General features: G+C 37.9%; 2 protein-coding genes and 2 long non-coding RNA genes across 5 annotated transcripts; 1 reads left to right on the top strand and 3 right to left on the bottom strand.

Annotated features, from left to right (window-relative positions):
• Nucleotides 1–1,379: 1,379 nt before the first annotated feature.
• On the bottom strand, nucleotides 1,380–3,280 carry LOC123911123. 2 transcript variants are annotated; one of them, XR_006810372.1, is made up of 4 exons: nucleotides 3,079–3,276; nucleotides 2,589–2,794; nucleotides 2,303–2,481; nucleotides 1,380–1,776 (listed from the first exon to the last, which is right to left on the bottom strand). It is a non-coding gene; the product is annotated as an uncharacterized LOC123911123 (long non-coding RNA). The 2 variants fall into 2 exon arrangements; XR_006810373.1 differs by having other exon boundaries at nucleotides 2,589–3,280.
• Nucleotides 3,281–19,715: 16,435 nt separating this feature from the next.
• LOC123906408 lies at nucleotides 19,716–25,132 on the bottom strand. Its single transcript, XM_045956308.1, has one exon. It carries the CDS (start codon nucleotides 25,048–25,050, stop codon nucleotides 19,813–19,815), a length of 5,238 nt encoding a protein of 1,745 aa, XP_045812264.1. The 5' UTR covers nucleotides 25,051–25,132; the 3' UTR covers nucleotides 19,716–19,812.
• Nucleotides 25,133–56,054: 30,922 nt separating this feature from the next.
• LOC123906407 lies at nucleotides 56,055–59,502 on the top strand. The gene is made up of 5 exons (XR_006808889.1): nucleotides 56,055–56,420; nucleotides 57,021–57,083; nucleotides 57,246–57,322; nucleotides 58,010–58,091; nucleotides 58,804–59,502. It is a non-coding gene; the product is annotated as an uncharacterized LOC123906407 (long non-coding RNA).
• Nucleotides 59,503–61,782: 2,280 nt separating this feature from the next.
• LOC123905265 lies at nucleotides 61,783–64,204 on the bottom strand. The gene is made up of 3 exons (XM_045954880.1): nucleotides 63,814–64,204; nucleotides 61,907–63,696; nucleotides 61,783–61,836 (listed from the first exon to the last, which is right to left on the bottom strand). The coding sequence occupies exons 1-3, from the start codon at nucleotides 64,202–64,204 to the stop codon at nucleotides 61,783–61,785; spliced, it is 2,235 nt and encodes a 744-aa protein (XP_045810836.1).
• Nucleotides 64,205–72,089: the final 7,885 nt, after the last annotated feature.

Genomic DNA, 72,089 nt, shown 5'->3' with positions numbered 1-72,089 from the left:
TGAATCACTTAACTGTGCTACACCACTTATTCATATTCGAATCTTATTCCAACATATCACTCGATAGTTCAATTCCAACGATCACTTGATGACCCACATTCTCAAATCTTCCTCGACACATGCTAAAAACTACCGTCTCTAACCGTCAAATTCCTTTTCTCACATTGAGTCGAATCCAATACGACTATTCTGTTTCCAAGTAATCTCTCAACCGATAATTGCATTCCTTAACGCAAACAATTTCCAATACCACTTCTCCTTAATCCCTTAGCAATTCGCCACTTCAAAATTAGGCTACCGCCTAAAATTGGTTCTCCGAACAATCATAACCTCTATCTCGTTGATTCCAAACGACATCTTCAATTTGCCCATAATCCATCTATCGATGTTCCTCATCATCTTGCATTGCAATAAGCATAATCTTCTCCGTTTATTCACCCATCGGTTCCTTATTCGCCAAATCACTACCGTCCCATCATCCATGATGAAACAATTTAAAATCCTTTACTTCACTGTCACCGATTGTGACCATACCTCATCAACATCCACGATGCATCTAACAACACTAGTCTCCACCGACTCTTCCATTCCATGAATCCAAATTCCTTAGCAAATACTTACTCACTCTTATCTTTTGGGCACTACAAAATGCACTCCGACACTTACTTTAGGCATCGTCTTCAACTCCTCACTATATGTGATAAAACACAACATCTACTCACATGTGCGATAATCCTTTTCGCAAATTCTCACCTAACACAAGTCACTTCCAACATGACCTCATACTACTCATTCTCAACACGTTCTCCAACGGCTAACTTTCTTATTCTTCATCATTCAAAAATGATACCTCTCATTTAGCTTCATCTCCACTTCTAGGATCTCATTCAACTTCGACACAAATTGCCCTCACTACTAGAAAAAAATTGATCTGGGACGGAATTTTCCGTCGCACAACAGTTCAAATTTTCGTCCCAAATCATATTTGGGACGGAATCTGCGACAAATTTATTTCGTCGCAATTTCGCTGTCGCAATTTGTTTGGGACGGAAAATTAGATTCTGTCGCATTTTAGGGACGGAATCCGGGACAGAATTTAATTATTGTCTAAACACACTACATTTATTCCGTCCCAAATTGGCGACAGAATGATTAAATTCGGTCTCAATATTGTGACAGAATATTCAAATTCCGTCCCAAGATTTGTATTTTGTTTTTTCCAATATTGTTGGCAGGTATAAAATTTTTCTCAGATATTTTCACAAATACAATTTTTATATACACAATGCACATTAAATAGTGTTGCATCATCAATTTAAAGTATCATATCGAACTACAAATTCAATTTGTAATCATTAATTATCATAAACACAAGTATCTCCAAATATCAAACTTTTATCATTACATTCAAAAGGTTAAAGTTCAAATAACTTGAATGTGCCTACAAAATATCAAACTTTCAATAATTTTTAAGTTCTAATCCAAAGTCATCAATATTACTACTCATTAGCATTTGAACCATCAATGGCATTGCTTCCACGACTAACAATACCAACAGAAGGATCATCTTCATCCAAATCCATTAAATCCAAATATCAATTGTTGTCGTAGTCCCGCATCAACCTCTCCACTCATGCCATGAACAATATCAACATAATTTGAATATTTATTTGATTGAGATGTTGAGCCATGGGTGAGCATGCTTCCATCCATACCAATTGGCTTGGGTTGAGTGCCACTAGTCTCAACTTGTGAACATAGATTTACAATGTTATCCTAGGAAAAAATAAACATAAATATAACATGTAATGAAGTTAGATACACATAACAAACTCTACAAACAGAACAACTCCCACTAAAAATTCTTCCTACATACATACTAAAAAACCAACAAAACAACTCCACCATAAAGTAGCAGCCCTTGGATAAATGCTAATCCAGCAAAAACTTCGAAACAGAAACATGGGAACAAGTTTTATTCACAAATCGACACTCATGCAAGCCAACAGTTTTATTCACCAATCGGAGAACAAGTTTACTAAAACAACTGGACAACAAACTAAAAAAATAGCAAGAACAGAAACACATGACAAAAAGGACAAACTGTCAAAGCAAACTCTATACATACATGTGCAGGTCATAAATTACAGCTAATAAAAGGCCACAATCACAACAGTATATCAGATAACTTGATCTCTTATCATTAAGGACACAATCACCGCAAAATAAAAGGCCACAATCACAGCAACCAAAGTCAAGGCTTTTTTCTACAAGTTTAGGCTTTTTTGTAATAGATACTCACATATGCATCACTTGATCTCTTATCAACAAAGTTGTCTTCCCTTCCTAGTGTGACACTGAAGTTGTGTGCATAGCAGTGTTCCTTTGCTCCAAACTAGTAGAAATGGTTGGAACTTTCTTTCCATTCCCTTTATCCACAAATCGTTTATGCAGTCCTCTTGGTTTACCAATACCTGACATCTAAAGTAATGATAAAGACATAGAGATTAATCACATATGTTTAAATACAAAGAAGTAACAATGATATAACAGTGTGAATAATGACTTTCACAAAAAACAATAATCACCTTTTCAACCAAAAGAAAGAAGAAAAAAAAACAATAAACAAATTTAATCATAATCAGGTTCAATATGATCATTTGGAACATCTTCATTAGTTGAATCATTGTCATCAAAATCTTCTTCAAATTATATCAACAGCTGGTCATCTTCCAAATCTGTGTCATTGGTTTGGATACCATCTATTTCTTCAATCTTGATTCCACCATATTTCCTAGCAAGAAATTAAATCCAAACAGCAACATGACATATATAATCATCAGGGAAGTGTTAGCTACATAAGCATGTGAAGTGGGTAACAAACACTGAATAATAGAGTGAAAATAACAATGTGAAGTGTGAACTATTAAGATATATACACAGTCAAGAATAACGATGTGAAGTGTGAACTAACTAAAAATGCCAGATTCTCACGTGAACAGATAAAGGGGGCGAGAAATTGCATGAATCGGAGGAGACAAAGAAGTGTCAACGAAACGGGGGCGAGAAATTTCATACCGATAGAAACGAGGCGGTGGTGAATCGTGTTGAGATGAGACGCTGGCGACTGAGTTGAAGAGATACGGTGGTGACTGAGTGCGGTGGCGACTGAGTGCGGTGGCGACTGAGTTGAGACGAGAGAGAGACGGCGATTAGGGTTCTCTTTGGTTTGCGTTTTCTTTCTAATGAGTTAAATGGCTTGCCTTTACTTTCTCTGCCCTTTTACAGTTTTTTTTTGTTACCTAATAGGCTAATACCACAGTTCTTTTAAATTACTTAAAAGTAAATTAAACTTACTTGACCAAAAATATAAATATAAAAAAAAATTTGAAAAATAATAAAATTACCTAATATATTTTAGATTTTTTTTTAATAGAGGTTTTAGATTTCTTTTTGATATTATTAGAGTTAAATTTATTTTATAGCATTATAAAAAAAAATTATAGCATACCCAAAAATATTTATTTTATATATAAATATAATATATAATAACTATTTTTGTTTGACTGAACAAATGGCGCTAGTTTTCCCTCCTTATTTTCACTAAATTTTTAGAATAAGATGAGACGGAAATACAAACTCTGTCCCAAGTTTGTGACAGAAAAATCAATTCATCTCAATATTGAGACAGAATATTCATTCTGTCCCAAGCAAATAAATAATCATTTTAAAAAACAGTTGTGACAGAAATGTGTCGCAAATTCCGTCCCCATTTAATTATTTTGGGACAGATTTTAATTCCGTCACAAATTTCTGTCCCAGTTTCATTTTTTTCTAGTAGTGCCTGTCATTATCCAAATCCAATCACTCTTCGACAAGCCTCTCACAAAATCCTTTGAATCGTTATCCTACTTCCATCTTCGAATAAACTCGATTATTCATACAATCCTTCCTTCCAACGGTTCAACAAGCATACCAATCCTATTATGATATTTCTCAATTCCATTCTCATCTATTTTAAAACCTACTTCCTTTAATTTCCTCGATTAATTAACACCAACGATTCACTAATCTTCACATCTCTTATGAAAATTACTTCACACACTAGACTTAGAACTCCAAATTGTTCAACCAATTCAACCTACTACCATATGCACGACTCACGTAAAGCTTCTTACTCAAACATCTGCTACAACATCCTATCCACTTTGATGACAACTTACTTCAATATCATCACCTCTCAAGAATCATAATCACTCCCTCTTCCTCACATTCGACTCCTTTCGATCAAACAGGTACTTCAACTTTGGCCCACAAAACACGCCTCCATACATTTAGTGCAACACACGATCTCCAATCATTCCGAATACTCTTAATCTCACTTAACCAATCTCACTAACGCCTCACGGCGAAACACTTGGTCCGACAACTCCTCTTCTAATAGTTTCTCACAACTTGTTGTTCCCATCCATTCCACTTCGAACAACGTCACCACTTCCTGAATATTCCGCTTCAAGAGCATCTCTACTCATCTCATCTTCTCACGTTCGAAACATCTCGGAGGGATATAACCTTCTCCCCCACTTATCTCAAACCCACCTACACTCTTCCACTAGAACTTCTGGTGCTCACACCTAACGGTTCTATCGTCTCTAAACATATTCTTCCTAAGAAGAAACTAGTATCGACAGCGTTTATACGCATGTCGCATACAGGGGACAAAACTTAACCCACGATACCTAAACACTAACACAAATTCATGCAAGCATTCAAGTAACCTATACTTCCCTCACTTCTCAAAGTTAGGAAATCAAAACAACACAAGAAAAATGAACATTGCATAGCAATAATTCATACTCACATTCAATCAACTCAGAACAAGACGTCAACAAAATAAATTTCTTGTCTGGCTCCCTCGCTTAGCAAAAGCTAGCGAGCTCCCAGCGAGACAAGTCAAAAACATTCACAGGACTTAGCAAGACTTAGCGAGACTCAGCGAGGTTCATTCTTCGCCTAGCGAGCACATCCAAAAATCTGGGTGCTCTGCTACGGTTTTGAACTTACGCTCACTAAACTCTCGTTTTCTCGACTTACTAATCCACAAAATCCAAAACATCAAGCATATAACATCATTATAGACTTGAAAGCACAATTAGAATCATGCATCAACAATCACGACATAGAATTATGAGGTCTTCATGTTTGTACTCATAAAACGCATAGCAATTCAAGTTCCTAGTAATCATCTAGCACATGTTATAAACAAACATATAACAACACACACTAGGATTCACTAACATCCTACTCTTCTCACTATCTTGAAAATTTAATTTTCACTTATTCAAAAGAAAATAACTCTTTATTTTCACCAAAATCTTCATCATCAAGAAATAACATTAGTTTTTCTTTTAAAATTATTTCAAATCATTACCACATGCAGTTTTATATCATGCCGGATCGTCACATGCAGTTTTACATCATGCCGGATCATCAACAATTAGCAAATAAGCATCAATCAACCAAGTTTAAACTACACAAAGGTTAAACACTAAGCATATACAACTATTATAAACATAGAAGCATAGCACTCATACAATTACTCAACAAAAGAATGGATCATCTAATCCAATTCACATCACTCATAGTTCCTAAACGAACAACATAAGTGATTTCACAAAACAAACACAACAAAAATGTTAGACAAACGCGACTGACACACAATACTCACTTGGTCTGACTGCACAGACCAGCTCTGATCGACACATAACCCACACAGTCCGAAGACAACGCGGCTCTGATACCAATTGTAACACCCAAACCCATTATTTCTATTTTTCTACCTTTAGTAAAAATCTTTTTCAAAATACGCGGCGGAAACTCAAAGTTATTTATTATAAAAGTCATGGCTCGAGCATTACACTCTTCAATCAAAATAATACTAATGTAATTAATTAGTAAAAACAGTGTTTATACAAAATAATCATTTATCAAAATGTATAGTTTTACAAATAAATATCGAAAGTCATAAAGACCTTATAGTCTAAATACAACCCTTTCCCGTGTCACAATCAGAGCAGAGCTTCACCGACGACTCGACATCGAATACCACAAAAACCTGTCAATCTGGACCCCCAACGGTCCAGCACATAACACATAAAAGAGAGTTAGACAACATACTCAAAATATAAGTGTAAGTAAATGGTACTTAAACACTTCTTCATAAAAACATGCATAATCATACATTATACATATACATCACCATCATTCATGCATATTCATATATCATGCATATACTTCATTTATCACATAATCAATCATTCACAAAATACACCAAATCATATAGTTTCACGTCGTCTCGGACAATACCAAAACATTAACAAATACATTGTTCAGATTATGGTCATGACGGACCCTGCGTTGTTCATTTTATAGTCATGACGGACTCTGCGTTGTTCATTTTATAGTCATGACGGACTCTGCATTGTTCATTTTATAGTCATGACGGACTCTGCTCCTCACATACGGATTAACAATCAACATTCACCAAGTATGTGTCAAACATCATTTATCATAAAATGCACACAAAATCCCTAATGCAATCTAATGCTTCACATTCATGTTATGTCCTCTAGACACCTCTAATGCATGTGGTACCATCGTCTTTATCAGAGTATCTCACCTCCGATATCCTTCTTTATCAAACAAATATAGTTCGATATCCTTCTTTATTGGACAAGCCAATATCCCTAAATATTCATGATGCATGCACTCAAAACTCATGAATATATTCATCAACAATTATGGCATATTGCCCATCAACAATAACGTGGAACACTATCCAACGTTCGTCTTTATTAAGATAATCAATACCTTAATATCCGTCTTTATCGAATAACATAATTCGATATACTTCTTTATTAGAATAACATACTCTAATATCCTTCTTTATTAAGTTGATTAACACCTTAATATACTTCTTTGATATTTAAACACACATCATCAACAATCATCAACACATACAATGCATTTACTCACATTTTTAACACAATACTAATAATATAAGTAAAGTGTATTAAGCATGCATTTTATCATAAAACAAACTCCGGAATCGGAATCTACTCGAAAAACTGGGTAAAATACATAATATAACATGTTAGAACCCTCAAAGTCATTCAAATTCCAAAACAGCAAAGTGCTGTGCTGACACGGTGGCTAAGCGAGCCTTAGCGAGCTGTAGCGAGCAGTTCGCTAAGCGAAGGTCAGCGAGCTTCAGCGAACCACACCAGTGGCTCACCTGCTCGTAGCGAGCTGCAGCGAGCTGTAGCGAACAGCTCCTGCCAGAACTGCTCAAAACATGCGATTTCCACCCAAATTCACCCAAAAATCCCATTTTTCATGTTATAAACCCCAAATGAGTTTGTATTCAAGTGCAACAAACATATCTAAACACAAAAGGACGGTTCATTTCACCGATCTACCATTTTTACTACGAAAAAGTAGAGATTTAACACTTTTACTCAAAACTCTCAAGAACACAAAGTTCTTGAGTTTAATCCTTTATAAATCTCGTTTTTAACCATTAGATTCGTTCATACATCATGATAAGAGCATGTTAAACATGTTATGAACCTTAGAATCGATTTCCATTAAGAAAATCCATCCAAACTAAAACGAAAATGGGGTGGAGGAAGTTCGGGTGAGGAGAAATCGACATTCTCCCCTTCCTCGAGTCACCCACGAATATGAAATCTACTCTCTTACCTTGGATCGACGAAAGCTCCACGATTGCTCCTCGAATCCCTCCTCCAAGCTCTTGCCTTAGCTCTCCCTTCTCTCTTCTTTCACAAGAACAAGAAAAAATGAAATGTTTCCTCTCCTCCCCTTGACCATATGGCGCCTCTCACAAGTCCATAAGGCCCATTGGGCCTCAAGCCCAATTGGCTTGGCCCAACTCGCGTTAACTCTCACTAACTCGCGCGTTAACTAAAACTCTCGATAAATAACATAAAGTTACTATCTTACTTAAAAACCACATCACCAAATAATTAAACACTTAAATAGTGAATAATAAATTTGGGTCGTTACAACTCTCCCCTACTTAAAAAGATTTTCGCCCTCGAAAATTACGCGTGTAAACAACTCCGGATAACTCCTGTATCCGACCCTCCAACGAAACGCTCAAAACGCTACACATTACCAAGTATGACAAAATTAGTTTATCCCATCCAACACAATTTTTGTCCATTTATCAACAAGAGATCAAGGACGGCCAGTTCCTCAATTTGTCGATAGATAGTCAACAATCATGATATCGGCATAAACCATTCTTATCAAACCGCTAAAACGTCAACTTCGCACGAAACATCCACAGACTCACATTCTACGGTACTCACAACTCTACCCCAAAACATGTACAAACAATCGAACTCTCCGAAAGATACTTCCGTGGAATACTTCCACAACTCCATGATTCTCATAAATATTTGATTCCCTCATGAATCACTTAACTGTGCTACACCACTTATTCATATTCGAATCTTATTCCAACATATCACTCGATAGTTCAATTCCAACGATCACTTGATGACCCACATTCTCAAATCTTCCTCGACACATGCTAAAAACTACCGTCTCTAACCGTCAAATTCCTTTTCTCACATTGAGTCGAATCCAATACGACTATTCTGTTTCCAAGTAATCTCTCAACCGATAATTGCATTCCTTAACGCAAACAATTTCCAATACCACTTCTCCTTAATCCCTTAGCAATTCGCCACTTCAAAATTAGGCTACCGCCTAAAATTGGTTCTCCGAACAATCATAACCTCTATCTCGTTGATTCCAAACGACATCTTCAATTTGCCCATAATCCATCTATCGATGTTCCTCATCATCTTGCATTGCAATAAGCATAATCTTCTCCGTTTATTCACCCATCGGTTCCTTATTCGCCAAATCACTACCGTCCCATCATCCATGATGAAACAATTTAAAATCCTTTACTTCACTGTCACCGATTGTGACCATACCTCATCAACATCCACGATGCATCTAACAACACTAGTCTCCACCGACTCTTCCATTCCATGAATCCAAATTCCTTAGCAAATACTTACTCACTCTTATCTTTTGGGCACTACAAAATGCACTCCGACACTTACTTTAGGCATCGTCTTCAACTCCTCACTATATGTGATAAAACACAACATCTACTCACATGTGCGATAATCCTTTTCGCAAATTCTCACCTAACACAAGTCACTTCCAACATGACCTCATACTACTCATTCTCAACACGTTCTCCAACGGCTAACTTTCTTATTCTTCATCATTCAAAAATGATACCTCTCATTTAGCTTCATCTCCACTTCTAGGATCTCATTCAACTTCGACACAAATTGCCCTGTCATTATCCAAATCCAATCACTCTTCGACAAGCCTCTCACAAAATCCTTTGAATCGTTATCCTACTTCCATCTTCGAATAAACTCGATTATTCATACAATCCTTCCTTCCAACGATTCAACAAGCATACCAATCCTATTATGATATTTCTCAATTCCATTCTCATCTATTTTAAAACCTACTTCCTTTAATTTCCTCGATTAATTAACACCAACGATTCACTAATCTTCACATCTCTTATGAAAATTACTTCACACACTAGACTTAGAACTCCAAATTGTTCAACCAATTCAACCTACTACCATATGCACGACTCACGTAAAGCTTCTTACTCAAACATCTGCTACAACATCCTATCCACTTTGATGACAACTTACTTCAATATCATCACCTCTCAAGAATCATAATCACTCCCTCTTCCTCACATTCGACTCCTTTCGATCAAACAGGTACTTCAACTTTGGCCCACAAAACACGCCTCCATACATTTAGTGCAACACACGATCTCCAATCATTCCGAATACTCTTAATCTCACTTAACCAATCTCACTAACGCCTCACGGCGAAACACTTGGTCCGACAACTCCTCTTCTAATAGTTTCTCACAACTTGTTGTTCCCATCCATTCCACTTCGAACAACGTCACCACTTCCTGAATATTCCGCTTCAAGAGCATCTCTACTCATCTCATCTTCTCACGTTCGAAACATCTCGGAGGGATATAACCTTCTCCCCCACTTATCTCAAACCCACCTACACTCTTCCACTAGAACTTCTGGTGCTCACACCTAACGGTTCTATCGTCTCTAAACATATTCTTCCTAAGAAGAAACTAGTATCGACAGCGTTTATACGCATGTCGCATACAGGGGACAAAACTTAACCCACGATACCTAAACACTAACACAAATTCATGCAAGCATTCAAGTAACCTATACTTCCCTCACTTCTCAAAGTTAGGAAATCAAAACAACACAAGAAAAATGAACATTGCATAGCAATAATTCATACTCACATTCAATCAACTCAGAACAAGACGTCAACAAAATAAATTTCTTGTCTGGCTCCCTCGCTTAGCAAAAGCTAGCGAGCTCCCAGCGAGACAAGTCAAAAACATTCACAGGACTTAGCAAGACTTAGCGAGACTCAGCGAGGTTCATTCTTCGCCTAGCGAGCACATCCAAAAATCTGGGTGCTCTGCTACGGTTTTGAACTTACGCTCACTAAACTCTCGTTTTCTCGACTTACTAATCCACAAAATCCAAAACATCAAGCATATAACATCATTATAGACTTGAAAGCACAATTAGAATCATGCATCAACAATCACGACATAGAATTATGAGGTCTTCATGTTTGTACTCATAAAACGCATAGCAATTCAAGTTCCTAGTAATCATCTAGCACATGTTATAAACAAACATATAACAACACACACTAGGATTCACTAACATCCTACTCTTCTCACTATCTTGAAAATTTAATTTTCACTTATTCAAAAGAAAATAACTCTTTATTTTCACCAAAATCTTCATCATCAAGAAATAACATTAGTTTTTCTTTTAAAATTATTTCAAATCATTACCACATGCAGTTTTATATCATGCCGGATCGTCACATGCAGTTTTACATCATGCCGGATCATCAACAATTAGCAAATAAGCATCAATCAACCAAGTTTAAACTACACAAAGGTTAAACACTAAGCATATACAACTATTATAAACATAGAAGCATAGCACTCATACAATTACTCAACAAAAGAATGGATCATCTAATCCAATTCACATCACTCATAGTTCCTAAACGAACAACATAAGTGATTTCACAAAACAAACACAACAAAAATGTTAGACAAACGCGACTGACACACAATACTCACTTGGTCTGACTGCACAGACCAGCTCTGATCGACACATAACCCACACAGTCCGAAGACAACGCGGCTCTGATACCAATTGTAACACCCAAACCCATTATTTCTATTTTTCTACCTTTAGTAAAAATCTTTTTCAAAATACGCGGCGGAAACTCAAAGTTATTTATTATAAAAGTCATGGCTCGAGCATTACACTCTTCAATCAAAATAATACTAATGTAATTAATTAGTAAAAACAGTGTTTATACAAAATAATCATTTATCAAAATGTATAGTTTTACAAATAAATATCGAAAGTCATAAAGACCTTATAGTCTAAATACAACCCTTTCCCGTGTCACAATCAGAGCAGAGCTTCACCGACGACTCGACATCGAATACCACAAAAACCTGTCAATCTGGACCCCCAACGGTCCAGCACATAACACATAAAAGAGAGTTAGACAACATACTCAAAATATAAGTGTAAGTAAATGGTACTTAAACACTTCTTCATAAAAACATGCATAATCATACATTATACATATACATCACCATCATTCATGCATATTCATATATCATGCATATACTTCATTTATCACATAATCAATCATTCACAAAATACACCAAATCATATAGTTTCACGTCGTCTCGGACAATACCAAAACATTAACAAATACATTGTTCAGATTATGGTCATGACGGACCCTGCGTTGTTCATTTTATAGTCATGACGGACTCTGCGTTGTTCATTTTATAGTCATGACGGACTCTGCATTGTTCATTTTATAGTCATGACGGACTCTGCTCCTCACATACGGATTAACAATCAACATTCACCAAGTATGTGTCAAACATCATTTATCATAAAATGCACACAAAATCCCTAATGCAATCTAATGCTTCACATTCATGTTATGTCCTCTAGACACCTCTAATGCATGTGGTACCATCGTCTTTATCAGAGTATCTCACCTCCGATATCCTTCTTTATCAAACAAATATAGTTCGATATCCTTCTTTATTGGACAAGCCAATATCCCTAAATATTCATGATGCATGCACTCAAAACTCATGAATATATTCATCAACAATTATGGCATATTGCCCATCAACAATAACGTGGAACACTATCCAACGTTCGTCTTTATTAAGATAATCAATACCTTAATATCCGTCTTTATCGAATAACATAATTCGATATACTTCTTTATTAGAATAACATACTCTAATATCCTTCTTTATTAAGTTGATTAACACCTTAATATACTTCTTTGATATTTAAACACACATCATCAACAATCATCAACACATACAATGCATTTACTCACATTTTTAACACAATACTAATAATATAAGTAAAGTGTATTAAGCATGCATTTTATCATAAAACAAACTCCGGAATCGGAATCTACTCGAAAAACTGGGTAAAATACATAATATAACATGTTAGAACCCTCAAAGTCATTCAAATTCCAAAACAGCAAAGTGCTGTGCTGACACGGTGGCTAAGCGAGCCTTAGCGAGCTGTAGCGAGCAGTTCGCTAAGCGAAGGTCAGCGAGCTTCAGCGAACCACACCAGTGGCTCACCTGCTCGTAGCGAGCTGCAGCGAGCTGTAGCGAACAGCTCCTGCCAGAACTGCTCAAAACATGCGATTTCCACCCAAATTCACCCAAAAATCCCATTTTTCATGTTATAAACCCCAAATGAGTTTGTATTCAAGTGCAACAAACATATCTAAACACAAAAGGACGGTTCATTTCACCGATCTACCATTTTTACTACGAAAAAGTAGAGATTTAACACTTTTACTCAAAACTCTCAAGAACACAAAGTTCTTGAGTTTAATCCTTTATAAATCTCGTTTTTAACCATTAGATTCGTTCATACATCATGATAAGAGCATGTTAAACATGTTATGAACCTTAGAATCGATTTCCATTAAGAAAATCCATCCAAACTAAAACGAAAATGGGGTGGAGGAAGTTCGGGTGAGGAGAAATCGACATTCTCCCCTTCCTCGAGTCACCCACGAATATGAAATCTACTCTCTTACCTTGGATCGACGAAAGCTCCACGATTGCTCCTCGAATCCCTCCTCCAAGCTCTTGCCTTAGCTCTCCCTTCTCTCTTCTTTCACAAGAACAAGAAAAAATGAAATGTTTCCTCTCCTCCCCTTGACCATATGGCGCCTCTCACAAGTCCATAAGGCCCATTGGGCCTCAAGCCCAATTGGCTTGGCCCAACTCGCGTTAACTCTCACTAACTCGCGCGTTAACTAAAACTCTCGATAAATAACATAAAGTTACTATCTTACTTAAAAACCACATCACCAAATAATTAAACACTTAAATAGTGAATAATAAATTTGGGTCGTTACAAATACTAACAAATGTATCTATATATACTTACAAAAACTAGCACTTCTATGCGGCCATATATTAGCTTAAGCATTTTTAAACTTTTGCAAGCATTTAAACATTTAAAAGTTAAAACATAAAAATACAAAGCGGGCTAGGAAAGTCAGCTATGTATCAGAATTGAAAAATTAACCAAGCCAGGCATTTTAAGTTTAACAATCAGTATGAAAAATAAAAATCTTGCAAGGAATCATGTTATTGAACTGAAAACTCTTAATGAGGTTATGACTAAAATTATCATATGGAGATGAACTCAACAAATCAAATTTAATTAAAGGCAACTTCAAGTATATCACTAGTTAAAAAAGACAAGGGTTTACCTTTGGAACTCTCTGATTTCTTCTGGGACCTTTTCCTCATCAAGCAACAATTGTTGCATTTTAAGGATATTATCCAGACTACGTATTTGCAAGTGTACAAATATCGTCAATGTAATAAAAGAATATCGATCCACAGGGATTGCGCGATTATAACGAGGGGATTGTGTCTATGAACATAATTGAAATTAACAAACATGTTTGGGGGTTTAGTTGAGTAGTTTGAAGGTAAGAAAATGTGCTAGTTCAAATGGTAGAAAAGTGAGGTAGAATCATCTAGTCTATAGTTTATCACATGCAATCTAGCATATCATATGGAATCACTCAAGTATTCACAACTCGATCAACAATATGGCGAATCACAATCTCTTGTCAAAATTCACCCTATCCGTTGTCGATACTCCTCCGATCTCTCGGATGTAAGCTACCGACTACGAAGTATTTGAAAACGCGTTGATCGTTCGCTACACTCTATGTTTCAATCTCTCGACCGGAAACACTCAAGTGCTTAATGCAATCAGTTCAGAAATTAAATCAATATTCTCATACGTGATTCAAATCTAAGTTCATTATAAAGCTGATCAGGAATCATAAAGCATTAATCTCAGAATTGCATTAAATGAATACTATTACAAGAGTAATTCCACACGAATACATCAGATTACAAATAAGACTACATCCTAAGCTATCCTAGATCCTACCTCAATGAGGAATTTAGCTCCTCATCTTGCTCCGATCAGCTCCTATCTTCAACTTCATGGTTCTTGACTCCATTGTGTTGAAGATGTTGAAGCTATACCCTTTGTTCCAGGATCAGGCCTTCGTTCTTGCTCAAATTCTCAGAATATAAAGTAGTCTGCAGAACAATTCGAACCAGGTGCAGAAAAATCCAGTTTTCTTATATAGGAATTGCAACCACGCCGCGCGTCAGATCCATCACGCCGCGCATGGTTGCTTATCTTCATCCTACGCCGCGCGTGTAACTTCCCACGCCCCCGGCGTAGTTCAATCTTCATCCATCACGCCGCGCGTGAGCCTTCCCACGCCGCGCGTGGTCACTAGTCAGAGAATGATCACTGTCGTTTCGTGATCAAAATAAGTTTTAATTAAGAAAAATAGTAACAAGGTGGTTGACCTTGGTCGTCTCACAAGGACCTCTAATTTAATAATTAGTAAAAATAAGAACAATGTATAACACAATTAGAAGGGAGGTTTTGGGTTTGTTTAGATCGAAAGAGTATTAGAAATTCAATTGATAAAAAGACGATCAATCCATTGGTTTTAGGAAAACTTCGTTTATGATTCTATCCTCGGTTCACATAAAATATTGTTTATATATTCATGTCTTGGTTGGTTTATAAGACCGATTATACAAGCGATAAACAATTTTATATGAATTCATTCGATTAAGCAAAGTGAAATTCTGGTATAGCAGAACCAGATGTTGTATAGAAAGTCGAGACATCTGGTCTGACATGAATAACACGGCAAGGCATATAACATTAAAACGGATACTGAGAAATAATGTTTTATCAGATGTTCCAACATTCAATTTAAAGAGAATGTCATACTTAATGTTGGAACATCTTACGAAACATAATAAAATCAACAAGTAAATAAACTGCACAGGAAATTGTTAACCCAGTTCAGCCAACCTGCCTACTCTGGGGATACCAATCCAGGAAGGAAATCCACTAATAGATCTAGTCACTAAGACCTCCAGCAAACCCTTTGAATTTACGTCTTACACTAAGACCTCCAGCAAATCCTAGGTTTACGCCTTATGACCTCGACACTACTCATGCAACTTCTGCCTAGGAACTCCTAGACATGAGATCCCATCTCACTTCCACACAATCAACACAACCTGTGTTGTTCATATAATGTTGAATACAATGTGGTGACAATCACCGTGACATATTTTACTCCTGCTTAAAAGCTTCGAGTAAATCACACACAGTTAACTCCGTACTTCAAAGCTTAGGAGTAACCTTAAAACATTACAACTCAATAAAACATTGTCCTACTCAAGTATTAAACCAATACGTGAGAGGCTCACAAACACTATCTCTTTGCTTAAAAGCTTCAGAGATATTACAATACTCTACTCATTACCTAAAGGTTTCTGAGTGAGGAGATATTGACCATCTCACAACCCGAGTGGTTCACTTACACCAACTCTCCTAGAGAGTGGCTTAAAGACACGAAACCCTAAAGACTACATCTTTGATGAACAATGGTTTCGGTTGATAAAATCTTGGTCTTGAGTCTTCTTTATATAGACAGAGCTAGCACACTCCTGATCATCCAAGATAAGCTTCAGAACACAGCTGGTCTTTGAGTCACGTCCAGCTAAGCAAATCAGACCTTAATAAAAACTTTCCTAAAATGGTTGATCCTCTTTAGGAAATAAATAATGTGTTGAATCATTCCATTAAGTCTTGATAAGAACATATCTTCACTGATAACGTCTTGATCAGATCAAATCTTGATATACACGTTTGTAGAGTGGATTTCCATATATAGCAGATACGTGTAATAAATGCGCGAGATTTGGGCAATCTGACTGTCGTACCTAAACATGTTACAACATTTGGTCCAACATCTTTTGTACCCAACATGTTGAAACATTTGGTCCAACATCTTGCTTGTATATTTGTTTTAGCAAAATGAGGCCAACACACAAATATCCAACAATCTCCCCCTTTGGCAATTTTTGGCTAAAACAACTTCAGCCCATTAATTATCATAGAGAGATTTAAAAAACCATACAATCCTTCAAGTCAACGTGAACACACAAATATGAAGGAAGGTAGAACATCTTCTATGTTACTTCCAAAAGAATTCCTCAAATGAAAATAACGCGCAGGGTAAAGAAATAAACTTTACCATAAACCATCAGAGGCATACACAGCAGCGGAATCATAACATACTTAGCTTCATCCTTCAGTAGAGAGAAATAAACTCTCACAAGCACACTTGGGAAAAATAAATTCCCACATCAGCATCAAGATGTTTCAACATTTTGTAGCGCATCATAACATCCATACATTAAGCACACATAGGCAAAGAACTTGATATTGCATTACTCCCCCTTAATATCAGATCAGAAAAAAACATATTTTTGCTCCCCCTGCATACATCAGCTCATGCATCTCATCAGGCCATCAGAAAAACTGGTTCTTACTCCCCCTGAGTTCATGCATTTCACTGCATACACTACTACTTCTTCATAGACAGGCCAGACTAGCATGTCACAACATCAGATACAACATTATAAAGTAGCAGACAAACACAAACATACTACTCCCCCTTTTTAGCCACAAAATATGCCAAACAAAAACTTCATGCATTAAGAGCAATAGTAATGAACATCACAGAAATCCATAGTGCAGAATATCAGAGCATAACAAATCCATAGTCTTGAAATAGCAGAAGCATTACATCACGTACCAACAAAAAGTACAAATGTCCTCCACATTATGCTCCACATCATATAATCATCAGATACCATACATCACATACTGCTACCGCACACAAAACACATCACAGATCACAACTCCTTAAGCAAACCACAAAGTAGCAGTTGGGAAGAGTAAATTCTCACATAGCTGAGAAAAATAAGTTCTCATGCATCCAAGATGTTCCAACATATGGCAGGTGATCACGGTCGTTTCGTGATCAAAAATAAATTTAAAATAAGTAGTACAAGGCAGTTGACCTTGGTCGTTTCACAAGGACTCACAATCGGTTTAACAATGTTAGAAACAATTCAAAAGTGTAAAATATGGGGGGTTTGTTCGATAACAGTGGAAGTAAAAAGCGAAAAATTCAATTGCTATAAAGCGATCAATTCATTGGCTTCGGATAACTCGACCTTAATTCTATCATAGGTAATACATAATCATTCACACAACTATTTATGCTTTGGTTGATTTATAAAACTAATTATGCAAGCGAGAACCAGTTTTACAACGAATTCATTCGATTAAGCATCTAATGCGTTCAACCGGCCATGAAAGGTGATCAAGCATCTCAGACCACGGCCAATATCCTAACTTATTCGATCAACCTATTGCTAAGCGCAATTATATACCAATTTCTGTTCGGTTTAATTTATAACAAGCGATGAATTAAAACGAGTGAAATTACTGTATCAATTCGAATGTAACAATTAAGCAATCATCTAACAAGAATTAATACAGTGGAAAAGAGGACGAAATTGATAATGAAAAGCATAAACATGAACGAATTCTGACATTAAAAACAGACCTCAAGAATCATGAATCGAGTTCCTTCACCAATGAATTGAAAGATGAAAATTAGTTTTCCATGAAGTTGTGACGGCTAGGGTTTTGTAATTTTCGTGAACAGTGCATAATCCCTGACCTAGGTCAGGTTTTCGTTTAAATACAGCAAGCCAAATGGGCCATAAAACAATTGGGCCGAAAAACATAAAGTTGTGCTGAATTTAAATTCGTCTGGACTATAGATGCAATTATTTGACACACTTGCGCTCCGAACTGGGTTTTGGCCTCAACATGAAAGATGTAGCTCTTGATCTCAGCTTTCCAACGCATCTTCCCGCGCCTCAATCCGATATTTGTAACTCCAGTTATGACCTGCGGACTGGAAGGGTGTCAAAATGCTATTTATTCATAAATTAAGTGCGAAAATAAAATAAAGTTAGAAATAAACTTAAACATAAAAACACATTAAAATAGTGAAAATAGTAAATTAAACAATAGGAATACACTAGTACAATAGTAGAAGAATGTGCATTAAAATGCACTGATCAAATTCCCCCACACTTGAACTTTTGCACTCCGAGCAAAACTCAAATGAAAAACTTAAAAACAAATCACAAGCAGTCAACATATTCCAGGTTTCAAGCTTCAAACCTTGGGTCAAAATTCAAAGATTGGCACACTTCTTATCTATCAACTTTCAATAATAATCTTGCGTGTGTGTGTGTACTGTCTCCCACTGTCAACCAAAGTAATGTCAAGATCCCTCTCTGAAACTACCATTCTAGATGCTAAGCTGTCATTCTTTTCCTATAATTTTGGATTTAACCAGAATTTCAGACTAGGGGGGGCTATTTCTTTTCAAGAGATCCAAAGCTTTTCAACATCAACTCAGGGGCAACTACCTTCAAGCTTTATTATAGTTTATTATTATTAATTGTTTTTAAGCTTTAGGTACTACTCCACCTTTTCACCTGACGGGATCTTACTTGTAATAAGTCCAACCTGTTACTCAGAGTAGAGCATCCTACACAGCACTTGTTCCTCCAGTTTCAGGCACAGGAACTTGTTCCTCCAGTTTCGGGCACAGGAACTTATTATATTCATTAATTTTAGCTCTTAAACAGTTTCCCTTTTTCTCAATTAATAGCAATGATCGGTCTATCTGTTACTCTAGCCTTTCCCCCACACTTAGTTCTAATCATACCTCCATTATATTCAAATTAGAGAACTTAGTCTAAAGAATAAATATTTCAGAGATTTATCTAGACATTACTAAGTTTGACAGTGTTCAAGCAGTTGTGCATTAAGTTGCAAAGACTATCATGTCAAGTATCAAAACAAAAAACTCCAAAAATTTCACTGACCCTACAGCTATCTGCCCTAGCCTTAGAACATGTGACTACTCATGATAATTTATTTTATTATTATTATTATTTTTTTTTTTATTATTTTTTTTAAACACAAAAATGTAAAATGTCCCTCCCCCACACTTAAACCAGACAGTGTCCGCAATGTAATAATAACACAAAGTGAGAGTAAAGGAAGGAACACACCCGAGGGGCTACGGTGTAGTTGCTGGGTAGAACGGCTTCTCCAAGGAGAGCTCTTCAACATGTCCCTCTTCTTCAGGCACTGAGCTTTCATGGAACAGCTTCAGTCGCTGTCCGTTTACTTTAAACACCTTGTTAGTACCTGCACTTTTTATTTCTACTGCACCATGAGGGAAAACATTAGTAACAACAAAAGGGCCAATCCACCGGGATCGAAGTTTCCCAGCCATTACTTTTAGGCGGGAGTTAAACAATAAAACCTGTTGGCCCACAGAAAATTCCTTCCTAGAAATCATTTTATCATGGAAGTGCTTAGTTTTCTCTTTATAAATCCTAGAGCTTTCATAAGCCTCTAATCTAAGCTCTTCCAGCTGTTGTAATTGGAGTTTTCTTTCAATACCTGCTTGTTGCAACTCAAAATTACAACTTTTCACCGCCCAATAAGCACGGTGTTCTACCTCAACAGGAAGATGGCATGCCTTACCAAAAACAAGTCGATAAGGAGACATCCCAATGGGTGTCTTGAAAGCTGTTCTTTGAGCCCAAAGTGCGTCTTCTAGACGACGACTCCAGTCCTTCCTGTTTGGCTGCACCATTTTCTCTAAAACCTGTTTGATCTCCCTGTTTGAGACCTCAGCTTGCCCATTCGTCTGTGGGTGATATGCAGTAGAGACTCTGTGCACAACTCCATACTTTCGGAGCAAAGCTTCCATGGTGCGGTTGCAGAAATGAGTGCCTTGGTCACTGATGATAGCTCGCGGTATTCCAAACCTACAAAAGATATTAGACCTGACAAAATCTGCAACAACTCTAGAATCATTAGTCCTAGTGGGGATAGCTTCCACCCACTTTGAAACATAATCAACAGCAAGCAAAATATAAAGAAAACCAAATGATACGGGAAAGGGACCCATGAAGTCGATTCCCCATACATCAAAAACCTCACAGAAAAGCATAGGCTGCTGAGGCATTTCACTCTTGCGAGTGATGTTTGTGCCTGCTATTTGGCACTCTTTACAAGTGCGGTAAGTCTCATAAGCATCCTTAAAAATAGTTGGCCAATAGAAACCTGAATCAAGTACTTTTCTCGCAGTTCTTTGCGGACCAAAGTGTCCGCCGACTTGAGATGCATGAGAAAATTTCAAAATAGATTCAATCTCATTGTCGGGGACACATCTTCTGATTACCTGATCACTACCAAACTTCCATAGATATGGATCATCCCAAACATAATATTTGGCATCACTCTTGAGTTTATGAACCTGTGATCTCGATGCACCTGTAGGAAAAACACCAGCAACAAGAAAATTAACAATGTCAGCAAACCAAGGTGTAATACCATGTAAAAGAAACAACTGCTCATCAGGAAAATCATCCTGAATAGGAAAAGGATCTTCATCTCTCTCTATCCTGCTCAAGTGGTCAGCCACTAAGTTCTCAGCTCCACTCTTGTCTTTAATCTCTACATTAAACTCTTGGAGCAACAACATCCATCGGATCAATCTCGGTTTTGCATCCGGCTTCTTCAGCAAGTATTTCAAAGCTGCATGGTCAGTAAAAACAACAACCTTGGAACCTAGCAAATAAGATCTGAATTTATCAAGAGCAAAAACAATAGCTAGCAGTTCTTTTTCAGTGGTAGTGTAATTTGACTGTGCAGAATCTAAAGTCCTAGAAGCATAGTAAATAACATGGGCAGCCTTGTCAATTCTTTGTGCAAGGACAGCTCCAACAGCATAATTAGAAGCATCACACATAAGCTCAAAAGGGAGGGTCCAGTCAGGGGGCTGGATTATGGGAGCGGAGGTCAATGCTTTCTTCAAGAAGTCAAACGCTTGTTTGCACTTGTCATCGAAGCTGAAAGTGACATCATTCTTCAACAAGTTTGACAGCGGAAGAGCTATCTTGCTGAAATCCTTGATGAAACGCCTGTAAAAACCTGCATGACCAAGAAAAGAACGAATCTCGCGAACGCAAGACGGGTAAGGCAGTGTAGAAATCACATCAATCTTAGCAGGGTCAACAGAAATTCCTTTTTCAGAAATAATGTGACCAAGAACAATTCCCTGCCTAACCATAAAATGACATTTTTCATAATTTAAAACAAGGTTAGTCTCGATGCATCTTTCTAATATCAAGTTTAAACTGTTCAAGCATGCATCAAAAGAGGAACCATAGACAGTGAAATCGTCCATAAAGACTTCCATGCAGTTTTCAATGAAATCAGAAAAAATGCTAATCATGCATCGCTGGAAAGTGCCAGGAGCATTGCAAAGACCAAAGGGCATCCTCCTGTAAGCAAAAGTACCGAAGGGACAGGTAAAAGTGGTCTTCTCTTGATCTTCCGGTGCAATATGAATTTGAAAATAACCTGAAAAACCATCAAGAAAACAATAATGTGATTTACCAGCTAGCCGTTCAAGCATTTGGTCAATGAACGGTAAAGGGAAGTGATCCTTTCTCGTAGCCTGGTTCAATCTCCTGTAATCAATACAAACTCTCCAGCTGTTCTGAACTCTAGTGGGAACAAGTTCATTTTTTTCATTTTTCACCACTGTAAGTCCAGATTTCTTAGGTACAACCTGCACTGGGCTTACCCACTTACTGTCAGAGATAGGATAAATTATACCTGCTTGCAAGAGTTTGGTTACCTCCTTCTTCACAACATCAAGAATCAAAGGATTAAGCCTCCTTTGGGGCTGCCTTACTGTTTTGGATCCATCCTCAAGTAGAATCCTGTGCATGCACATCGATGGACTAATACCTGGAAGGTCGGCTAATGTCCACCCGATTGCTTTCTTGTGCTTCTTCAGGACCTGCAAAAGTTTGTGTTCTTGATCGAAATCAAGGTTAGAAGAGATAATAACAGGGAGTTTTTCATTACTCTCCAAGTAAGCATATTTCAGGTTCTCAGGAAGTGGTTTAAGCTCCAAGGATGGTGGTTGTTCTATGGATGGTTTTGTTGGAACAGTCGGAATGTCAAGAGTTTCAACTGCGTAAACAACTTCATTGGCAGCCTCATTGACAACTTCTCCTTCGCCCTGCAAATTAAACTCAGCACAACCAACACAGAGGTTAGTATCGGTACAAACATCACATGAGTAATCATCAGCTGAACACAAATCAGAATGAAATTCATCAACAATTTCAGAAAGCAGTTCTAATTGAAAAACAGAGTGCTCTTCTAAAGGGTATTTCATAGCATCGAAAATATTAAACTTTGCAACAATGTCACCAAATTCCATGGACATGGTCCCATCATCAACGTCGATTTTTGTCTTTGCCGTCTTCATGAATGGTCTGCCCAAGATGATCGGCGATCTGCTTGACTCTGTTTCTCCAGCCATGTCAAGGATGTAAAAATCTGCAGGGAAAATCAAGTCATTAACTTGAACTAGCACATCTTCCACCACTCCAACAGGGCGAGCATTGCTCCTGTTTGCTAGCTGAATAGTAAGACCTGTATGCTGCAAAGGACCAAGATCAAGATTGTTAAAAATAGAAGTAGGCATGACATTAATAGAAGCTCCTAAATCTAACATGCAATTTTCGAATTTTCTATCCCCAATGGTACACGGAATAGAGAAAGTTCCTGGATCCTTGCATTTCTGTGGCATGGCCTGATTGAGGGCTGAGACATTAGCTTTTTCAGGCTCAGGTTCGAGTGCAGCATTAGACTCAATAAGGGCTGAAACATTTCGGCCCAGATTAACTCTCTCATTTCCCTTTACTTTCCTCTTGTTTGTGCACAAATCCTTCAAGAATTTTGCATATTTCGGAATCTGCTTGATCACATCGAGGAGAGGAATATTGACTGCTACTTTGCTGAATACATCAAGAATCTCCTTGTCTTCTTCCGCCTTATTCTTTTTATTTTTCTGCACCCTTTGAGGAAAAGGGATTGGTGGCACATATGCTTTTTCAGTCTCAGCAGTCGCAGAAGGTTCAGCAGGTTCAGGAACAGATGATGTTGCAATGGTTTTTTTTCTTTTCTCTGGAGCTGGAGCTGGAGCTGGTTCGGTCACTCTTCCGGATCGCAAGGTAATTGCACTCACATTCCCATTTGGGTTCGGAACTGATTGTGCAGGAAGGTTACCGGAGCCTTGAGCTTGTAATTGGCCTATTGCATTGGCCATTTGTCCCATCTGTGTTGTCAAGGTCTGAATGCTAGCATCGGTCCTTTGTTGGAACTGGAGGTTGTTCACGGACATTTGTTTAACAAGATCCTCTAAGGATGGTCCGGAAGGTGTAGAGGCAACAGCTTGAGGTGGATTCTGTTGTTGGCTGGTTTGTGGGTTTCCATATCGAAGGTTGGGATGGTTCCTCCAACTGGGATGATATTTGTTGGTGGATAGGTCAGGAGTGTTGTTGTACCTGTTTTGGTTGTAAAGGTTGGCTGCATAAGCTTGTGGCAGCTCAGTAATGGACTCGTCTCTCAGAATGGGACAGGTGTCGGTCGGGTGCTCAGGAGAGGTACAAATACCGCACAAAGTTGTTGTTTGAGGTTTTACTAATGCCAACTGCTTGACTAAGGTGGTGAGATCGTCAAGTCTGGTCTCTAGAGCTTTGTTGGAAGAAACCTGCATTTGATTCACGCTTTGAACAGAATTGTCTCTAGTGGTAAACTGTTGAGAATTAAGAGACATGTTTTCAATGAGGGCTTTGGCAGCGGCTGGAGTTTTATCGACTAGCGCTCCACCACTAGCAGCATCAAGAATGTTCCTGTCCATTGGTAACAACCCCTCATAAAAGTATTGGATGAGGAGTTGCTCGGTAATCTGGTGTTGAGGGCAGCTAGATACCAAGTGTTTGAACCTCTCCCAATACTCGGTCAGCGACTCATTACCTTGTCTAACGCCACAAATCTCCTTTCTTATTGAGGCAGCTCTGGAAGCAGGAAAATATCTTTCCAAGAACACTTTTTTCAGGGCAGTCCAGCTTGCAATTGAGTTTGGCTCGAGATAATATATCCAATCCTTCGCTGCACCCTGCAATGAAAAAGGAAAAGCTCGAAGTTTGATGTGATCTTCAGTGATCCCTTCAGGCTTAAGTGGTGTAGAACACACCACTTGGAATTCTTTCAGATGTTTGTGCGGATCCTCACCTGCAAGACCACTAAACTTGGGCAACAAGTGTATTAAACCTGATTTTAATTCAAAAGGAACAGCAGCAGCATCATATTCAATACACAAGCCATTATAATTCACATCAGGAGCAGCTAATTGCCTTAAGGTTCTATTATCAGCCATTTCAAAATCAAGTTCAGAATCCGAAGCAAACAAGTTATGCAAGTAGTCAGGCTCAGAATCAGATATAGGGTTAGAATCAATGTTACCGGAATGCACGCTATTAGCTCGGTTGAGCCTCTTGCGTGCGTGGAGTGTTCTTTCTATCTCAGGGTCAGGAAGCACTAATTGGAACTGTCCAGCAGACCTGGTCATGCAAGAAGTGATAAACAACAATTACGGTAATTCCAACTATGTCCCTACAACGAAAATAGGTGAGTAAAATAGAAAACAGGTCAAACTGAATGAGAAAAAATCTAAAAATACCACGAAAATTCTAATTAACTAAAATAAAGATGACACAAATTTTTTTGGATTTTTTCGAAAATACGAAATCAGTAAAAAATTAAAATAAAATAGAAAAACGAGGAATTTGGGGCTGAGAGGGTGGTGTCCCGTATTTTGTCCCAAAATAAGGGATTTTGAACCCTGATTTTTTTCTGAGGGAATGGGATGGTCGAAAAGCAGAACAGACACAAAATCAGCCCTAATTCGTCTCTTAATTTTTCGTACGGCAAACACGCAATAGCAAAAGAAACAAGCAATTCTAATACTGATTAACACAATTATGAGTCCCCGGCAGCGGCGCCAATTTGATCACGGTCGTTTCGTGATCAAAAATAAATTTAAAATAAGTAGTACAAGGCAGTTGACCTTGGTCGTTTCACAAGGACTCACAATCGGTTTAACAATGTTAGAAACAATTCAAAAGTGTAAAATATGGGGGGTTTGTTCGATAACAGTGGAAGTAAAAAGCGAAAAATTCAATTGCTATAAAGCGATCAATTCATTGGCTTCGGATAACTCGACCTTAATTCTATCATAGGTAATACATAATCATTCACACAACTATTTATGCTTTGGTTGATTTATAAAACTAATTATGCAAGCGAGAACCAGTTTTACAACGAATTCATTCGATTAAGCATCTAATGCGTTCAACCGGCCATGAAAGGTGATCAAGCATCTCAGACCACGGCCAATATCCTAACTTATTCGATCAACCTATTGCTAAGCGCAATTATATACCAATTTCTGTTCGGTTTAATTTATAACAAGCGATGAATTAAAACGAGTGAAATTACTGTATCAATTCGAATGTAACAATTAAGCAATCATCTAACAAGAATTAATACAGTGGAAAAGAGGACGAAATTGATAATGAAAAGCATAAACATGAACGAATTCTGACATTAAAAACAGACCTCAAGAATCATGAATCGAGTTCCTTCACCAATGAATTGAAAGATGAAAATTAGTTTTCCATGAAGTTGTGACGGCTAGGGTTTTGTAATTTTCGTGAACAGTGCATAATCCCTGACCTAGGTCAGGTTTTCGTTTAAATACAGCAAGCCAAATGGGCCATAAAACAATTGGGCCGAAAAACATAAAGTTGTGCTGAATTTAAATTCGTCTGGACTATAGATGCAATTATTTGACACACTTGCGCTCCGAACTGGGTTTTGGCCTCAACATGAAAGATGTAGCTCTTGATCTCAGCTTTCCAACGCATCTTCCCGCGCCTCAATCCGATATTTGTAACTCCAGTTATGACCTGCGGACTGGAAGGGTGTCAAAATGCTATTTATTCATAAATTAAGTGCGAAAATAAAATAAAGTTAGAAATAAACTTAAACATAAAAACACATTAAAATAGTGAAAATAGTAAATTAAACAATAGGAATACACTAGTACAATAGTAGAAGAATGTGCATTAAAATGCACTGATCAGCAGGACATCATCCAGAGCAAACAAATAGAGCTTTGCACAATAGAATAGTAACTACTTACTGCATTATGCTACTTCCCCTCAAAATCAGAATCAGAGCAAAAATTAATTTTACTCCCTCCAAATACATTGACACATGCTTATCAGAATGATCATCAGAAAACAATTCTTACTCCCCCTATATTTTATCATCCATATCAGCACATAAGCATACAACAGCACAGATTCAATACTACACCACTCAGATTAGCAGATGTCTAAGCATCAGACACCACATCATATAGTAGAACACATCCAACCACTAAAAGAGCATGCATATGTTTCAACATCAGGTAGCACAACAGACATTAGCAGCAAAACATATCATGCATACCAACTACTAAACTACTTCCCTTTTTAGTCAGAAGTTTAGACAAAATAGGGTCTTCATGCATTAATCAAAGAGTACAATAGTATAGATATCCAGGAACATAGTGCACAGAGCTACTACAAACGAAGACAACACCATGGGATACATACCTCATCAGATATAAATCAGCAGTGAAGTCATCATCAAATAGCCTAAAACAGATCACACGTCATCAGCACAAAATTTTCAACATGATGACCAAGATGTTTCACCATCTAGTAGCACATCAGATAGCACAGGTTCCTCCGGTATGGTATCAGAGCATTGACAACAAAGATGTTTCAACACATGTTAGCACAACACATAGCACATGTTAGCGAAGATGTTTCAACATGTCTATCTAGCGTGGTATCAGAGCAAATAGGAGCAATCACAAAATACGTCACATGTTAGAAAAGATGTTGCAACATATGGTAGCACAGCTTCTTCCAGCATGGTATCAAAGCACGTGGTCTTCCAATCAGGGCATTGAGCATCCATCTAGCAAAAACTCCTCTTGTACACATGATCCCATCTTTGTGCAAAGGAAGCACGATGAAAGGTGATGGATTATTTCGCAAGTGAACGAATTACCACGTAGTAATAAAAATATCGATCCACAGGGATTGTGTGATCAAACTAGTCGAATCGTGTTCATAGACATTATACCGAAAATACACATAAATTGGGGGTATGTTGAGTGATCAATTGGTAGAAAACGAATGCTTAGAGAATAATGGAAAAATGAGGTAGAATCATCGGAATCATCTAGTCTATAGCTAACCGCATGCAACCTACAATGTCATAAGAACTACTCAAGTGTTCACAACTAGATCGACAAATTAGTGAATCGCAATCTCTTGTCAAAATCCACTCTATTCGTTGTCGATACTCCCCCGATCTCTCGGGCGGAAGCTACCTACAACGAATGATATTAACGCGCGTCAATCGTTCGCTACACTCTATGCCTCAATCTCTCGACCGGAGACACTCGAGTGCTCAATACAATTCAGTTCAGACATTAAATCAATACTCTCGCACGTGACTTAACTCAAAATCATTATAACACTAATGCAGGATTATAAAGCATTAAAATCAGATTGTATTGAATGAACACTATAAAGAGAGTACGATCTTACAACATTTGCAGGTTACATTCAGCTGAACTACATTCTAAACTACCCTAGATCCTACCTCCAAAGGAGTTTAGCTCCTCATCGTTCTTCGTTCGCTTCCTCGCTTCATCGCCATGGCTTGTGAATCCATGCTCTCGATGTGCTTGGAGCTCTCCGCTGGAGTGTTGAATCACGATCTTCAAGTCCAAAACCAGAATGTAGTGAAAAGTTGCAGAATTTTCCAACCCGAAAACAGAATTATGCAGAAAATATATATACAGAATGCAACCACGCCGCGCGCCAGATCTATCACGCCGCGCGTGGTTGCAATTCCATCAACTACGCCGCGCGTGGTAACAGAATCACGCGGCGCGTGATCAAGTCAGAGAACAATCTTCTTCTTCAATCCAGGCTTCACGCCGCGCGTGGTCAAAGCTACGCCGCGCGTGGTCAAGTCAGAGAGCAACCCAGTTCCTGAACAAAGCTTCACGCCGCGCGTGGTCAGGTATCACGCCGCGCGTGATCAGAGTGAAAATCTTGGCTCCCTGTGAGCTCCATCACGCGGCGCGTGATGGACTACGCCCCCAGCGTAGTGAAAATCATTCATTTCCTGCAGTTTTTCCTGTTTTCTTGCAAAACAAGTAATCAAGCTAATGGTTAGATTTCTCTCATATTTATTGCTAAAAACCTACTAAAATGTATCTAATGTTGCTAAAATAGGCATGGATTAGAGAGTGTGACGATTTGTCATCACAACCCCAAACTTAAACCTTTCCTTGTCCTCAAGGAAACAACTTTTACCTCAAGCTTTTGTGTCAAGACCTTGGCATTTTCCTTAAATTCACTCGAATCATACATACGTGAGACTCACCTGATGATCAATGATCCACCTGCAAACAATGCTCAATTGCACAACCGTTCTCGCAAGACATTTTCAAGTAGCTCACACTTTCCGACCAAGGCTCTTATGATTTCATCACACTACTCACATGCACTCTTCAGTTTGGGTAATTCACTCAAATCAACACATCAATGCAAGTCAACAATAATTTTGCAAGTAGTCTAAGAATTCATCCGGTTCACTTTGTGCACACACATTAGAGGTCTTTTAGGGTTATAACGTGGCTTGGTTAGGGTGGATGGTGACATTTTTGGATAAGTAGTAGAAAAACTTGGAGTTAGATCCCCCTATGGTCAAAAATTCATAAACCAACCCTTTTCTTTTGAACTAAAGTGGACTAGAGAACATTTTCAACTCATCAAACAAAGTTTTGCAATGCTTTTGAATTCAAGGCTATCACTTCTTTTTGCATTTCTTTTCTATTTTTTCTTTTTTTCTCACAACATATCTTTCTCTAAACCCTTGAATCTTTGAAAAATTTTCAATTTTTTTTTTTCAACCAAGAAACTTTTTGTAAGTTCTCTAGTACCCTCACCCCAAACTTCATTATTTGCTAATTCCAAAGAGCAACCCCAAACTTAGTGGTGAGCATTGCGCGTCAACCACTAATTAGGTGCCTAACCTCCAAGAAAGTCATTCCTTTTTTTCTTCAAAAATTTCTTAAGGTTTTGCAAAAATAACATATTCTTTTTCAGCTCAAATTGGTTAAGCAAAGGATATATATGTAAGGGTGGATAGAAAGGCTCAAAGGTACCAAGAAACATGCCTCGTGTGTGCTACAAAAGTACCAATCAAATACAAAGACGACAAGCAAAATCGAGAGACAATACACGAGTGGATATCACACATAGAAAGGATGAGAAGTGTTTGGCTCAATACCTCACGGTTGGGTCGAATCAAAGAGCCGGTCAAAAAGTGTGCGTTCCCGTCCTTTGCCTCTTGATCACATGAGTGCAACAAGCTATTGCACTGCAAGTTTCACAAATCACACATGGAGAAAATCAAGTAATTGATACTCAAGTAATTAGAAAGAACATGCCAAACTATTGAAACAAACTCTAAAAGTAAAAACCATTCCACCATTATACAAAAAAAGATTCAAATTCAGAGTACACAATTAAACATCCAGCCAATATCCAAGCAACATCAAATATTATTACAAACTAACGAAAGTAAAAGACAATTAAGTAAAGATAGAGTAGTAGAGTAGGAAAGTAGTAGCAGCAGCAGCAGTAGAACATCATCACCAACAACGTCAAACCGCGTCATCCGGCTGGCCAGTGAAGTAGTTTGTGAACGGGCTATTCAAGTTCAGATTTAACCCATCCACGTCCAGCATCTCCCTCTCCATAGCAGCAGCCTCATCCTGCTCAACCCGGCGTCGCCTCTCGATCTCGGCCAACTCAGAAGCTCTCAAACCAGAATTGTAATTTTGTCTGGCCTGAAAAGATGTCAGTTCCCTCGCCTGATGCGCCTCCCAATCAGTATCAACGGAATACAAAGTCCCAAAAGTAGGAGGAGGGAAGGTAGACCGGTAAGCCATCGCCTCGGTGTACATGGAAGAGGCGGTATCAAAGTAGAGATTCGGCAGCCCCGAATATTGAGAAATTTCCATTTGATGCAACATTGAAGCAAGCTGATTAATATCATGAGAGTAACGAGGAGGGTCTTGAGCTGGTATATCGTGATACTCATGTACCGGATCCCCCTGTTGATCCGGATGATTACCCTCTTCAAACCGATTAATTTCTTCCTCTTCCCTCAAAGCTTCCTCTCGTGCAGCATTCCCCTCACCTCGGGGCACAATAGGACCTCTCTCAAACTTTTTGATGAAGTAAGATAAAGACAGTGGTCGGACGGGATGAAGATCACCTTCTTGCACATTCATGGGAACATTATTCGCCCTACACAAAGCAGCGATGAGATTACAATGTCCCAAAGTAAAGGTCGAGTTCGGATGATTGGCTATCTCATGAAGATCTTTTTGTAACCAATACCCCAGATTAATATACTTCCCTTCAACCAACAACCGGACCGCGTACGCATTATCAAGCTGAATCTCCGAATTGTTACCTACAACCCTCACATTCTTCAACCAAAATTCACCCCAAGCACGGTGAATAGGGTTAAAACTTGTTAAGCTCAACCTTCTTGGGAGGGAAGCTGCTGAATGGGCTAGCCACATTGCTCCCGGACGACACACTATATTCTTTAGTTCCTCCCTAACTTCGATCCCACTCTTGTCAATCCTCTCTCTATCACGCAAGAGTTCACACACTCCTCCAGCAGCACAACCAAGCAGATTGTTTATAGTTTCAAAAGAATAACTCACCTTAACACCCCTAACCACAGAAACATACTCCGGAAACAATGGTTGATCCGGTAAATAGGCATTTGCAAAGAATTCCCTAGCCCACATCTGGTTGCCAGGATTAATCTCATCTTTAATCATCAACTTATTAAATTTCTCCCAACCCCTAGACTTGACCTCATTTCCTAACTCAGCCACACCCTTCAACAAGTCCTCTCCAAAACCTTTTTCTTGATTAATAGTAAAGGTTTGGATTTTTGTGTACCTTTTTTCATGAACTGCACTGATGAAGTGGGGATGGACCTGTGGTTGAGTCACATTGCTCCGGCGAGGAGGAGATGCTTGAGCGGACCGAGAAGATTGGCCCTTGCTTGCACTCATCTTCGTCCTTGGTTTCTTGGGTGGCTCTTGTGTTGGATTAGCATCACTCTTCTTCTTTCCCTTTCCGGTTAGCCGTGTCAACATCTTGATAATGTAACGATTGAAATGGGTTAATTTGGGAAGGTGGTGAAATGTGATGAAATGAGGGATTTGGAGTGGAATTAGGTGTGGGTGATATGGGTGGTATGTGAATGTGAAGGAAATGGATGATTTAAGGTGCTTAGAAGTGAAATTGGAGAGGTTTGAAGAGTGAGAATGGGTTATCAATGGAGTTTTTCGTGTGGGAGACCGTGTGAATTGATGATGGGATGGATGGAGTGGTTGAAAAGATGAAGAAATTCAAATTTGACACGCTTTCCTGTGTAACCACGCCGCGCGTGATCCTTGCTACGCCGCGCGTAGCACCAAATATAACGGTCAAGAACTTCTTTCAAACAGGCCACGCCGCGCGTAATCACCATCACGCGGCGCGTAATCACTTAGTCAGAGACTCCATATTTCTCCAGGCTTCGCGCCGCGCGTGATGCATCCCCCACGCCGCGCGTGATACATTCTGAAAACTCCTTCCTCTGTGTTGAAGGGTCACGCCGCGCGTGATTGTACCACACCCCCGGCGTAGTAGAACTCTGTTGTGCCCTGTTTTGCTTCCTGTCCTTGCTTCTGCTACACACCTACCTACATACTTCAAAAACAAACATACTAAAACATTAAAAACTGTTGGGTTGCCTCCCAACCAGCGCTTGTTTAACGTCCCGATGCTTGACGTTCCATACCCTTAAGGGTTAAGGAAAGGAAGTGCCACCATGTGGCGAGTAGTGTGCATTCCAAGGTATCTTACGAGCATTTTTAACAATATGATCATAAACCTGAATTCTAAAACACTGTGGGTCTCCGTCATCACATGTCATCTTGTCAAAGACATTGAATGTAACCTGCTGATCATCGGTCCTTAGCATGAGTTCCCCCATCTCTACATCGATTAGGGCACGGCTAATTGCTAGGAAGGGTCTACCAAGTAGCAACGGTTCCCACTCCCTAGTTTCTTCTATGTCTAGAACCACAAAGTCTGCGGGAAACACAAATTCACCCACTCTAACCAATACGTCATGGAGGATACCTTCCGGATGCACTATCGATCTATCCGCCAAAGAGAGACTCATCTTTGTCGGCTTTGCTACCGCTCCCGGTATCTTCTTCATCATTGATAACGGCATCAGATTAATGCTCGCACCCAAATCACACAACGCCTTTTCAATAGTGAGTGTTCCAATAGAGCATGTAATTGTAAAGCTCCCCGGATCTTTCTTTTTCTGAGGTAGCTTCCGCTGAATGATGGCGCTGCATTCTTCCGTCATACTTACCATCTCATCATCTAATGGTTTTCTTTTCTTTGTAAGCAGCTCCTTCAAAAACTTTGCATAACTCGGCATTTGCTCTAATGCCTCAACCAAAGGTATGGCCATCTCAAGCTTGTTCAACACCTTCATGAACTTCTTGAACTCCTTCTCTCGTTCAAGATTCTTCACTTTCTTTCTCCTAGGAAAAGGCATCCTAGCATACGGCGATTCATCAACTCCCTTACCTTTCTCAACCTTCTTACTCTCTTTTTCTTTTATCTCCCTCTGTTTTTCAACTTCTTCTACTTCATCCTCACTAATCTCAACTTCCTTAGACAGATTTTCATTTTCTACTTCTCCCTCATGTCTCTCATTTTCAACTACAACTTCTTGCTTATTTTCAACTTCTCCCTCATTGACTTTCTTTTTCAAGGGCTTCTCCACAGCTGGCCTTTCCGGTATCTCTCTACTCCTCAAAGTGATTCCATTGCAAGTTTCATTTTTCGGATTATCATGAGTGTTTCCACCGAAACCTCCTTGGTTTTGCAACATAGAAAACTGTCTTGACAGCTGACCCATTTGCACCTCAAGATTCTTTATAGAAGCTTCATGATTCTTGTTAGAGGTTGCTTGACTCGATTTCATCGCTTCAAAGTTGCTTTGGGTCATGAGCATGAACTGATTTAGAGTCTCTTCCATCCTTGATGGAGGTCTTTGCTGCTGTTGCGGTGCACCTTGACTTTGCATACCGTTCCCCCACCCGGAACCGTTGTTATTGTTGTTGTACGGCTTCCGGAAATTGGCTAGGTAGCGAGCCTCCTCTGAACCCTCCGGGAAGCATCCGCCATTTGGGTGATCCTGCAAACAAAAATCACAGCGCACATTGTCAATTTTACCTATTGGAGAAGATTGAACTTGCGGATTGGACAACAGCTTCATCATTGCTTCCATTTGGCTAGTCATGAGCTTTTGCTGTGCCAATAGTGCTGTTTGAGTATCCAATTCCAACACTCCGCCTTTCTTTTTGGCTCCTCTATCATTAGTAGCTCTATACTCGTTTTGAGCCATGCTTTCCACCAATTCTCTTGCTTCAGTTTCGTCACGGTTCTTCAACGAACCACCGGCTGATGCGTCAAGTATCATTCGCGTTTGAGCCCTCAAACCTTGGGTAAACATTTGCATCTGATTGTGGCCATCGAAACCGTGATTCGGACACCTTTTAAGACAAACTTTGAACCTCTCCCAAGCATCATACAACGTTTCACCATCCGCTTGTTCGAAGTTGCTAATTTCAGCCCTTCTTTCTAGGAACTTATGAATAGGGAAATAACGATCTAAGAACTTCCGCTCCAGCTGCCTCCAAGTCTCAATAGTTCCGGCGGGTATCGTGTCTAACCAATCTTTAGCACGGCCGGTGAGAGAATGCTTGAATAACCTAAGTCTTTTGTCCGATTCGCTCACCCCCGGTGGATCGGTATAGTCGCATGCTTCATAGAAGTGAGACAAGTGTAAATTCGGGCATTGAGCTTCCGAACCTGAATAAGGATTCTCTTTTAGGGCGGAAAGGACCGTGTTCTTGATGTCGAATGAGACAGGATTCGCCGGCTGAAAGCCTTGGTTTGCCAACGCGTCATTGTCTCTCCTCCCATAATCACCAAGGGTACGCCTTGGCGGTTGAGGAACCGGTGGAACCTGTTCTTCTTCCATTGTTGCTGCAGTCCGTCCTTGACAGTCCGGTGTATCCCTTAGCAACGCTGTTCCCCTTGAAGCTTGAGCTTCCCTTGTTGCCTTTCGAATTGCGCGAGCTGTCTTTTCAATCTCTGGATCAAATTGCAGCTCTTGAGGACCTGTTCTCCGCATGCACAATGAAACACACAAGTAGAACGCTCCGGGAGAAAAATATAAAACAGAAAAATAAAGAAAACACAGAAAAATATGAACACTATCGCCTTGTCGAATCAATCACAATCCCCGGCAACGGCGCCAAAAACTTGATGGATTATTTCGCAAGTGAACGAATTACCACGTAGTAATAAAAATATCGATCCACAGGGATTGTGTGATCAAACTAGTCGAATCGTGTTCATAGACATTATACCGAAAATACACATAAATTGGGGGTATGTTGAGTGATCAATTGGTAGAAAATGAATGCTTAGAGAATAATGGAAAAATGAGGTAGAATCATCGGAATCATCTAGTCTATAGCTAACCGCATGCAACCTACAATGTCATAAGAACTACTCAAGTGTTCACAACTAGATCGACAAATTAGTGAATCGCAATCTCTTGTCAAAATCCACTCTATTCGTTGTCGATACTCCCCCGATCTCTCGGGCGGAAGCTACCTACAACGAATGATATTAACGCGCGTCAATCGTTCGCTACACTCTATGCCTCAATCTCTCGACCGGAGACACTCGAGTGCTCAATACAATTCAGTTCAGACATTAAATCAATACTCTCGCACGTGACTTAACTCAAAATCATTATAACACTAATGCAGGATTATAAAGCATTAAAATCAGATTGTATTGAATGAACACTATAAAGAGAGTACGATCTTACAACATTTGCAGGTTACATTCAGCTGAACTACATTCTAAACTACCCTAGATCCTACCTCCAAAGGAGTTTAGCTCCTCATCGTTCTTCGTTCGCTTCCTCGCTTCATCGCCATGGCTTGTGAATCCATGCTCTCGATGTGCTTGGAGCTCTCCGCTGGAGTGTTGAATCACGATCTTCAAGTCCAAAACCAGAATGTAGTGAAAAGTTGCAGAATTTTCCAACCCGAAAACAGAATTATGCAGAAAATATATATACAGAATGCAACCACGCCGCGCGCCAGATCTATCACGCCGCGCGTGGTTGCAATTCCATCAACTACGCCGCGCGTGGTAAGAGAATCACGCGGCGCGTGATCAAGTCAGAGAACAATCTTCTTCTTCAATCCAGGCTTCACGCCGCGCGTGGTCAAGTCAGAGAGCAACCCAGTTCCTGAACAAAGCTTCACGCCGCGCGTGGTCAGGTATCACGCCGCGCGTGATCAGAGTGAAAATCTTGGCTCCCTGTGAGCTCCATCACGCGGCGCGTGATGGACTACGCCCCCAGCGTAGTGAAAATCATTCATTTCCTGCAGTTTTTCCTGTTTTCTTGCAAAACAAGTAATCAAGCTAATGGTTAGATTTCTCTCATATTTATTGCTAAAAACCTACTAAAATGTATCTAATGTTGCTAAAATAGGCATGGATTAGAGAGTGTGACGATTTGTCATCAAAAGGAAACATTGTCACAGAGAGCAACAAGCACATTCTGAGGGATCTTTTTCCCACCAGACTTCTTCTTTGAGGCAGAGGGTGTGATGTCTGGCACATCCTCCTCAACATCATACTTAGAGTCACTTGAAGATGCTTCCTTTCTTTTCAGACTCTGTTTCTTCTTACTAGCAGGCACATTAACCTCATACATATTCTTTTTAGAATCAACCACTTCTTCATTAAGTGGCACAATTTGATGACTTTCTTTAGACTGAGAGACCCTTCTTCAACCTCAGTAGAATTCTCTTCATCAGACCCTGTTTCTTCATTAGATGAGTCAGATGGGTCAACAGATGTCCCAACATCTTTCACCACAATAGTTTCTTGAACAGGTTTCTGGACAATAGTAACATCAGCCTTAGGTTGGTCCACAGATGTGTCAACGTCTGGCACAACATCCTTTTTAGGAACAGTTTGTTTTGGTTTATCAACAACGGAACCAATAACATCTTTTGTCTGAGATACACCAGCAACAAGAACATCTACAATTATGTTTGTGGAATCAGCAACATCCACCCCAGCAGAGATAATAATGTCAGGAACTAGCAATACTTCTCATAGCTTCTTTCTCCTTTAAAGCACAAAGGGAGAAATAAACTCCCATATACAGAGGAAAATAAATTCTCACACATCAGAGAAAAATAAATTATCAAAAATCAGATCAGGATGTGTAGACAACATGAGTGACATCATAGCATAACATATCTCATGAGAACATAAAGCTAGAGGTTTCAGAAGCAGATCTGAAACTGTCACATAATCACATTTAAGTATCACATATCTGAGCATTATCGCATCTGATCACAACACATCTGAACACGTATAGTACTTCTCAGCAGAATGCACATCCACACAAACAGTCATAGCATGACGAGTTCTCTTTCAATCACACTTTGAGCAATAGCTTGGTCACGTGGAAGATCATCAAGATCAATTTCTTCCACCACATTATAATCTTCAATACTCCAAATCACAATCAGGTTTGTGACTCTCAGAACCATATTAGCATCAGCTTGGGAATTGTAGAACAGGTTTCAACAACACGAACAGGTTGGTCCAAGATGTTTCAACATCTGATGTGACATCAGACTCAGGTGAGGTTTCTTTGGGGGACACAACCACAACTTTAGTGGGGAATAACAAAGTGACAGAATCAACAACTTTGAAAGATGACACATGAAAAAATTTCAAAAAAAAATGTCATCAACAACCACAACATTCATACTAGACTGACCTATGGTTTTAAGAGATCTTGGTTTATCTAGAATTATAATTTCAGAGACAGATCTCACAGATGTTTCAACACTACCCACAACATTTGAACTGACAAAAAAAACCTTTAACAGATGTAACAACATTTGACTCAACATTATGGGTGACAACTGAATCAATGAGGTTATCAAAACGAGTTTGGTAGGTTTATTAACATCATCAACAAACATAGATAGGCTTTTCTAGGATCTTTTGAGAGATAAGATTAACCTGGATAATGGATTTAGAAATAGGTTTCCTAGATGATGCACATTTTGTTGACCAAGCAGAATAGAAGTAGATTCAGATGGATTCAAAGTATTCACAGACCTTTTATGCATTCCCTTCTGACACGAGGTTGATCACACTGTCCATTTCACTTCCTTGTTGATCTTACAGGAAACATGTCTCGAATAATGTTCTAACATTCAGTCAGACATTGTCGTCTTTTACTTGCATTGATCAACACATCTTCAAACATACTGTTTTCCACTTGATTCGAAGTGTTCTCCTTTCACTTAGACTTAGTGACACATACCAAGACATATGAATATCACATTTGTGACATCTCTCAATAATGAAGACTCTCGGAAAGTCCTTCCAAAAAATCTGTAGAGAAAAATAAATTCTCTCAGACTCAACCATTTAATCACTCGAGAGATATATAACTGATATAATTATTCAGCTTTACATGATTAGAATCAACCATGCCTTGTTAATAATTTCATAATGTCACAGCATGTTGTCTGACATCATATTCTCATATGAGGCATAAGATCTCCACAAGCTTGTACAACACTCTAGGCAATATATATGTACCAATGCAATCCACAGATAAACACATGACTCTACCTGTCATAGATAATCAGGGCTCCAGCTGAAGATGAAAACTCGAGCACTAAATGAAAACATGCGAAAGACTTCATGCTTTCATGTTGAAGGGCAACACCAACTCCCTCAGTAGAGTCGATTCTGAGTCAGATACTCTCACTTCTTGAGAATACATCCAAGCATTCTGACCTCTTCACTTAACAAGGACACATCTGATCAATGTCCTAGCAGAACCACACTATGTATAATGACCTTTTGAATAGGTAGGATGTCATGCATACAAGGTATAAAGTCACTCACAAAATCCAAAACATCTTAGTTTGCTTAAAAGCTTGACTAAGATCCTGATTATCAACCCTTTTCTAGAGTGACTTGCAACAGAAGAAGACCAAAGACAATTATCAAACCTCAGTATTTGACAATATTCTTCTGCCCTTACATTCACTAGTAGTTGTTGATACTAGTGGAATAAATAGTCATGCATTGCTAGAGCATACTATTAAAACAAGATCAGAACCTCCACATTCTTATTCACATAGTCAGAAACACGTCTTCTGACCAAACAGCTTGAGCACTCCCATGCACAATCTCAAGCACCTTCCACAGAACAACCATCAGTAAATATGATGTTACAACATTATTTGAAACATCAGCTTCTGATTTTGGAACCCAATTACATTGGTTCAGAAATCATCATTCAAAAGGACTCATTGTGCATAGACATCCTTCAATAAGCTCCCAATAGAGTACCATCAATGCAGATCATCCAGGTTTTTCAAAAACACCTGAAATAGATTCTCATATACTCTCTGAACCATAAAGTTCAGACTGCATAATTGCACAACTCTTCAGACAAATACATCAGTTTTATGCATAACTTCAACAAAGGATATACAGATACTCAGCTCCCATTAAAGTATTTGTCATTTGTCAGCTAGGATTACTTTCTCACACAAGGTAGGACATTAGATCTGACATCATTCTTCTGCACATATATGGCACCAACAGATAACATCCACTCATGACAGTTATTCTTACGAAAAAAAATCATTCCAGATTAGGTTAGTTGCTTGACCTTGTACTCCACCCTGAGTAGAACCAGCTTCCTTGGCTGAAGAAGCAGATGTTGGAGAAGATGTTTCAACATTAATTCTGACATCAATCTCAATCCAATCGGTTTCCATCCTGAACTATGGTCTGGAGATACCATAGTAGTCCATAACTCTTGCAAGGGGACACAAGAGAATCAACCATCAGTAGTTGATCAACCTTCAATATCAAATCATCCACAAATGCAGGGACGTGCATATTATACATCTCAAAATCTTCTTCTAATGTTCAAACCTCTTGTCTTACTTTGAGATGTTTGATGTCATTCTTCTGAACCTATAGAGGAGATTCCCTCTAACAGGTATCTGGAACATTTTGATCCAACACAATATCAGGTATCACAGATGTGACAGTACTTAGCACAACATCAGTCTTAGGTGCCAAAGATGTGCCAACATTCGACACAACATCATTTTCAGAGACAGATCCTTTGAGAGATTCATCAACAAACTCACTTGTGACCTCAGTGGAAGTATTAACCACATCATATGGATTTCCCTTGATTAACGTGCACCAGACAATGGAGAGAGGGATGCAAAATATACTTCATTTCACTTCAACACAAACACTCATCTTGAAGGGAAGTAGAAACTTCGTCAATCTTAATTCAAGAGATATCTTTAATGCACAAGGTAAAGAATTAACTTCACCAAAAATACCAGAGAACCATAATCCTTTGGTCCCAACAATAATAAATCCTCCTTACTTAATCATGCATTCATACAACTAGATATTATCACACGAATATAACATGCATGGTTAAAACATCAGATAACACATCAACACTGCACACAACTTCAACTACCACTTACTTGGATCAGACATGAACTAACCCAAGAGGTCAACCATATGTTGATCGTGTCCCAACAAACTTATCTAAGAAATGTTTCTAGTGTAGAAACCATCTCAGACACAGATGCCTCCTCTTCCAGGTCAGGAGAAGGTTCCAAACATATGTAACCAACACACACTTGTTTAGCACCCAAGCATCTGTCATGCCCTACTGTCATCCAACAAAATTCTGCAGAATCTGCTCGTCAGATGTTCCGTCAGATGTTCCAACATCTAGTAAGACATCAGTTCCCTTCTAACGGAACACACCAAGAAATCCTTTATCAAAGCCAATGGAGGTTAGATTTTGGAAGCAAAAATAAATTGCTCATAACTTCCTTTAGATCCCTTTTCAACAAACTCATACATGAGTGCCTTTATGAGTGGACTTAAGATCACCCCCAAGTATCTTTGACATCTCTAACAAGCTAATTAAAAAAAAAACTCTCCTCGAGCATCACCACACCAGGGCTTACATCATAGAACAGAGTGGTGCATCCTCAACAAACAAAACCACCAGGAGTTTTCCATCAAATATATATGCAGCGGAATTCAAACCATAATACTCCTCAACAAACTTCAGGCACACTACAATACCACACGTTTGAAAATAAATCAAACCATACATCAACTCATCACAAGATCTACACGCCTGAACAACAAAAGATAGGTCTAATACACACCCTATCATGAATAGTCCATCCTCCACTTCTAGGGACCATTCAATCAATGTGAACTTCTCCAAGTTCAAACAAATTTTCAGTATTCCTTACTTGCCCATAACCAGAAAGTATCTTCCCTAAGATCTCATCCAGAAAACAGAACAGGATGCCTGCTCTGATACCAATTGAAATTCTGGTATAGCAGAACCAGATGTTGTATAGAAAGTCGAGACATCTGGTCTGACATGAATAACACGGCAAGGCATATAACATTAAAACGGATACTGAGAAATAATGTTTTATCAGATGTTCCAACATTCAATTTAAAGAGAATGTCATACTTAATGTTGGAACATCTTACGAAACATAATAAAATCAACAAGTAAATAAACTGCACAGGAAATTGTTAACCCAGTTCAGCCAACCTGCCTACTCTGGGGGATACCAATCCAGGAAGGAAATCCACTAATAGATCTAGTCACTAAGACCTCCAGCAAACCCTTTGAATTTACGTCTTACACTAAGACCTCCAGCAAATCCTAGGTTTACGCCTTATGACCTCGACACTACTCATGCAACTTCTGCCTAGGAACTCCTAGACATGCGATCCCATCTCACTTCCACACAATCAATACAACCTGTGTTGTTCATATAATGTTGAATACAATGTGGTGACAATCACCGTGACATATTTTACTCCTGCTTAAAAGCTTTGAGTAAATCACACACAGTTAACTCCGTACTTCAAAGCTTAGGAGTAACCTTAAAACATTACAACTCAATAAAACATTGTCCTACTCAAGTATTAAACCAATACGTGAGAGGCTCACAAACACTATCTCTTTGCTTAAAAGTTTCAGAGATATTACAATACTCTACTCATTACCTAAAGGTTTCTGAGTGAGAACATATTGACCATCTCACAACCCGAGTGGTTCACTTACACCAACTCTCCTAGAGAGTGGCTTAAAGACACGAAACCCTAAAGACTACATCTTTGATGAACAATGATTTCGGTTGATAAAATCTTGGTCTTGAGTCTTCTTTATATAGACAGAGCTAGCACACTCCTGATCATCCAAGATAAGCTTCAGAACACAGCTGGTCTTTGAGTCACGTCCAGCTAAGCAAATCAGACCTTAATAAAAACTTTCCTAAAATGGTTGATCCTCTTTAGGAAATAAATAATGTGTTGAATCATTCCATTAAGTCTTGATAAGAACATATCTTCACTGATAACGTCTTGATCAGATCAAATCTTGATATACACGTTTGTAGAGTGGATTTCCATATATAGCAGATACGTGTAATAAATGCGCGAGATTTGGGCAATCTGACTGTCGTACCTAAACATGTTACAACATTTGGTCCAACATCTTTTGTACCCAACATGTTGAAACATTTGGTCCAACATCTTGCTTGTATATTTGTTTTAGCAAAATGAGGCCAACACACAAATATCCAACACAAAGAATGTGTTCAACTAACCATGGGTAGTGAACAAGCGTCACTTAGAACACGGTTTGTATCATGACAGAATTCGACCAACCCCTTTTTGCTAAGTGCGAAAAAACCTATATCAATTCCTATTCGAACTAGTTATACAAGCGATGAATCAATCCGAAAAGTCTCACAATATATAACTCGAAACAGAGATTAAGCATCACTATATTCAAGTTTCTTAAATAAATAAAGAGCATGAATTGATAAGAGAAGACAATAAATAAATAAACTGAATTACTATTAAGAATTGAACCTCAAGAAGTCATTAACGATGTTCCCGTATACCAATGGATCAACCTAGGGTTGCTAGTTTTCCATGAGAATGTAGCAACCTCTATTTTTGCGTGAAGACTCCCTCCTCTGACCTAGGCTGAGTTTTTATATTTATATTACATAGAAAAATTGGGCTCTTAAAGAATCGGGCCGAAAAACAATGTTTAACCCGAAATTACATTATTTTCATAAAGTCTGAACATAAACATAAATATTTGACTGCCTTGCACTCCGAACTGGGTTCTGGCCTTAACATGAAGGTTGTAGCTCTTTCTCTTATCTTTCCAACTCATATTCGCAAACCTCAATCCGATACTCGTAGCTCAAGTTATGACCTGCGGACGGAGAAGGATCAACATGCAATTAAATCCGAAAATTAATCAAAGAAATACATTAGAGCTCAATTATGACCCAAAGTTTAGAAACATGATAAAAACTTAATATTATGCTAGAAAAGCTTCTAATATGTCAAAGTACAAAGCCATAAAATATGTGCCAAAATGCACTGATCAGAGAGCACCCTTTTCTTGATCTAAGCTTCACGCCGCGCGTGATAGGCTTCACGCCGCGCGTGATCAGAGTGTGATTTTGGGCTCTCTGTGATCATCATCACGCGGCGCGTGATGGACTGCGCCCCCAGCGTAGTTCAACTGTGACTTTTCCTGCATATTTTCCCGCTTTCTTGCATATCAAGTAACCTTGCTTCCGAGTTGATTTTCTCTTGATTTATTGCTTAAAAACTCTAAAATAAGTCTAATGTTCCTCAAATAAGCATGAATTATGAGAGTGTGACGATACGTCATCACAACCCCAAACTTAAACCATTCCTTGTCCTCAAGGAAACAACCTTTACCTCTAGCTTTTGTGTCAAGACCTTGGCATTTTCCTTAGATTACTCGAATCATACATGCGTGAGACTTACCTGATGATCAATGGTCCACTCGCAAGCAACACTCAATTGCACAATAGTTTCCGCAAGGCATTTTCAAGTAACTCACACTTTTCACCCGATGCTCTATGATTTCATCACACTCCTCACATACACTCTTCAATCATGGTAAATCACTCAAATCAACACATCAAGCAAGTCAACAATAATTTTTGCAAGTAGTCTAGAAATTCATTCGGTTCACTTTGCGCACACACATTAGAGGTCTTAAGGGTTATAACGTGGCTTGGTTAGGGTGGATGGTGACATTTTTAGGATAAGTGGTAGAAAAAATTGGAGTTAGATCCCCCTAAAGTCAAAGAAAAATTTATAAACCAAAACCCTTTTCTTTTGAACTATAATGGACTAGAGAACTTTTTCAATTCATCAAACAAAGTTTTGCAATTCTTTTGAATTCAAGGCCATCACTTCTCTTTGTATTTCTTTTCTATTTTCAACATTCATCTCTTGTTTCAATCTTTTCATCATTTTTCTTTTCACATTACTTTCTCTAGACCTTGAATCTTTTGAAAATTTTTCAATTTTTGTTCAACCAAAACTTTTTGCAAGTTCTCTAGTACTCTCACCCCAAACTTTATTGTTTGCTAATTCCAAAGAGCAACCCCAAACTTAGTGGTGAGCATTGCGCATCAACCACTAATTAGGTGCCTAACCTCCAAGAAAGTCATTCATTTTTTCATCAAAAATTTCTTAAGGTTTTGCAAAAATAACATATTTTCTTTCAGCTCAAATTGGTTAAGCAAAGGATATATATGTAAGGGTGGATAGAAAGTGATAAGCGACTGCTTAGGATCGTCTTGAAAAAAGGTAAAAGAGGAACTTGACCCTAACCGCGACCTGCCGGTAGAACCAAAGTTATCAAGGAAAAGAGGAACTTGACCCTAACCGCGACCTGCCGGTAGAACCAAAGTTATCAAGGAAACGAGGAACTTGACCCTAACCGCGACCTGCCGGTAGAACCAAAGTTATCAAATAAAGTGCGACCCTAACCGCGACCAGCCGATAGAACCAACACTATAAAGTTCTTATCTCAAGAACAAAGGAAAAGTTCTCACAAGAGAAACCCTCAAATTAGATTATATTCCGAGTTTCTTGAAAAGTACATGATAGTCCTATTTATAGCATATCCTTACTGAAATTCTGGTATCACTAGAATGATGTTGCCCAAGATGTCCCAACAACTACTTTTATGAATAATGTTGTTTCTATTGTTGGCACATCTTGTATAACATATAACATATAAAATACTGACAGAGAATAAATAAATTGCACAGGTAATTGTTAACCCAGTTCAGCCAACTGCCTACTCTGGGGATACCAATCCAAGAAGGAAATCCACTAATAGCTCTAGTTACTAAGACCTCCAGCAAACCCTAGGATTTACGCCTTAAACTAAGACCTCCAGCAAACCCCTGGTTTACGCCTTATAACCTCGACACTACTCATGCAACTTCTGCCTAGGAACTCCTAGACATGAGATCCCATCTCACTTCCACTCACACAACACAACCTGTGTTGTTTAAACAATGTTGGGAATGATGTGGCAACAACTTACCAAGACACTACTTCACTTTTGCTTAAAAGCTTCAAGTGAATCACACACGGTAAACTCCGTACTTCAAAGCTTAGGAGTAACCTTAAAGTAATAAACTCACTTCTTAACTCGTGTTATAGAATCCACAAGCAAGAATTACAATCAAATAATAAAAGACTCAACAAAGACTCAATATGTGTAACTAATACTTTTTCAATGAGATGCTTAGTCTTGAGCTTGGTCTTCGTATATATAATGAACTAGCACGCTCCTCTTGCTTCATAACTGATAGGACGCTCCTTGAGAGTCATAAAAGGTGATCTGATTCTCTTTTGATCTTCATCAAGAATGTATAGAAACTTTCCAAAAGTGTTTAAGGGACTTTAGAGGATAAGTGTGATCATACCGTTGTACCATTAAGTCTTATCTTATCCTTAAAACTCCTGATCAGATCAAATCTTCATTAAGCGTGCTCTTAAGTGGATTTCCATATATAGCAGATGCTCTCATTAAATGCGCGAGATTTCCTTAGCAAATATGATGTTGTAACATGTTTTCCAACATCTTGTTAGTATATTTGTTTTAGCAAAATTAAGCCAATTCAAATATCCAACAATCTCCCCCTTTGGCAATTTTTGGCTAAAACAATTTCAGGCCATTACCTTTGAGAGATATACAAAGCGTGCTTCTCCAAATCACCATGATTACACAAAAGAAGGAATGTTAGAGCAACTTTTAAACAAAATTTCACATAGGTGAAAAATATATGCATCAGAGGCAGCAGCAGCGGAGTCATCATCGAATAGCCTCGAGCAAAATAAAACATGTGTTAGCAAAAATGTTTTAACATGTTTATCTTAGCGTGGTATCAGAGCAAAATATGATCAATCATAACACATGTCATATGTCATCAAAGATGTTGTGACATATGGGAGCACATCTTCTAGCATATGTTCGTTCAATCAGGGCAGCATCCATTCAGCAGCAGACTCCCCCTGAATTCTTCAGCTTGTGCATTATCTCAGGGTAAAAAAAATTACTCCCCCTGAATACTTGCTTACTGCTACTTAAAAGATGTCATAACAAGGCACACAACAGCATGTAGCAGAAACAAACAAATCAAAGTACTACTCCCCCTTTTTAGCCACAAAATGTGCCAAAACAGGGAAGTATAGTATCCAAAGTGTAGAATTAAGTAAAGTTACAGACCATGCACTCAGAAGGTGCTAAAGTCCAGGGCACTAAAACCCACAAACCAAATAACAAAGTGCAGTAAAAAATAGTAAAAAGATTACAAAATCATTCATCATCACTACTATCAGAGTCATCATCCTCATCTGTAGCAGTATCATATCCTTCATCCTCATCAGCATTGTTTTGTTCACATGTAGTAGCCACATTTGCACTAGCTTTGACAGGCACTTCATCAGCTTCCAGTCCTTCAATCATCTTCAGGAACATTTTCTTTCTTTCCTCAAGCTCAGCCTGCTGTTTATCAATGTCCTGACATTGAACCTTCAAACCAGCAATAATCTCCTTTTTGGTCATAGTGCCAGCTCCAGCAGCAGATGTTCCAACATTATTAGCAACATGATGATTACCAAACAGCTTGTGGTGAAAAGTAAAACCAGATTCCCTCTTCTTGGGAGTGTCAGTCACAACCTTGATGTCTGGATATTGAGCCAAGATGCTTCCACATAACAGAGATGGGAATGCTATTGGCATTTTCACAGCAGTGGATCTGATATGCTTAATGGTTTGATCAAAGATAAACGTGCCATAATCATAGTCAACCTTGGTTCCTACAGCATATATAAATCTAGCCAGGTTGGTGGCAACATTGGTTGCATGCTTAGTTGGTACCCAATTAGTTGACCCTATCCTATTAAGGATGGCATACTTCACGTTCAATTTACTGGTGGGTATCAGCTTTTTCTTAGGCCAGACCTTGACCTTTCCAGCAGTTATTTCAGAACTTACAACATCATTTGCAACCTCTAATTCAGCCTTAGGTTCTACAGACCTATCTAAGTAATTATTGATGACAACAGGAGAAAAATTGATACATTTACCTCTGACAAAAACTTTGTGGTAGTCCTTGCTCAGTGGGTTATCACATTCGTCAGGAATATTCACCAGAAATTCTTTCACCAGCAGCTCATAGCAGGGACTGAAGTCACAGACTGTCTTCAGCAGACCAGCTTCCTTGATGTAGTCCAAGATGTCTTGACATTTCAGAGCATCTTTGGTCAATTCCCTCTCCACAGCTAGTCTCCTCTGGTAGATGTAATCCCATCTCAGTGCAAAGGCAGCACGATGGAAAGAGATGTTGTCACAGGGGGCTTCTTCAATACCTTGAGGAGCCTTCTTTGCAGTAGCCTTTTTAGGGTTGGGAGATGAGATGTTCGCAACATCTTCAGCAGCATCATAGTCTGAGTCACTAGATGACTCCTTCTTCCTCTTCAGGGTCTCCTTTTTCTTGCTGGGAGGAGAGAAAACTTTTCTCCATCCTTTGACTGGTCCAACACCTTTTGTTTTCACTCTTGGTGCAGGAGTCTTGCTTGCAGTGGCCACAGCCTTGCCTGTACAGCTCCTCAACCTTTTTGTTATACCACCACTTGGTCTTTCAGCAGTCTTGGTGGTCTCATAATTATCAACATCCACTACATCTTTTTCTTTCTCTTTCTCAGCTTCTACAGACTTGTCAGCTTCAACCTCTTTCTCATATGTGGGGATGGACTGGTTACTCTCTTCAGTCTGAGCATCCTCTTCATCAGCAGAGGTATCTTCTTGAGCAGTTCCAGCTTCTTCATTAGAGGACTCAGATGTTGTGACAGTTGTCTCAACATCTTTTTCAGCAGCAACTTCCTTCACATGTTCTTCCTCAGCAGTTTCAACTTCTTCATGCTCATTCAGGGATGTCTCGACATCTGGCATGACAACCTCTTCAGTGACAACATGGGTTGTGTAACACCCAAACCCATTATTTAAATATTTCTACCTTTAGTAAAATCTTTTTCAAAATACGCAACGGAAAGTAATGTTCGATATTATAAAAGTTGTGGTTCGAGTATTACATTCTTCAATCAAAATAATACTAATTTAGTTCATTAGTAAAAATACTTGTTTATACAAATCTTAAATCAAATAATATATTTATTGATTATACAAAACAACCTAGATAAGGAGACTCTATATACAATATAAAACCCCTGTTCCCGTGTCACAATCAGAGCGGAGCTTCACCGACGACTCGACATCGAATACCACAAAATCCTGTAAAATCTGGACCCCCAACGGTCCAGCACATAACACATAAAAGAGAGTTAGATAACATACTCAAAATATACCAAACATATAGTTTCACGTCGTCTCGGACAATACCAAAACATCAACAAATACATTGTTCAGATTATGGTCATGACGGACCCTGCGTTGTTCATTTTATAGTCATGACGGACTCTGCTCCTCATATACGGATTAACAATCAACATTTACCAAGTATGTGTCAAACATCATTTATTATAAAATGCACACATAATCCCTAATGCAATCTAATGCTTCACATTCATGTTATGTCCTCTAGACACCTCTAATGCATGTGGTACCATCGTCTTTATCAGAGTATTTCACCTCCGATATCCGTCTTTATCAAACAAATATAGTTCGATATCCTTCTTTATTGGACAAGCCAATATCCCTAAATATTCATGATGCATGCACTCAAAACTCATGAATATATTCATCAACAATTTTGGCATATAGCCCGTCAACAATAACGTGGAACACTATCCAACGTCCGTCTTTATTAAGATAATCAATACCTTAATATCCGTCTTTATTAGAATAACATAATTCTAATATCCTTCTTTATTAAGTTGATTAACACCTTAATATACTTCATTTATACTTCATACATGATTAACAATCGTTATAAGCATCAACAAGCATCAACAAGCATCAACAAGCATCAACAATCATGTAAGAATAAGACACTGATTGAAAATACATGCAAAGGAAGATAGCAGATGAAAAATTGGTGAAATCTGCAGCATTTCCGCCTGGGGCGGAAATATTTACGTTTGAGGCGGAAGTTTACGCCTGAGGCGCAAAAGTTTACGTTTGAGGCGCAGAAACATCTGAAAGGTTGGCTGCTCACTGCTCTTCCGTTTCAGGCGGAAATTATTGCGCCTGAGGCGGAAAAACATGCGTTTTCTACACAAAACGCCCAAAAATCCCATTTTTCATGCTATAAATCCCAAAAGAGTTTGTATTCAAGCATAACAAACATATCTAAACACAAAAGGACGGTTCATTTCACCGATCTACCATTTTTACTACGAAAAAGTAAGAATTTATCACTTTTACTCAAAACACTCAAGAACACAAAGTTCTTGAGTTTAATCTTTCATAAACTCGTTTTTTAATCATTAAATCCGTTCATTAATCATGTTAAAAGCATGTTAAACATATTAAGAACCTTAGGAACGATTTCCATCAAGAAAATCCGTTCTAAGCTAAAACGAAAATGGGGTGGAGGAAGTTCGGGTGAGGAGAAATCGACATTCTCCCCTTCCTCGAGTCACCCACGAATATGAAATCTACTCTCTTACCTGGATTCGAAGAAAACACGACGAAGATCTCGAATCCCTAGCTCTCCCCTTGCTCTAGCTCCCAAGCTCTCCTCTTCTCCTCTCAAGAACACAAGAACCATGAGAAATGAAATGTTTCTCCCTTCCTTCATGGCCATATGGCGCCCCCTCACACACACAAGGCCCATTGGCTTGGCCCAATAACACGTTAACTCTCTCTCTCGCTTAATAACTAAAGTACTCGATAAATAACTCAAGTTATTAACTTAATTAAAATGCCACGTTAAATAAAATATTTTAACACATAAAAATAATAATATGAAAATTGGGTCGTTACAACTCTCCCCCACTTAAAAGATTTTCGCCCTCGAAAATTACGCAACTAAAGCAACTCCGGATAACTCCTGTATCCGACCCTCCAATGAAACGTTCAAAACACTGCACATTACCAAGTTTGACAAAATTAATTTATCCCATCCAACACAATTTTTGTCTATTTATCAACAAGAGATCAAGGACGGCCAGTTCCTCAATTTGTCGATAAATATTCAACAATCATGATATCGGCACAAAACAGTCTTATCAAACCGCTAAAACGTCCACTCCGCACGAAACATCCATAGACTCACATTCTATGGCCTCACAACGTTACCCTAAAACAACCAATTGAACACACTCCGAAAAAATACTTCGACAACTCCATAACTCCACAAATCCTATAAGTCTCTGATTCCCTCATGGATCACTTAACCGTGTTACATCACTTATTCATATTCGAATCTTATTCCAACTTATCACTTGATAGTTCAATTCCAACAATCACTTGATGACCAACATTCTCAAACTTCATTGACACAAGCTAAAAACTACCGTCTCTAACCGTCAAATTCCTTTTCTCACATATCTCCAATCATTGAGTCGAATCCCAACACGACTATTCCGTTCCCAAGTAATCTCTCAACCAACATTTGCATTCCTTAACGCAACATTTTCCAATACCACTTCTCCTTAATCCCTTAGCAATTCGCTACTTCAAAATTAGGCTACCGCCTAAAATTGGTTCTCCAAACAATCATAACCTCTATCTCGTTGATTCCAACAACATCTTCAATTCTCTCACACTCCATCTATCCATGTTCCCCATCATCTTGTATTGCAACAAGCACACTCTTCTCCGTTTATTCACTCATCGAATTAAATCCACAAAGCTCCAAATACTCGTCATACGATCTAATCCCATCCATTAAATTCTAATCAACCTTTGTCTTAGTATTCTTACTCATGACTCCTTGTCTAATCCCAATATGACATCTCTAGAAAATTTCCAAAATTCTCGTCCAAATACATTTTAAGTTATGCACCAAGTCACTACCGTTTCATCATCCATGATGAAACAATTTAAAATCCTTTACTTCATTGTCACCGATTGTGACCATACCTCATCAACATCCACGATGCATCTAACAAAACTAGTCTCTACCGACTCTTCCATTCCATGAATCCAAATTCCTTAGCAAATACTTACTCACTCTTATCTTGTGGGCACTACCAAATGCTCTCTGACACTTACCTTAGGCATCACCTTCAACTCCTTACTATATGTGCTCAAACACAACATCTACTCATATGTGCGGTAATCCTTTTCGCAAACTCTCACCTAACACAAGTCACTTCCAACATGACCTCCTATTACTCACTCTCAACACGTTCTCCAACGGCTAACTTTCTTATTCTTCATCATTCAAAAATAATACCTCTCTTTTAGCTTCATCTCCACTTCTAGGATCTCATTCAACTTCGACACAAATTGCCCTGTCATTATCCAAATCCAATTACCCTTTCTTCGGCAAGCCTCTCACAAAATCTTTCGAATTGTTATCCTACTTCCATCTTCGAATAAACTCGACTACTCATACAATCCTCACTTCCAACGATTCAACAAACATACCAATCCTATTATGATATTTCTCAATTCCATTCTCGTCTACCTTAAAGCCTACTTCCCTTCATCGATTAATGAACACCAACGGTTCACTAATCTTCACATCTCTTATGAAAATTACTTCACACACTAGACTTAGAACTCCAAATTGTTCAACCAATTCAACCTACTACCAAATGCACGACTCACGTAAAACTTCTTACTCAAGAATCCGCTACAACATCCGATCCACTTGGATGACAACTTACTTCAAAATCATCACCTCTCAAGAATCATAATCACTTCCTCTTCCTCATATTCGACTCCTTCCGATCAAACAGGTACTTCAACCTTGGTCCACAAAAATGATGCCTTCAAACTTTTAGTGCAACACACGATCTCCAACCGTCTCGAATTCTCTTCATCTCACTTAACCAATCTCACTAACGCCCCACGATGAAACACTTGGTCCGACAACTTCTCTTCTAGTAGTTTCTCACAACTTGTTGCTCCCATCCATTCCACTTCGAACAACGTCACCACTTCCTGAATATTCCGCTTCAAGAACATCTCTACTCATCTCATCTTCTCACGTTCGAAACATCTCAGAGGGATATAACCTTCTCCCCCACTTATCTCAAACTCACTCGTACTCTTCCACTAGAACTTCCGGTGCTCACACCTAACGGTTCTATCGTCTCTAAACATATTCTTCCTAAGAAGAAACTAGTATCGACATCGTTTATACGCATGTCGCATACAGGGGACAAAACTTAACCCACGATACCTAAACACTAACACAAATTCATGCAAGCATTCAAGTGACCTATACTTCCCTCAATTCTCAAAGTTAGGAAATCAAAACAACACAAGAAAAATGAACATTGCATAGCAATAATTCATACTCACATTTATTCTAGTCCTAACAAACACAAGAAGACAAGAAACTCACATCCAATCAACTTAGGACACGACATCAACAAAATAAAATTCTTGTCTGGCTCCCTCGCTTAGCAAAAGCTAGCGAGTTCCCGGCGAGACAAGTCAAAAACATTCACAGGATATAGCAAGACTTAGCGAGACTCAGCGAGGTTCATTCTTCGCCTAGCGAGCACATCCAAAAATCTGGGTGCTCTGCTACGGTTTTGAACTTACGCTCACTAAACTCTCGTTTTCTCGACTCACTAATCCACAAAATCCAAAACATCAAGCATATAACATCATTATATACTTGAAAGTACAAATTAGAATCATGCATCACAATTACAACATAGAATTATGAGATCTTCATGTTTTTACTCATAAAACGCATAGCAATTCAAATGCCTAGTAATCATCTAGCACATGTTATAAACAAACATATAACAAACACATACCAGGACACATTAATATCCTACTCTTCTCACCATTTTGAAAATTAATTTTCACTCACTCAAAAGAAAATAACTCTATATTTTCACCAAAATCTTCAAGAAATAATATTAGTTTTTAAAATTATTTCAAATCATTACCACATGCAGTTTTATATCATGCCGGATCTTCACATGCAGTTTTACATCATGCCGGATCATCAACAATTAGCAATAAGCATCAATCCATCAAGTTTAAACTACAAAAAGGTTAAACTCTACGTATATACAACTATTATAAACATAGAAGTATAGCACTCACACCATTACTCAACAAAACAATGGATCTATTAATCCAATTCACACCACTCATAGTTCCTAAATGAACAACATGAATGATTTCACAAAACAAACAACACAAAATTGTTAGACAAACGCGACTGACACACAATACTCACTTGGTCTGACTGCACAGACCTGCTCTGATCGACACATAACCCACACAGTCCGAAGACAACGGGGCTCTGATACCAATTGTAACACCCAAACCCATTATTTAAATATTTCTACCTTTAGTAAAATCTTTTTCAAAATACGCAACGGAAAGTAATGTTCGATATTATAAAAGTTGTGGTTCGAGTATTACATTCTTCAATCAAAATAATACTAATTTAGTTCATTAGTAAAAATACTTGTTTATACAAATCTTAAATCAAATAATATATTTATTGATTATACAAAACAACCTAGATAAGGAGACTCTATATACAATATAAAACCCCTGTTCCCGTGTCACAATCAGAGCGGAGCTTCACCGACGACTCGACATCGAATACCACAAAATCCTGTAAAATCTGGACCCCCAACGGTCCAGCACATAACACATAAAAGAGAGTTAGATAACATACTCAAAATATACCAAACATATAGTTTCACGTCGTCTCGGACAATACCAAAACATCAACAAATACATTGTTCAGATTATGGTCATGACGGACCCTGCGTTGTTCATTTTATAGTCATGACGGACTCTGCTCCTCATATACGGATTAACAATCAACATTTACCAAGTATGTGTCAAACATCATTTATTATAAAATGCACACATAATCCCTAATGCAATCTAATGCTTCACATTCATGTTATGTCCTCTAGACACCTCTAATGCATGTGGTACCATCGTCTTTATCAGAGTATTTCACCTCCGATATCCGTCTTTATCAAACAAATATAGTTCGATATCCTTCTTTATTGGACAAGCCAATATCCCTAAATATTCATGATGCATGCACTCAAAACTCATGAATATATTCATCAACAATTTTGGCATATAGCCCGTCAACAATAACGTGGAACACTATCCAACGTCCGTCTTTATTAAGATAATCAATACCTTAATATCCGTCTTTATTAGAATAACATAATTCTAATATCCTTCTTTATTAAGTTGATTAACACCTTAATATACTTCATTTATACTTCATACATGATTAACAATCGTTATAAGCATCAACAAGCATCAACAAGCATCAACAATCATGTAAGAATAAGACACTGATTGAAAATACATGCAAAGGAAGATAGCAGATGAAAAATTGGTGAAATCTGCAGCATTTCCGCCTGGGGCGGAAATATTTACGTTTGAGGCGGAAGTTTACGCCTGAGGCGCAAAAGTTTACGTTTGAGGCGCAGAAACATCTGAAAGGTTGGCTGCTCACTGCTCTTCCGTTTCAGGCGGAAATTATTGCGCCTGAGGCGGAAAAACATGCGTTTTCTACACAAAACGCCCAAAAATCCCATTTTTCATGTTATAAATCCCAAAAGAGTTTGTATTCAAGCATAACAAACATATCTAAACACAAAAGGACGGTTCATTTCACCGATCTACCATTTTTACTACGAAAAAGTAAGAATTTATCACTTTTACTCAAAACACTCAAGAACACAAAGTTCTTGAGTTTAATCTTTCATAAACTCGTTTTTTAATCATTAAATCCGTTCATTAATCATGTTAAAAGCATGTTAAACATATTAAGAACCTTAGGAACGATTTCCATCAAGAAAATCCGTTCTAAGCTAAAACGAAAATGGGGTGGAGGAAGTTCGGGTGAGGAGAAATCGACATTCTCCCCTTCCTCGAGTCACCCACGAATATGAAATCTACTCTCTTACCTGGATTCGAAGAAAACACGACGAAGATCTCGAATCCCTAGCTCTCCCCTTGCTCTAGCTCCCAACACTACTACAATTTTGCTTTACAATAGCGCCTATTTAATAGCGCTTTTTGTTAAAACGCTATTAAAAATAGCAAAGAGATACCTATAATAGCTGTTTCTTGTCGGGCGCTATTATAGGTGACCCTTACAATAACGCTTTACTTAAAAGCGTTGTTATAGCTTACTAACAATAATTTATAGGAGTTTACGATAACGCTTTCTTTTAAATCGTTATTATAACTGTATTCCTATGTTAGCGCTTTACTTGAAAACGCTATTATAGGTGTTTCTAGTTTTTTAGTTGACTTAAAAATATAATAATTAAGCGAACATAACCTTCTTTTGAACCCTGAACCCTTTTCTTCTTCTTCATTCTTCACTCGGTTTCTTCTACCTCACCCAGAAACCTCCTTCATCAACACTTATATTATTTCAATCAAAATTCCTTCCAAACCCAGAATCCTCTTCTTCTCACCCAATCAATTGAACCCAAAATTCCTCACTCAATCAATTTAAACCTAAAATCCTTCATCATTGTTCACTCACCCTCACTCACTCTCCATTATTTTCCTGATCAATTGAACCCAAAAACTGTCACAGTTGTCTTTCGTCGTCACGCAACCTCAATCACGAACTCGTTGAAACCCTAAACCCCAAAATCTTAGAACTTGTTGAAACCATAATTCATAACCCAGAACTCGTTGAAACCCTAAAACCCTCTTCCCCCATCATTCACCATCGTCCATCGTTCCAGAACTTGTTGAACCCAGAAAATCTTCATCATTCTCCATCATTCATTTCAATTGAACCTCGTCTCATCAGAACGTCTTTAGGTATTTGGGTTTCTCTTATTCTTCTTCTCCTTCTTTTGTAGCGAAAACTAGTTTCACTTCTCAGCTTTAATTCACACGTTATTTTTCCCCCGCTTTATGATTGTTGCATTCACAGTTTCATTACTGAATAAAAACCCTTTTTATTGGAATTTCTAACTATTGCTTTCAACATGATGACCCAGATGCGGGATAATTTTTTGCACTCGACCTTATTGGGTTGTTACTTACTTTTCAACAAAAATCCTTCTTTAAGCATTTCAAATTCTTATATAAATTCATAGTTCTATTTTATACTTTCTTTTCGATTTGCGGTTATTCAAGTGTGTGAGAAAAAAACAAGATTCTATTTTTTTATTTATAATTGATTGATTACAAATGAACTTTGACTCATTCTATTGCTAATTGAGGAAAAAAAAAACATGTTTTCTTCTCCAATTAGTAAAGAGTCTTTACTAAAGACTAGATTGTGTTAGGTAGTTATATGAATCTTCTTGAGAAGATAAAGTGTGAAATTGATGGTCATCTAGATGTAGAATTGAAGGTAATTCATTGGCAGAGTGATTTTCCAACAACTCAGTTAGTTTCTTTTGTGTTAAGTAGATTTTGAACATCTCTGTCAAATACTACAAGTGTTATGCAGCAGTTTCATCTGCCAGTGTGAAAGTAAGTATGCTATTCATGTTAGATTCTTACCATATATCTTTAAAACTTGTGGCAAATTTCATATCCTCACTAAATACACTTATGTGATTTAATTATGCGATTTAATGTCTTTATATTGATGTTGAAGTGATTTATTTAGTATTTGTCTCTTCTATGGTCCAGGTTAAGTTGAACCCATCTCATGGAAAAAAGGAGATTTAGCTGCAGCGAAGAACTGCCTCAATCTTCTATTAAACAAGGTAACAATGGTCTTACTGCTAAATCCTAAATCAATTAGGCAGCATCAATGGCTCTATCTTTTCATATAGGGTTCCTTGGGTTCCCTTGATACATTGTTTTCATAGTTATGTTTATTTTGTCTATGTATGCTTTCTATATATGGTTACATTTGTGTGGTGTTGAATGTTGAAGAGTTGAGATGAGACGAGGGATGGGTGATGGAAGTGTATTTTCTACATTTATTGTTACTAGTCCGTGTAGCCATTTAATGTTTTTGAGCTATAATCTTAAGTGAGTAGACTCAAAAGAAGAAAGAAGAAGAGAAGAGAAAGTCCCATATGTAGATAATTTTAAACGGACATAAATTGGCATCAAAATGGTATCTAACATTTTTTTGCTTGCTTTTCTTTATGCACCTGTGCAGAGAAATCTGCCATGTCATGATTCTCATGAATAATACTACCATAGCTTGTTAAAAATATACAAATATCCTAATATCATCGTATGAATCTCAATTTGCCATATACATGTTTTGCCGTCAATATTTGAGAAGTAGTTCACTTTATCTTTGTTTTCTTATTCATGAGAGAATTCGAGTTGACGAGGACTAACTTGAAGCAAAGAGGTTTGACTCACCTAGTTGTCTCACATCCTATCGTTTAATTTAAATGCAGCCAACTACAATAAAATTCTGCTTCCTTTTGCAGGTTGTTATCTTTGAGAAAAGAAGCGAAATAGGAAGAGAGAAGGGCTACAGAGAAAATCAAACAAAAGTTGGATGAACAGAAGGTTTAGACTTTTTAAATTTATTCATAACATTTTTGTTTATTTTGATGGTAAGACATGAATACATTTATGGTTTATATACTGTGAATGTCATTTAAAATGCAACTCACAATTCAACGATCTTAGGAATGTTGTTCTCTGCATTTTCCTTTGGTGTCCTACATGAGGGCCTTAAAATGTGCAGGGTTTATGATATTTGATAATGTTAGCACCTTGACTTTTAGCTATTTACATTTTTATATTGATGGAATAAAAAACAATTAGTTGTTTATTTCCTGATAGTCTATTATTTTGTTTTCTTGGTTTTAAATCCATATTTTTTAGTGATTTTCTTGGTGCACAATGTGACTGTTGGTTGTCTTAATTAGGCCTTTCATTCTCTTTGGTGTATGGCTCTTTCATTCTTGGTTCTGTATTTTCTATTATATTTTATCTTTAGTCCACAACTTCTTCTATTTTCTGACCCTACTTTCGTCCTAAACTAGCTCATGGAAGTAGAATAACATCATACGCAAACATTTATCTACGATACTAAGAGCACTTGTATTCACCATGAGTTGTTGATTCTTCAGGAATTCAATGCTATGAAAATCAATGTTTCCCATGTTCATTTATAAAGTGTTAGCATATTTCATAATGTGACTCCTCTAGAGCCTATAAATATGGAATTCAACTTATGCCAATGTCTATTTGTTTTTCTGCTGCTTTAATACAGGCTGAAATCAGTGCATTTAAGGAGAAAGTTTCACAAATTGATGTCTTGAAGAATAAAATTGAATACAAATGCAAAATGCTACTGAAAACTAGGTAAAATTTCATTCTTGTTCATCACAAACTTAATCAGAATAATAATTATAATATTTACGGTTGGTCCAATTGGTCCAAATGTTTTATGTTCACATTTCAATTGTAAAGCATGATTTTGCAAAAGATTTAGTTCAATTTGTCAATCCTTTTTGTTTCTATCTAATTTGAGTACACTACATGATGTGAACATAGAGGAAGAGAATAGCGTGCAACTCTTTATCATTTGGAAGTTGCCTTGGTGATTTAGATATTAGAATTGGAGAATAACCCAGGTAAATGCAATACTCTGGTTGTGTTCATCCCAAGTACTCTACCAATTATCCAATAATTAAGTGTTGTCTCACATTTCTAATATGATTTTTTATAGTTGTGAATTTGTATGTGTGTGGAATAAGGAATACCTTTGTAATGTTATTTTATGCATTTAAATTAGATACAATATCAGACCAAATTATGGAGCAATATTGATTGTTGTGTGCTTGGGTTGGATTTTCCATACTAGAGTTGTTGGGTGCATCTGAGGTTAAATATGACATGTATTGGCATCTACATTGGTATATTTTGGCATTTGCATGGTGTTACTTCTCTATGCAGGTTGCAATTTGGAATTGATATGAGAGGTTTTGGTATTTCTTTTGCTGAGATGATGCAGGATATGTCTGATCACTGTCGTTTCGTGATCAAAATAATTTTAAAATAAGTAGTACAAGGTAGTGACCTTGGTCGTTTCGCAAGGACTCACGATCGGTTTAACAATATTAGAATGAATTTAAAGGTTGCAATTTGGGGTTTTTTTGTTTGTGGAAGCAATAACAGAGATTACGAATTTAATTAATATAAAAGCAATCAATCCATTGGTTTTATGCAACTTTGTTTATCATCTATCATAGGTTCTTATATGAATATTCATACAGTTTATGCTTCGGCTGATTATAGAACTAATTTAACAAGCGAAAATCAGTTTTATAACGAATTCGTTGATTAAGCACCAGCGTGTTCGACTAACTATGGCGATGATCAAGCGTCACCAATAACACAGTTAAAAATCATAACAATAATTCGGCAGCCCTATTTTGCAAGCGAAAATAATATAACAATTTCCTATTCAGATTCATTTGAACAAGCGTGAATTAATTTGAATAGTCTCAATGTTATGAACGTGAAACAAAATAATTAAGCATCAATTGCATCAACTCATACACAAAAGAGAGACAAGAAAATTGATATATGATAAGCATATATAAACATAACGATTTGCTATTAAAACCGAACCTCAAGATTCGAGAACAAAGTTCCTTACACCAATGGATCAATAGAAGTTTAGTTCTCCATGGAAGATGACGGCTGCTCTAGGGTTTGAATATTTCGTGAACAGTGAATGATCACCCTAGCTGCCTTTTTTCGGTTTAAATAATACATGGAACGGGCCTCAAAACAATTGGGCCGAAAAATATAAAGTTGTGCTGAATTAAATTCGTCTGGAACATAAACGCAATTATTTGACACACTTGCGCTCCGAACTGGGTTTTGGCCTCAACATGAAAGTCGTAGCTCTTGATCTCAGCTTTCCAACGCATCTTCCCGCGCCTCAATCCGATATTTGTAACTCCAGTTATGACCTTCGGACCGGAAGGGTGTCAAAGTGCTATTTATTCATAAATTAAGTGTGAAAATAAAATAGAGTTAGAAATAAACTTAAATATAAAAACACCTTAAAATAGTGAAAATAGTAAATTAAACCATAGGAATACACTAGTACAATAGTAGAAGAATGTGCATTAAAATGCACTGATCAAATTCCCCCACACTTGAACTTTTGCACTCCGAGCAAAACTCAAATGAAAAATTTAAAAACAAATCACAAGCAGTCAACATATTCCAGGTTTCAAGCTTCAAACCTTGGGTCAAAATTCAAAGATTGGCACAATTCTTATCTATCAACTTTCAATAATAATCTTGCGTGTGTGTGTGTACTGTCTCCCACTGTCAACCAAAGTAATGTCAAGATCCCTCTCTGAAACTACCATTCTAGATGCTAAGTTGTCATTCTTTTCCTATAATTTTGGATTTAACCAGAATTTCAGACTAGGGGGGGCTATTTCTTTTCAAGAGATCAAAAGCTTTTCAACATCAACTCAGGGGCAACTACCTTCAAGCTTTATTATAGTTTATTATTATTTATTGTTTTTAAGCTTTAGGTACTACTCCACCTTTTCACCTGACGGGATCTTACTTGTAATAAGTCCAACCTGTTACTCAGAGTAGAGCATCCTACACAGCACTTGTTCCTCCAGTTTCGGGCACAGGAACTTGTTCCTCCAGTTTCGGGCACAGGAACTTATTATATTCATTAGTTTTAGCTCTTAAACAGTTTCCCTTTTTCTCAATTAATAGCAATGATCGGTCTATCTGTTACTCCAGCCTTTCCCCCACACTTAGTTCTAATCATACCTCCATTATATTCAAATTAGAGAACTTAGTCTAAAGAATAAATATTTCAGAGATTTATCTAGACATTACTAAGTTTGACAGTGTTCAAGCAGTTGTGCATTAAGTTGCATAGACTATCATGTCAAGTATCAAAACAAAAAAACTCCAAAAATTTCACTGACCCTACAGCTATCTGCCCTAGCCTTAGAACATGTGACTACTCATGATGATTTATTTTATTATTATTATTATTTTATTTTTTTTTAAAACACAAAAATGTAAATGTAAAATGTCCCTCCCCCACACTTAAACCAGACAGTGTCCGCAATGTAATCTAAACATAAAGTGAGAGTAAAGGAAGGAACACACCCGAGGGGCTAAGGTGTAGCGGCTGGTGCTGGTGCTTCTATGTCTGGTGGTTTTGGTGGAAGCCCTTCCACACTTTTATGGAGCAGCTTCAACCGCTGTCCTTTTGCTTTGAAAACCTTGCCAGTACCTGTACTTTTAATTTCTATAGCACCAGAAGGAAAAACATTAGTCACGACAAAGGGGCCAATCCACTTGGATCGAAACTTACCAACCATATCTTTCAGGCGAGACTTAAACAGCAAGACTTTTTGGCCAACAAAAAATTTCTTTTTGGAAATCATCTTATCATGGAAGTGCGTAGTCTTTTCTTTATCATGGGAGTGTGTGGTTGGGGCAGCCGGAATGTCAAGAACTTTAACCGTACAGACCGCCTCATTGACAACAACTTCACCTGTTTGAATGTTATTATCCTGCAAATCAGATTCAATCTTAGCACAAACAGAGCAAAGGTTAGTGTTAGTAACTAAATCCATATAAAAAACAGAATGTTCTTCCACGGGATGTTTCATGGCATCAAAAATGTTAAACTTAGCGACAATGTCGCCAAACTCCATGGACATGGTTCCATCATAAACATCAACTTTTGTTCTTGCCGTTCTCATGAATGGTCGGCCTAGAATGATGGGTGCCCTACTGGAATTAGTTTCGCCCTCCATGTCTAGAATGTAGAAATCTGCAGGAAGAATCAAGTCATTAACTTGAACTAGGACATCTTCTACCTTCCCAGCAGGGCGGGCATTGCTCCTATTTGCTAATTGCACGATTAAACCTGTAGGCTGCAAAGGACCAAGATCAAGGTTATTATAAATAGAAGTAGGCATAACATTAATACCTGCTCCCAGATCAAGCATACAATTTTCAAACTTGCGATCCCCAATGGAACAGGGAATAGCAAAAACTCCTGGATCATCACACTTTTTTGGCATGGTCTGACTGATAACTGAGACATTAGCTGAGGAACCAGTTTTGGGCTGAATGAAAGCAGAAACATTTCGTCCCAAACTGACTCTCTCATTTTCCTTCAACTTCCTCTTGTGTGTGCACAAGTCTTTCAGGAATTTTGCATATTTAGGAATCTGTTTAATTGCATCAAGGAGAGGAATGTTAACCGCACATTTTCTGAATACATCTAAAATCTCCTTGTCTTCCTCAACTGTCTTCTTGATATTTTTCTGCACCCTTTGAGGAAAAGGAATTGGTGGCACATATACTCTTTCTTTTTCGGGTTCGGTCTCAATTGTAACAGAAGGAGGTTCAGGAGCAGATGATGATGCAACGGTTTTCTTCTTCTTTTTCTCTGGAGCTGGTTCTGACACTCTTCCGGATCTCAAAGTAATTGCACTCACATTCACATTCGGCACTGTTTGTGCAGGAAGGTTTCCCGAGCCTTGAGCTTGTAGTTGGCCTATTGCATTGGCCATTTGTCCCATCTGCGTTGTCAGGTTCTGAATGCTAGCATCTGTTCGTTGTGCCAGTTGCTTGACAAGGTCTTCCAGTGAAGAAGTGGCTGGTGGGGCAGCAGGGGCTGCAGCTTGTGATTGATTCCCATATTGGAGGTTTTGATGATTCCTCCAACTAGGGTGATATTTGTTGGTGGAGAGGTCAGGATTGTTGTATCTGTTTTGATTGTAAAGGGCTGCTGCTGTATATGCTTGAGGAAGCTCAGTTATTGTTTCATTTTGTAGAATGGGGCATGTATCAGTCGGGTGCTCAGAAGAAGTACAAATACCACACACTTTTGCTGGTTGAGCTTTGCTAACTGCCAATTTTTTCACCAAGGAAGTAAGTTCATCAATTCTAGCATCAAACTTGGTTTCGAGCGCCTTGATGGAGGAAGAGGAAGACTGAATCTCATTTACACTTGCAGAATTATTTCTGGTTGTAAACTGTTGCGAGTTGAGTGACATGTTTTCGATCAAGGCCTTTGCAGCAGCTAGAGTTTTATCAACAAGTGCTCCACGACTTGCAGCATCCAAAATGTTTCGATCCATTGGTAGCAACCCTTCATAGAAATATTGGATGAGTAATTGCTCGGTGATCTGGTGTTGGGGACAACTGGAAACTAGATGTTTGAATCTTTCCCAGTACTCTGCCAATGATTCGTTTCCTTGCCTAATGCCGCATATTTCTTTTCTGATTGATGCTGCTCTAGAAGCGGGAAAGTATCTCTCTAGAAAGACCTTCTTCAGATCATTCCAAGTTGAAACAGAATTTGGCTCAAGGTAGTAGAGCCAGTCTTTAGCAGCACCTTGTAATGAGAATGGAAAGGCTCTCAACTTGATGTGGTCTTCCGTGATACCTTCGGGCCTCAATGGTGTGGAGCAAACTACCTGAAATTCCTTCAAATGCTTATGCGGATCCTCACCTGCAAGACCATGAAACTTGGGCAACAAATGTATCAAACCAGATTTCAATTCAAAAGGAATATCAACGTCAGTATATTGAATACATAGACCATTGTAATTGACATAAGGAGCAGCAAGCTGCCTTAGTGTTCTTTGTTCAGCCATGTTATCAAAAGCAAGTTTAGAATCAAATAAAGTATGCAAAGAGAAACTATGTAAGAATCAGAATCAGACTCGTTAATGAAACAAATAGAAAGAAGAGATATGGTTAAAATAGATTCAAAAAAATATAAAAACACGAAATTTAGTCTAATTAAGTAAAATAAGAATTTTGGAAATTAGTTTGGAATTTTCTGAAACTATAAAAACAGAAATAAATTAAAATAAAATAGTAAAACACGGAATTTGGACTTTTTAGGTTGCCGTCACCTATTTTGTTCCAAAATAGGGGATTTTAAACTCTGATTTTTTTCTGATGAACAAGTACAGGAAAAACTCGATTTAGAAAAGATTTTCCAGAAAACTGTTTTTTTACGAAAACTGATTATTAGGGCACATAAAATCCAGAAAACACGAGAAAGCAAAGGCTAGAACGCAACCACACAGAAACTGAGTCTAATATTAGCTAAAATCAATTGAGAGTCCCCGGCAACGGCGCCAATTTGATCACTGTCGTTTCGTGATCAAAATAATTTTAAAATAAGTAGTACAAGGTAGTGACCTTGGTCGTTTCGCAAGGACTCACGATCGGTTTAACAATATTAGAATGAATTTAAAGGTTGCAATTTGGGGTTTTTTTGTTTGTGGAAGCAATAACAGAGATTACGAATTTAATTAATATAAAAGCAATCAATCCATTGGTTTTATGCAACTTTGTTTATCATCTATCATAGGTTCTTATATGAATATTCATACAGTTTATGCTTCGGCTGATTATAGAACTAATTTAACAAGCGAAAATCAGTTTTATAACGAATTCGTTGATTAAGCACCAGCGTGTTCGACTAACTATGGCGATGATCAAGCGTCACCAATAACACAGTTAAAAATCATAACAATAATTCGGCAGCCCTATTTTGCAAGCGAAAATAATATAACAATTTCCTATTCAGATTCATTTGAACAAGCGTGAATTAATTTGAATAGTCTCAATGTTATGAACGTGAAACAAAATAATTAAGCATCAATTGCATCAACTCATACACAAAAGAGAGACAAGAAAATTGATATATGATAAGCATATATAAACATAACGATTTGCTATTAAAACCGAACCTCAAGATTCGAGAACAAAGTTCCTTACACCAATGGATCAATAGAAGTTTAGTTCTCCATGGAAGATGACGGCTGCTCTAGGGTTTGAATATTTCGTGAACAGTGAATGATCACCCTAGCTGCCTTTTTTCGGTTTAAATAATACATGGAACGGGCCTCAAAACAATTGGGCCGAAAAATATAAAGTTGTGCTGAATTAAATTCGTCTGGAACATAAACGCAATTATTTGACACACTTGCGCTCCGAACTGGGTTTTGGCCTCAACATGAAAGTCGTAGCTCTTGATCTCAGCTTTCCAACGCATCTTCCCGCGCCTCAATCCGATATTTGTAACTCCAGTTATGACCTTCGGACCGGAAGGGTGTCAAAGTGCTATTTATTCATAAATTAAGTGTGAAAATAAAATAGAGTTAGAAATAAACTTAAATATAAAAACACCTTAAAATAGTGAAAATAGTAAATTAAACCATAGGAATACACTAGTACAATAGTAGAAGAATGTGCATTAAAATGCACTGATCAATGTCAAAGACTCAAAGTATAGAAGGGAGTTTATTTTGTGAAGGGTTGCCTGATGTCCTGGCACCGAGTCTTGGTCTACATGTTTTGGCCATTTAGTCTTTTATGATTCTAGTGTTATAGTCTAGTCAATATGGAGTCTTCGTTTGTACATGTTTTGGCCACTTAGTCTTATGTGATTCTAGTGTCAATACTAGTGATTGGATTGTGTTGTAACAAATGGATTGTGACTATGTATTTGAATATGATTAATGAAAATCAAGGGTATTATTTTTTAAATTCCGGAACATGTCAAAAGCAAAAAAAAAAAAAAAAAGTAATGACATACGATAGCGCTTTTTGCACGGGCGCTATTAAAAGTTGACGTAGATTATTTAAAAAAAACGGACATATAATAGCGCTTTGGGGACACGGGCGCTATTAAATGTGTACCTATGACAACGTTTATAAGCAAAACGCTATTAAAGCACCGTTTCAAAAGATATCCTGGGCAGTGTTAACAGCATACTATAGCGCGTTTTACTAAAAGCGCTGTTAAAAATGCACATTTAATAGCGTTTTAAAATGTTATTGTAAGCACCCAGACTTATAATAGCGGTATCAGTTATAGCGCTTTAAAACGCTATCAAAAGTCAAAACAAACGCTATTAAAGGGGCTTTTTTGTAGTAGTGCAAGCTCTCCTCTTCTCCTCTCAAGAACACAAGAACCATGAGAAATGAAATGTTTCTCCCTTCCTTCATGGCCATATGGCGCCCCCTCACACACACAAGGCCCATTGGGCCTCAAGCCCAATTGGCTTGGCCCAATAACACGTTAACTCTCTCTCTCGCTTAATAACTAAAGTACTCGATAAATAACTCAAGTTATTAACTTAATTAAAATGCCACGTTAAATAAAATATTTTAACACATAAAAATAATAATATGAAAATTGGGTCGTTACAGGTTGGTTTCTCAATCACCATCTCAGCAGTTGTTGGTGATTTATCAGTAATGTCAGGTTCAACCTCTGTAGGGGTGTCTTCCATTTCAGTTTCGACCGGTTTAGTATTAAGATCTCTCTTTTCAGCATCAGATCCCAAATTTTCTTGACTAGGGTTACCAGCAGTTGACATAATTGTTTCAACAACTTCAGACACAGGTTTAGGGTTCTGAGGTTCTCCTACGTTGGTTTCAGATGTTTTCTCAGATGTATCGACATTGGATTGAAATACCAAATCAGACATAGAAAGAGAGAACTTAGATTTATAATCCCTTCTATTCCTTTTAGAAGTTCCTTTCTCAGATTTATTACCAGATGGAGAGATAGCATCACTTACTTTTGGAGTTTTCTTCTTTTCAACTGATTTTCCCTTCCCTTTCTTCTCAGCAACACTTGATTGAACATTGGGTTTGGAAGCATGAACAGTTGTAACAGGTACATCATCCTTGATGATTAGAGCAGATTCGATCTTTGCCTTTGATCGAGTAGAACGTGCAGACTTTGTTGTTTGTGATGATTCAGACATGTTTAGTTGAAGTTTTCTGAGGGTTGAGAAGATGAATAGATGGAGTTTGATGAGAGAAGTGTGAGAATAGGGTTCACGAACAAAAGCTAGATTTTGGGAGAAAAGTAATTGAATGCGTGTGATGACACATTTAAGGGAAGTTTGTAATGATTTCCCTAAATTAGCGTGCATTAATGAATGGGAGAGAAAACGGTTTCCTTTTGCACGCCATAACTGCAGTAACTGTAACGACCCAAATTTATTATTCACTTTGTAAGTGTTTAATTATTTGGTGATGTGGTTTTTAAGTAAGATAATAACTTTATGTTATTTATCGAGAGTTTTAGTTAACGCGCGAGTTAGTGAGAGTTAACGCGAGTTGGGCCAAGCTATTGGGCTTGAGGCCCAATGGGCCTTGTGTGTGTGTGTGGCGCCATATGGCCATGAGAGGGAGAAGAGAAATTCATTTTCTCATGTTCTTGTGTTCTTGAGAGAGGAAGAGAGAGCTTGAGGAGCTAGGGCAAGGGGAGAGCTAGGGATTCGAGAGCTTTGTCGTGTTTTCTTCGAATCCAGGTAAGAGAGTAGATTTCATATTCGTGGGTGACTCGAGGAAGGGGAGAATGTCGATTTCTCCTCACCCGAACTTCCTCCACCCCATTTTCGTTTTAGATTGGAATGGATTTTCTTGATGAAAATCGTTCCTAAGGTTCTTGATATGTTTAACATGCTTGTAACATGATTAATGAACGGAAATAATGGTAAAAACGAGTTGTATGAAAGATTAAACTCAAGAACTTAGTGTTCTTGAGTGTTTTGATGAAAAAGTGTTTAATCTCTACTTTTTCGATGTTTATGATGTATATCTGAGGAATGAACTGTCCTTTTGTGTTTAGATGTGCTTGTTATGCTTGAATATGAACTTATTTGGGGTTTATAACATGAAAAATGGGATTTTTGGGTGAATTGGTGTGGAAAACGCAGGTTTTGAACTGTCCTGACAGGAGGCGTTCGCTAGGCCTTCGCTTAGCGAACGTGTGGCGAACAGCTTCGCCACAGCTTCGCTACAGCTTCGCCACGAGCAGGTGATCCTCTGGTGAGCTTCGCTAAGCCTTCGCTAAGCCTTCGCTTAGCGAACAGCTTCGCTAAGCCTTCGCTATGCCTTCGCTTAGCGAACAGCACTGTGACAGCAACTTTTTGATAGTTGTTTTAAGTGCAATTAGGCACTTGTAACATGGATTTAAGGTATCCTAACATGCAATTAGGTGTTTATAACCATGATTAATTGTATTGTGATGATAGTTGTTGATTATGTGTGTGGAATATAATTGTTGTTGATTGTGTTGATGATGTTTGTTAAAATGTCAAAGAAGTATATTAAGGTGTTAATTAACTTAATAAAGAAGTATATCGAATTATGTTATTCGATAAAGAAGGATATTAAGGTATAGTGTTATCTTAATAAAGAAGTAATGTTGGATAGTGTTCCACATTAGTAAATGAAGAGCTTAATGCTAATTAAAATGATTGTGAGTGAATTCATGAAAAACATATACATGCATTCATGAATATATGTGATATTGGATATTCCAATAAAGAAGGATATCGGATTATATTTATCCGATAAAGAAGGATATTAGAGGTGAGATACTCTAATAAAGAAGATGGTACCACATGCATTAGAGGTGTCTAGAGGACATAGCATGAATGTGAAGCATTAGATTGCATTAGGGATTATGTGTGCATTTTATGATAAATAATGTTTGACACGTACTTGGTAAATGTTGATTGTTAATCCGTATGTGAGGAGCAGAGTCCGTCATGACTATAAAATGAACAATGCAGGGTCCGTCAAGACCATAATCTGAACCGTGTATTTGTGGTGTTAGATTACATTAGGAACTTTATGTGTATTCCTATTTGTAATTGAGTTATGTGTATTTGTTGATGTTTTGGTATTGTCCGAGACGACGTGAAACTATATGTTTGGTGTATAATTGTGGATGATTGATTATGTGATAAATGAAGTATATGCATGATATATGAATATGCATGAATGATGGTGGTGTATATGTATAATGTATGATTATGCATGTCTTTATGAAGAAGTGTTTAAGTACCATTTACTTACACTTATATTTTGAGTATGTTATCTAACTCTCTTTTATGTGTTATGTGCTGGATCGTTGGGGGTCCAGATTTACAGGTTTTGTGGTATTCGATGTCGAGTCGTCGGTGAAGCTCCGCTCTGATTGTGACACGGGAAAAGGGGTTTTATATGTATATAGAGTCTCCTTATCTAGGTTTTTTTGTATAGCTAATAAATACATTAGTTGATTTAACATTTGTATAAACACTATTTTTACTAATTAATTACATTAGTATTATTTTGATAGAGGAGTGTAATACTCGAACCGATATTCAATAAATTAAATGTGATTTTCCGTTGCGTATTTTGAAAAAGATTTTACTAAAGGTAGAAATATATAAATAATGGGTTTGGGTGTTACAATTGGTATCAGAGCCCCATTGTCTTCGGACTGTGTGGGTTATGTGTCGATCAGAGCAGGTCTGTGCAATCAGACCAAGTGAGTGTTGTGTGTCAGTCGTGTTTGTCTAACGATTTGGTTGTGTTTGTTCTGTGAAATCACTTATGTTGTTCATTTAGGAACTATGAGTGGTGTGAATTGATAAATTGATCCATTCTTTTGTTGAGTAATGGTGTGAGTGTTATACTTCTATGCTATAATAGTTGAATATGCTTAGAGTTTAACCTTGGTATAGTTTAAACTTGGTAGATTGATGCTTATTTGCTAATTGTTGATGATTCGGCATGATGTAAAACTGCATGTGACGATCCGGCATGATATAAAACTGCATGTGGTAATGATTTGAAATAATTTTAAAAACTAATATTATTTCTTGAAGATTTTGGTGAAAATATAGAGTTATTTTCTTTTGGGTGAGTGAAAATTAAATTTTCAAAATGGTGAGACGAGTAGGATATTAATGTGTCCTGGTATGTGTTTGTTATATGTTTGTTTATAACATGTGCTAGATAATTACTAGGCATTTGAATTGCTATGCGTTTTATGAGTAAAAACATGAAGACCTCATAATTCTATGTTGTGATTGTTGATGCATGATTCTAATTGTGCTTTCAAGTCTATAATGATGTTATATGCTTGATGTTTTGGATTTTGTGGATTAGTGAGTCGAGAAAACGAGAGTTTAGTGAGCGTAAGTTCAAAACTGTAGCAGAGCACCCAGATTTTTGGATGTGCTCGCTAGGCGAAGAATGAACCTCGCTAAATCTCGCTAAGTCTTGCTAAATCCTGTGAATGTTTGTGACTTGTCTCGCCGGGAGCTCGCTAGCTTTTGCTAAGCGAGGGAGCCAGACAAGAAATTTATTTTATTGACGTCTTGTTCTGAGTTGATTGAATGTGAGTATGAATTATTGCTATGCAATGTTCATTTTTCTTGTGTTGTTTTGGTTTCCTAACTTTGAAAAGTGAGGGAAGTATAGGTTACTTGAATGCTTGCATGAATTTGTGTTAGTGTTTAGGTATCGTGGGTTAGGTTTTGTCCCTTGTATGCGATATGCGTGTAAACGATGTCGATACTAGTTTCTTCTTTTGGGAAGAATATGTTTAGAGACGATGGAACCATTAGGTGTGAGCACCGGAAGTTCTAGTGGAAGAGTGTAGGTGGGTTTGAGATAAGTGGGGGAGAAGGTTATATCCCTCCGAGATGTTTCGAACGTGAGAAGATGAGATGAGTAGAGATGTTCTTGAAGCGGAATATTCAGGAAGAGGTGACGTTGTTCGAAGTGGAATGGATGGGAACAACAAGTTGTGAGAAACTATTAGAAGAGGAGTTGTCGGACCAAGTGTTTCGCTGTGAGGCGTTAGTGAGATTGGTTAAGTGAGATGAAGAGTATTCGGAATGATTGGAGATCGTGTGTCTTACACTAAAAGTTTGAAGGCATCATTTTTGTGGACCAAGGTTGAAGTACCTGTTTGATCGAAATGAGTCGAATATGAAGAAGAGGGAGTGATTAAGATTCTTGAGGAGGTGATGATTTTGAAGTAAGTTGTCATCAAAGTGGATAGGATGTTGTAGCAGATGTTTGAGTAAGAAGCTTTACGTGAGTCGTGCATATGGTAGTAGGTTGAATTGGTTGAATAATTTGGAGTTCTAAGTCTAGTGTGTGAAGTAATTTCATAAGAGATGTGAATATTAGTGAACCGTTGGTGTTCATTAATCGATGAAGGGAAGTAGGCTTTAAGGTAGACGAGAATGGAATTGAGAAATATCATAATAGGATTGGTATGTTTGTTGAATCGTTGGAAGTAAGGATTGTATGAGTAGTCGAGTTTATTCGAAGATGGAAGTAGGATAACGATTCGAAAGATTTTGTGAGAGGCTTGTCGAAGAAAGGGTAATTGGATTTGGATAATAACCGGACAATTGGTGTCACATGTTGAATGAGAACGTAGAGTCTTGGAGGTTGAGATGAAGCTAAGTGAGTAGTAACGTCTTAGAATGATTGGAAATAAGAAAGTTAGCTGTTGAAGAACGTGCAGAGAATGAGTAATGCGGTCATGTTGGAAGTGACTTGTGCTAGGTGAGAGTTGCGAAAAGGATTACCGCACATGTGAGTAGATGTTGTGTTTGAGCACATATAGTAAGGAGTTGAAGGCGATGTCTAAGGTAAGTGTCGGAGAGCATTTTGCAGTGCCCACAAGATAAGAGTGAGTAAGTATTTGCT

Source organism: Trifolium pratense, linkage group LG2, assembly GCF_020283565.1.
Source record: "Trifolium pratense cultivar HEN17-A07 linkage group LG2, ARS_RC_1.1, whole genome shotgun sequence".
In the NCBI taxonomy this organism is placed as follows: Eukaryota; Viridiplantae; Streptophyta; class Magnoliopsida; order Fabales; family Fabaceae; genus Trifolium; species Trifolium pratense.
This window is presented reverse-complemented; position numbering and strand designations above follow the sequence as displayed.

What these genes read in the sequence shown, in the direction of transcription:
- LOC123905265 (XM_045954880.1), bottom strand. Translation starts at nt 64,204, where the DNA reads ATGGCTGAACAAAGAACACTAAGGCAGCTTGCTGCTCCTTATGTCAAT. An exon ending in AATCAGAAAAGAAATATGCG is followed by an intron (nt 63,697 to 63,813) that starts GCATTAGGCAAG and finishes ATTTCTATGAAG; the next exon opens with GGTTGCTACCAATGGATCGA. An exon ending in AGTCTCGCCTGAAAGATATG is followed by an intron (nt 61,837 to 61,906) that starts GTTGGTAAGTTT and finishes CTGGTGCTATAG; the next exon opens with AAATTAAAAGTACAGGTACT.
- LOC123906408 (XM_045956308.1), bottom strand. Translation starts at nt 25,050, where the DNA reads ATGGCTGATAATAGAACCTTAAGGCAATTAGCTGCTCCTGATGTGAAT.